At 36.6% G+C, this 72,089-nt stretch overlaps 1 protein-coding gene across 1 annotated transcript; it reads left to right on the plus strand.

The window, feature by feature from the left end:
- Window positions 1-5,402: 5,402 nt before the first annotated feature.
- LOC119535437 (RWD domain-containing protein 4-like) lies at window positions 5,403-52,345 on the plus strand. The gene is made up of 2 exons (XM_037837791.1): window positions 5,403-5,641; window positions 51,661-52,345. The coding sequence occupies exons 1-2, from the start codon at window positions 5,403-5,405 to the stop codon at window positions 52,343-52,345; spliced, it is 924 nt and encodes a 307-aa protein (XP_037693719.1).
- Window positions 52,346-72,089: the final 19,744 nt, after the last annotated feature.

The raw sequence follows: 72,089 nt of genomic DNA on the forward strand, positions 1-72,089 counted from the left end.
AATTTTCTGCTGATTTTTCATTACCCCAGTTATGGCATACTCCTCCTCCTCTCACTGCAGAGGAGTGCAGAGATGAGAGTAGTCATGTGTGTCTCTTTTCTACAAAGGACTTATCACTTTCTCTAAGACTAGTTCTACAGAATTTTAGTTTTTCCTCATTCTCAGCTGTTAAGTTCATAAACTTTACTTGTACTTGTACTTATCTGGCTTGTTTTGGTTGTTAGTTAAATGTGATATCTCTTGAGGCTCTGCACATCATCACACAACACACACATACACACGCTTTTATTTTGAAACAATATCAAACTTTACATAAAGTTACAAGAACACTACAAGGAATTTTTACTTTTCTGGAACCCTTTGAGAATAAGTTGCCACTTGATAAATTCCATCATCCCAAATACTTTAGTGTGCAATTCATATAAACAAAAACTTGGTCCAAAGTAACCACAATAGAGCCTTCAAAATCTGTAAGATAATAATATATTTTAACCATCTAATTCTTCCTCTCATTCAAATTTCAGCAATTGATCCAATAACATCTTTTATAATAAAATAATCCAATGCAGAGTCACATATTGTATTAAGTTATTATGTCTCTTTGACTTGCTTTATTCTTGAACAATTTCTGAGAATTTCCTTGAAATTCACAACCTCGAAAATGCAGATGATTACTTCATAAGTTTTTTTTAAATAGAATTTTCCTCAATTTGGATTTGTCTGCTGTTTCCTGATGGTTAAATTCAGATTATGCATCTTTTGTACAAATATCACAGGTGCCACCCTATTTCAATTTGCTCCATTACTAGTGTGGGTATGTTTGGTCAGTTGATTAAAATGTTGTTTTCTAGTCTTCCTCACTCTAATATTATTTTCTCCACTGTAGTGAGTATTTTGTAAGGAATTACTTGAAGACAATATACATATCTTATTCCACGCCAAACTTTTAAATGTATTCATTTTTAATTTGTGGGATTATGGATTACTATTTTATTAAATGGGTTATAATTCATTGCTATCATTATTTGTCCTCCAATTAGGCCAGTGGGAGCTCTTTTAATATGTTCACATCATTTGAACACTTACCTATTTTCTGGATCAAGAAGTTATTTCTGTATTGCCTTCTACTTTTCCTATTCCAGTCTTAGAATTAGTCATCTTTTCTAAGAAGACCTGGTCCTTTATATATAGGGGAATGGTATGTAAGAACAAAGCTCTGTATTATAAAAGTGGGATCATTGCTACTGGTGTATTGATTCTTCTAAGCAATTTCATTGGGCAAATCTAGGGAATATATGTGTGTATATACTTGTGCATATAAACTCACATTTACACTTATATTTACTTCCATATCTAGCTAAATATAATGAAAACCATGTGTGCGTGTTTGGATATATTATGTCCCCCCAAAAGCCATGTTTTACTATAATCTTTGGAATACTTGGATTAGATTATTTCCATGGAAGTGTGGCCCCATCCATTCAGTGTGGGTCTTGATCAGTTTACCGGAGTCCTTTAAAAGGAGCAGACCCAGACAACTTGCTGACACTGACACTTTGAGATGCTAGCCCCAAGTTTGCTCCAGAGAAGCTAAGAGAGGACAAAACACCCCAAGGGCAGCTGAGAGAGACTTTGGAGAGATGCTTGGGAGCTGACAGAGATGCTCAGAGATGCTTGGAGTTGTGGACAGAAGAACATTTGGAGATGCTAAGCAAGGACACACAGGAGCTGCGAGAGGAGCTGAAATACAACCCGGGACCAGCAAACACCAGCCACGTGCCTTCCCAGCTGACAGAGTTGTTCCAGATGCCATCAGTTGTTCTTCAGTGACGGTATCTTCTTGTTGATGTCTTAGTTTGGACACTTACGGCCTCAGGATTGAAATTTGTAACCAAATAAACCCCCTTTATAAAAGCCTATCCATTTCTGGTACTTTGCATAATGGCAGCACTAGCAAACCAGAGCACCATGATTTAACACCGATTTCTTTACTTCCAATCCAACCCCACAGGGTTTATTTCTGTTTTTTAGCACTTCCATATTTTTAACTACATTCCTCAACAGTGAGAAACTCAGTTCCTATGGCCTTCAATATATTTACTTAATCGATAAAATCCCCTGTATGAAACCAAATCTTCCATTGATGCCATTTTCATTCCCACGCAGATGCAAAGGCCTTCATCATCCCACCTGGAGCTCCAACACAGCATACCTGGTGGCCCCCTGCCCCTGCTCAGATGCCTTCCTCACCCTACTCAGGCTCTAACACCCTGAGACACGTCACCTTCCTGGGTTAATTCCCAAATTGCCCTGACTGAGTTCTGAAACCCCACCCTGAACCATTAGAGCCGCTCACTCATTGAACCTATTGGACATTTTCCTCACCCTGCTCAAACTGAAACATTCTGCATAGGGCATCTGTGTCATCCCCTCTCCCCCTCCCTGAACCTTATCACCTCTTTAAGATATACAATATATTTATAGCTATCCATGCATGTATGTGTGTGTATGTGTGTATGCTTGTATATACAAATTTTTGTTTTGCAAAAGGGAGTTCACAGGAGTACACTTCCATGCCTGCTAACAAGTGCCTAATTAAAAAATTCATTTCCACAAAAGTTTTTCTGGTGATTGACAAGGGTTTTAAATATATATTTTCCATGTAATATTTGTGAATGATCAGGCCAAAGATAACAATGAAGAAACTTGACTTCAATAGGGTCATGTATAATGAAGAAGAAATCAGATACCCACAAGAACTATTTAAAGAGATGGAGATTATATATATTGAGAGAGAGAGAGAGAGAGAGAGAGAGAGAGAGAGAGAGAAAGAGGAGAGGTAAAGAAAAGAAAGTTGGTGTTCCAGAAGAGACTTTTCATAACAGACAAAGCAGATAAATGCTCATTGTTTGGAAGACTTAGGACTAGAGCACATGCCTAAAGAGCCAAATGAAAAGACGGAGCCACCAGTTGGTTCTCAGGGACTGTGATCTAAACAGGAAAACAAAACCTAGGAATAAACTGGATATATGTAAAATACGGAAATAAGCAGTATTTTTTCCAAGGACTGAACTGACTTGAATATTTTTAGGATGCATACACAAAAAAATCTATCTAAGTTGGAATTTTAAAACTGAACATAGTGCTGTACATTATTATTCACCTGGAAAGTGTTCTTTACTTAATATAATTTTTAGATACTTTACAATGCCTATTAAGAAGTTATGTGCTTTGGAAAATCACAAATAAAACTGAAAAAAAAAAAGAATATCTAAGGAAGAATGGGAAATATCCTGAAGATTTTTTAAATTAACATTGACTTTGATTTGGCCAAAAGAAACAAAGTAACTTCTTTCAGTAATATTTAATTATTATTAAAAATAAAATTAATTTTAATATTAAATAATGTTAATTTTAATATTATTAAAAATAAGTTAAAATAGTTTATGAAATAAATATTCTTTAGGATAAGACAAACTGTCAAAAAAGAGACCAAATAATTCAGTAATTTTATTTCACCCTCACTTTATTTATATTTCATGTTATAGAGTGTCTAGACTGATAGGGGAGTTCTGTAGTTAGTCAGAAGCCCAGATTCCAACCAAATTGTTCATCTGCTATCATATGTCATCAAATACTTCCTTAAAAGGGCCATATAGTAAATATTTTAGGCTTTGTAGTTTACATAAATTATCTGTTGCATACTCCACTTCTGTTTTCTTTTGTTATAAACCCTTTTAAAACATGGTCATCATGGGATGGTGGAAGCTGGGTGGCTGCCATGCCCAGTTTCCAGCTGTGAGTAGGAAAGAGGGAGTAGAAGAGATGCACCTAATGTCTTAAAGGCCCAGAAGTCCAAGACTTCTATTCACATCCCACTGATGACACTTTTATCACATGGTCACCCATAATATCAGTGGAGACTGGGATATGTTGGTAAACCATGTTGCCAGCCACCACATGGTGAATAGAATAGAATTTGGTGAATGATAAGCATTTCCCCCCACAGTGGTATTGAAAAGGTGCCAAATTATTTCCCTGCTTGGGATAACCATATTTTAGGTTGCATGACTAGATGCCTGAACTCATCTCATGTTGCAAATACCTTCCTAAAACACTTCATAATCTATTTTCCATTCAGGAAAGCAGAACTAAGTTTATAATTATCAATTTATTTTTCTGTCCATGTTTTTCTTGCCATCATGTTAAAATGCAATCACTTGAGAAAGTCAGTCAAATTATTTCAAATGTGTGTTTCAAATTAAGAAAAAATAATTAATTTATGAAATACATGTATAGTTTGAGCAAACAAGCAAGAACCACTAAATATAGTATGAGCTTTGGGGGGATGGGGAGGAAGGATTTTCTGAATCCATCTTGAAATGTGAAACTCATGTGACAGAATGAACAACTGTGTTCAACACTGCTCCCCACATACACTAGGCCACAGCCAAAAGCATCACAAAATTCCAAGGAGTTACAGGTAAGAGTCAAAACTTGAGTCTGCCAAGTTGCTTTAAGCTCTCTGACTCTCCTTTGAATAGGGTACTTCTTTCGATCAGAATCAGAATAAATTTGAGGATATAGAGTGTCTAAATTGTGATAGTAAAATTAAAGTTTTATTTATTTATTATATTAATAATAAATTTGTTTACTAAAATATTTTTTAGTAGATAATTTTTAAAATATTTTTTTATTACTGGAAGAGGATGACCTTGTTTCTATTGGCCAAATCAAGGTCAATGTTTGTGGGAGCCCTGGGCCCTAGGCCTTTCCCAAGTGCCTTGAAGACTGCACACAGAAGCTTGCTTGATCTAGGACAGTTAAGGTTTTACCTTCTCTCCTTGTGAAATCAGGCCTCCAGCAGTAAATGTAATCTATAGCTTGCCTCCCTCCTGCAACTCCCCCTCCCTGAAACTCCCTGAGGTACTGTTATCTACAAGATAATCTATACTCCTCCCCTTTTCCCTGTGGAGTCACAAGACCCCTGCTCCTTTCATACCCATTTGAATGTTTTTGTCCTAACCCTTATAAACCACTCCCTGGCACCCCCTGATTTTGCGGAGTATCTTCACATTGACCTCTGAACTCACCACCATTCAGAGTAGCTCCTGAATTCAGGGCAATGTGACTGACTTCCCACCCTGTATGTAAGCCCCAAAATAAAAGCTCATGTCTCTGACCGTGTCTTGTGCTTTCTTTAGTCCTTTGGCTACAAAAGCCCTCTTGGGCTGTGACAATTGGCAAGCCAGCCAGGAGACTAAAGAAATCCCAAGCAATGACGACATGAACTTGGGGAAAGGAAAGGGAAAGTTCCTAGGTGGGATACCAGGGTGGCCTGTGATGTCTATGTGGGGAGGGGTGCCTACCCCCTAAACAAATGGATGTCCATGTGGGGAGGGATGACTATCCTCCTAGAAGAATGGGGTCCACTGAGGGAGTATGGGGATGCGTATAACTCCACAGCTGGACTAATTGCTCTCCTATATCAGGCTGCAGGACTAACAGGATTTCAGAAGAAAAAGGAAAGCCTCCAGGATGCTGTAGCAGTAGCCTGGCCATTCTTGGAGGCTGTGTGTGCAGCTACAGAAAAGGCCTTAATGGTCGATGTGGCAGTCTGCCGCTTAGAAGAAGAACTGAAGTTAGAAAGGGATATGCAATTGACCCAAGCAGAATTGAAAGACACTCTGGATAAAAGTTTAGAAATACTGCCATGCCAATACATTAGAGTAAGAGGGCATAAGCTATCCAAAGGGCAAGTTAGGCATACCATAGCTTCCCCTGACTGGGACCCTAAAGTGTGGGACCCTATTGATTCCTCATCAAAAGATGATGAGCCCCTGTCTGAATGGGAAATTAAAACTCAGGAAAGTAAGCATGCATGTCCTCTGGTCCAACAAAAGGTGCCTTCCCCCAGATGTATCATGGCAATATATCTGTATAAACTACTAGGGCCATTTAATAGCCCTGTCTGGCCAATGAAAAAAACTATTGGTATCTGGCAAATGACTATTAATTATATTGAACTTAATTTAGTAATTCCTCCTTTCTTTGTCATTGTGCCAAATATAGCTACCTTGTTGCAGGATATGAGTACTCAAGCCAATTTCATTTTGTGTTAAAACTTGCTAAAGCTTATTTTAGTATTTTAGATACCTCCAACCAGCATGTATCCACCTTCATGTGAGAAAAACAACAATGGACATTTGCTGTGCTTTCATAAGGACTATGTGCTTCCATAGTCCCACCATCTGCCATAGACTGGTGGCACAAGACTTAAAGAAAAGGACTCCTCGTATTTTTCACTATAATGATGATATCATGCTAACCAGTAATTCTTTTCCAGAACTAGAAAGCACCACTAGCACAGTGATGACCCACCTTGAAAGCCAAGGATGGGTGATAAATAAAAGCAAATTACAAGGGCCTGGAAATTCTATCAAGTTCTTGGGTATTGTTTGGTTGGGTAAAACTAAAGCTATTCCTTCAGCTGTTGTTAAAATACAAAGTTACCCTACACTGCTAACTTCTAAACAATTAATAGCTTTTCTTGGTTACAAATTTTAAAATCTTTGAACACCCTAATTAGAAAAGGAAAAGCATGGGAATGGGGTTCTCCAAGGCAGGCTGTGTTTATAAAAGCTAAGTGAACTACTGTGTAAGCACAGGCTTTAAGGAGGATGGACCCTGATATATCCTGTGAATTGGATGTGGCCAGTGCCAATAGTGGCTTTGGGTGGGGTCTGTGGCAAAGGTAACAGGCTAAATGTGTAACTATTATATTCTGGTCTCAACTTTGGAAGGGCGCAGAACTCAGATATAGCCCTTTGGAAAAGCAATTATTCACAGCTTATAATGCTCTGTTACAAGTTGAAGGTCTAACTCAAAGGTGCCCAGTGACCTTATGGATGACCATACACATACAGAGGTGGATATGGGACACTATAAACAAGCCCCATTTGGGGTGTGCTCACATGAGCATGCTAACAAAATAGAAAGCCTACCTCCTACAATGCAGTATTTTTGACATCAGCCCTTTGAGTGTAGAGATGCATGAAATTTTCCAGTGGGCTGAGCTGCAGGCTGTATAGATGGCCATGTAGAAGCAGGAGCAATGGATGGTGGTCAACCACCCCCATGGGGGAAGGAACTGTGGGAAGATATCTGGATGGCCTGCCAAAAATGTGAGGTAACTACTTTCCATATTTTTGCCCATAATGTTAACTCATTGCCAGGTAATGTAGAAGTGGATGCCTAACACCAATAATGCATGAGATGACTGAATGGTTGCATTGGAAAACTGGGCCCTGAGGGTACCAGACCCTGTGGAAGCTGGTGCAGCAGTTTCAGCTGCCTGTCACCCAACAAGAGCAAAAAAGAGTAGTGGACACTAGCCCCTCCTGCTCACCTCAATGGCCCAGAATTCTTCCTCACCAACTTGGGCACATTGGCCGAGACCAGATACCTATCACCAGGTGGCAAGTAGACTACGTTGGCCCTCTTCCTCTCTCCAAAGGGGCAAAATATGCCTTCACCACCATAGATATGACTACGGGACTGCTGCTGGCCTTCCCAGTGGACAAGGCCACCTAACGAGCTACCATACATAGCTTAGAAAAATTAAGTGTCTTTTTTGGGGTCCCCACACATGTGGACAGTGATAGAGGGACCCCCTTCACCAGGCAATTAACCCAGGCCTGGGCTATAGAACATAATGTCCTTTGGATGTTTCACTTGCCCTATAATCCCACAGCAGTTGGGTTAATTGAAAGAATGAATGACCTTTTAAAGGAACACTTAAAGGATGATAGAAACTCCTTACAACAATGGACTCGAGGACTGTACCAGCATTAACTCATTAACTCCAGACCCAAAGGAGTGGCTCCCACTCCTATGGAAATGGTAACTGTGGGGCCCATGCAAGCCTTACAAATTCAAATAAGGGGGGCCAGCTGCCTTCAAGCTGCAGTGAGACAGTGATAGTAATCTACTCTTGCCTGTGCCACGAACACTAGAGATTGGTGAAAATAAGGTCAATTGGCTCTAGTTCTGGCCCACGCAGCCAGAACTAGAGAATCCTAAGCTCATGGGGTATTAGAATTACATGGGATGACAAAGGTTATTTGTATTTCCCATCTGGGAACCCCATCTCCGGGGGAACTGTATGAATAACTTTGTAAATATTCATTATGCACCAAATGGACTTTAGATCTGACCTTGAAGGGCTCCCTCCCACTGCAGGGGGAGAAAAAACATATAGTATTTAAAACCACCAGTTTAATACCTACATGTATAATTAATTCTTGTTAAAAATTATATATTACTATTTCAATAATGCATTAACTAAACTGTTTTAAGTATTTAGCATTATTCAAACAAGTTTTAATTTTAGTGGTAATTGTATGCTGTAAAATGTTTGCTTGAAAATAGTTTCCAAAATTATTTTGGTAAATTAAGTATAGGAAATATAAAGGATGCTTTATATTAAAAGGAAAAGGAAAGTAATTTTGTCCTAAATGACTGGTTATTTCAGAATAAAGAAAAAGAGAAAATATAGTACAAAACCTGAATGAATATAGAAAGTTGCAGAAAGTTTGCAGAAAGAGAAATTTATTTCTGTGGTCAAAGTTAGGAAATGGTAAAAACAAGACATAGAATAAAGCAGACTGTCTGGTAGTTTTATCCTTTAGCTATTTTAGCCCTAAGTGTACTTGTGCTCTAATTAATATTCAAGGTTGTGTTTATATACCTGACAATTCCCAGAAATGTAACACAAGCTCTTAATCCATGCAAGATCATATACAAAATATTGAACATTTATCTGATGATCCTTTGTCCAAATTGTTTAATTCCTTAACTTGGCCATGGTGCCACTTTTTAATAGGATTACTGTCCATATGTACTGGTTTACTTGTACTCTGCTGTTATTCACTGTATTGTTGTGAATTATGGATGCAATGTCCATCCTATGGTCAACATACATTGCTGCATGGGGGTGGATTTTGGGAGCCCAGGACCCAGGGCCTTCTCCAAGTGCCTTGAAGACTGCACACAGCAGCTTGCTTGACATAGGACAATTAAGGTTTTACCTACTCTCCTTGTAAAATCAGGCCTCCAGCAGTAAATATAATCTACAGCTTGTCTCCCTCCTGAAACTCCCCCTCCCTGAAACTCCCTGAGATACTATTATCTACAAGATAATCTATAATCCTCCCCTCTTCCCTGTTGACTACAACTGATCCCCCCCTACATCACAAGATCCCCACTCCTTTCACACCCATTAGAATGTCTTTGTCCTAACCCTTATAAACCACTCCCTGGCACCCCCTGCTTTTGCAGAGTATCTTACGCTGAGCTCTGAACTTGCTGCCATTCAGAGCAACTCCTGAATTCAGGGCAACATAACTGACTTCCCACGCTGCAGGTAAAAAATAAAAGCGCATGTCTCAGAACGTGTCTTCTGCTTTCTTTAGTCCTTCGGCTACAAAAGCCCTCTTGGGCCATAACAATTATCCACAACACTCACAAAACCTTTGAATGGGCAGGCATTAGCACAGTTATTTTACAAATGAAGGTGGTTCATTATTACACTGAATTTCATACTTGTTTTTGCAAGTTAATTTAGGGGTATCAAGAACTTTATTCTTTATCATTGCCAGAGATTATTTAAATAATCCTATTTCACATATGAATCTGTTATTTAATTAAAGTCTACTTAAAAATATACTGCTCCATTAACTTACTTGTTTGATTCTGAGATGCAATCTTCCCCACCTACCCACTTTTTGCATGTCTGAAACAATCTATCAAATCTCTGATGTCTTACAATTGCTGTCATGGTCACCACATACATGAATTTGGTTCAAGTTGTTCATATCGTAAAAAGAAATAAAACAAAATAGAGTTACTGTGGCCTAGAGATTTAAAATGGAGTCAGGTTGTCATTCTGGAGGTTACTCTTAGCAAATCTCAGCCAGATATCACAAACTGCCAACAGGCAACAATGTTCCTCAAAACCCTAAGGACACCTGGATACCATAAGCAAGCAACAAGATAAAGAACTCAGTAAGTTACCTAAACTGAAGGACAACTGGAGTACCCCAAATTTCCACCAACCAAAAATAACTTATCTAATCATTTTTTTTTTTAAAAACCTTTGTCTGTAATTTCCAAGATGGGACACTATTTGGGTTGCTGTGGGAATCTGTGCTGTTCTCCCCTAATTGCAATTCTAAGACCCCAAATACACACCTTTGTTGCCTTGCAGTTTAGTTTGTTATTACTCAGCTGACAATACTGATGGCATTTAAGATGAATTATGGGACTCTTGATACTATATAAATTGAATTTAACTGACATTTAAATGTCAACATAAAGATTATATACAATAATTTGTTCAGAAAATTACAGTATATGTAGTAAGTCACAGGAACAGAAATATAGGGTGCTAATTTGATATCAATGAAGAAACTTTGAATTGTCATATAGATAATTACAGCATAATCTTATGCAAAGACTATGCACTAAGAGAGCAAGATACTCATAATTTGTTGGAAAACAATTTGCTGACAATTTCTGATAAGAAATAGGAAGTACTAGCATTAACATCTGTACAATGTGTGCTGTTTGGCTTAGAAGAAATTCCACTATTTTAAGAAATGCTGCATCACCATTGCTCTTCATGGCAGAGAAGATGATATTGGAGAAAACTCTGGACATCAATGAGCCTGAGTTGAAAAATGAATCAGGAAAAACAAACAGTGAGAAGAAGTTTTAGAAATACCTTCAACAAACTATTTTTCTTTTATTTACCTCTTCATATAGGCATAAAAATATATTATTAAAAAATCATGTTTAAATATTAGCATCTAAAAGTTTTTTCTTTAAGGATAATATAAAAATGCTAAGTGACAAAGCATTGGGTTATAGTTTAAGCAGTAGTGTTTTTTATTTCTTAGTGGTACATAAAACAATCTTTTTTTATTAAAATATTTAATATTTTAAATTTAATGAAATATAGTATTAAAAAGTATAACTGTACATAATAAGTAATATACCACTAGTAATAACATTTTATATGAAAAAAATATATATTAAAAACAAATTTGAACAATCACCATAATTAAGAAATGGAAGTCATATGAGATGATTTATAAAAATGAAGTTATTAAAAAAATTTAGAAAGTAAGGTCCCAGCACTTAACCTAAACATTATAGTAAGCTGTTCTCAGATTAAGGTAAAAAATCAAATTAGAAAACCACTTCATTAGTCCTTAAAACATTTTTTTTTCCTTTCTGGCTTCCTGCTAGACTATCTTTCTTTATACTCTTGGGAACAGTTTTAGGAGCCTAGGGATATAGGTTTAACTAATTCATCCATAATTTCCTATTAAGAATATTGAACACCAAGAACTGATGCCAGAGGGAAATACAAGTGTCAGTGTGTTCAAAAGACTATGATTTAACTACGGCTTCCAAATGTGTACAACATCCCTAGGGTATTTAATTTCACTTGTGCATCACAGCTTTTGCATGAATATTTAATTTCTAAAAGTGGAAATTAGGGGCTTGGCTCATTAAAAATTTACATATACTACTTATTTGCCATATTCAGAAGACATTTAGTTGTGAATAAGACCCTGGCTTTTTAAGACATGATTTTCTGTTAAAAATATGAATTAAGTAAAATGGTACATGCTTCTAAAATTTTTATTTTCTTCTTTAATTTTCAAATCCAGATGCATAACCCTGTAATCCTTTTCCTTTCCCCCATCCTTCCCCAATATGTCAATTAATAAGATAAAAATGCTATCCTCCTAAGAATTTTATTAGGGATTCTTGAAGATATAAAATCCCTTACACCCAGCTGAGAGTTTAGAACTGGACTGAATTTCAGTCGTGGACTCGGCATTTAATTAGTTGTGTGATCTTGCATGAGCCATTTAATCCTCTAAGTGTCTCAATATCTTTGCCTCAAAATGGAAAAAAAAAGAATAACTATCTGGCAGAATGGTCTTGGATACACACACACGCACACACACACACACACACACACACACATAGCCCTAGTTTTCAGTAAGCAGTAGCTATTTTTAATGTTTCAACTTAAAGTTTATATTTTATATCCTAAAGTGCATAAACATATATTTTCATTTACCAATGAAATGTAAGCTCTAGAAGAGTAGAGAATATGTCCATTATTTACTCACATTTATGTCCTCAAAACTAGCACAATGCCTGGCACATGGCATGTACATGACCAACATTTACATAATGCAAGGGAGAATGAGTATTTAGACTCCTTAAAAAAATTGAACAGGTTGTGAGAGTGATTTCTGACACTGCAGCCAACACACAAATCCATAGGCTGAACTTAGGTCTTCCTCTGTTCTTCCTATTTAGAAAGCACTTCCTGTACCAGAAAGTTCTTGTGATTTGGTTCAAAGATAGGGTGAGTGAGCATTGGAAGGGTAGTTTGACCATTAACTAGCAGCATTGCCTTCAGAAATCACATCCTCTAAATATCTGATCTGTAAAATGACAGATTTGAACTAAATCAGTATTCTCATGTGGAACTCTACCATAGGAAATCGATGAAACCAAACACATGAAATGTGCCTGTTTGCATTGGAGCAGAGGTTGATGCACCTCAAGGGATACAGAAAATAGAGTCCTTCCTGCATCCTTTCAGCCATGCTGCTACTTCCCACTCCCATCCACCTTGGCCATACACACAAAATTATCAGTTTCCTATACCACTCTGAAAGAATGCTAGAAATCTGATGATCACAGTTTTAAAAATGGAAGAGATGAGTGCAGAGTTCTTCTCATGCTTTAATTCTCTAAGAAGCTTTGATTTTAAGATTTGCATAAGTCCTATAGTCCTATCCTTACCTCTGTTTAAAATCTGAGACAATTTAATAAAAAGAATAGGAGTAAAGAATCCCTCAGTTACAACACAATGTAATGGTGGTAAACCAGGATGGGCCAGAACAGGATAATGAGCAAGAGGCTGGCACTGGAGGTCCTGGTGGTAACAGATCTTTGCTCCTAATGGCCTCAAACTCAGATTGAGTCAGACCAAATTTATTTATTCTGAGTTGTCATATTGACAATTTCATCTTATGTAACAAGTCAATAGAGTTAGAATAGACATTTTTTAAACTCATGGTGTGACTGAATTGACCAGCTGTTTGGCTGAATTGACTGAACTAATTCTAGAATAATGTGGACAACTGAGAGTTACTGAAAGGTTGGCAGGGCTTTGATTTTTCCTATCTGGAGAAAGAGAAAGCAAAAGAACCAAGAGGAATGGATAGCACAAGGGAATGATGAGTAGAAGAAAGATCAGCAGGGTAGCCATCAGAAGCCTACTTATAAGTCCCAGATTCAGTACTTGGTTTCATAGAAACTCCTCTCTACTTTAAAAGTTATTTGAAATAAATAAATGTTTATCATATCAATATTAATGTTTAACATGAAGTAAATACTAAGCTGAATTGTTGGGAAATGTATTAAAATGTCACACATGTGCATGCATAAACACATATGCGCAAAACACACATAATCTGTCTCAAAGCCAAAGAAAATTTATTTATCATATTCTTTTAACACAAATATATGGCCATTTATGTTCATATATCAGGCCTAGTAACTTTGTAAAGTTTGTTTCCACTTAGAAATTTTGCTTTACTTCACTATAAGTATAGAAGTGAAGGCAGTATTGTTTCTAGCACAGTAAAAATGTAGATTGATGCACAGGCATTTTATTTGAGAAATACTGATGAATATCCATACATGGATTGAAGAGTATGAAATATGAAATATCAACTTTCCTAAAGGCCATGCAATTAAAGTTTCTGTGGAAAGGCACTATATATATATATATACACACATACATATATATATATATATATATATATATATATATATATATATACATCAAACTTTCATGGAAAAAACCAACATGACTAATATGAATGATAGATGTGTTTAATGTTATTGATAAATTAGACAAGTTTAGGCAAATATATAAACAAAGAAATGGCATGCTATTGTGTACCATCAGTAATGATATATTATTTATGAAGTGATAGAAACAGTAAGAAAAATATGTAATAGAAATATGACAATAGTATAATTCCAAAATATCCTCTATTTTTCTCCATAGCACTAATCAACTTGAAATTGAGTATCTCTAGGGTAATTGATATTTTTTAAATTATTTTCTCCACTATAAAAATCTCCACTATAAAAATCATCTCCACTATAAAAATTATCTTCTATTATAATATTAATTTGCCTGTTTCCTCACTGCTATATACCCTGTACTTTTTTTAATAGATGGCACACAGCAGGTGACAAATATTTGTAGATGGCAACCCAGGGGTTGGCACCCACACCCTCCCTTAGGGAAAATGGTGGAGACTTGAGTTCACAGCAGCCCACATGACCAGAGCACAGCCATCAAAGGTCACTGAGTCTAACCACTGTTGGTAACCAATTTTCTCAAGACTCAGCTGAGGCTCCCTTGTAACCAAATCTCAAGAGGCTCTGCTGAGTTATGTAAGGCAGCCCTCTTCCTCTTGCTTGGGCAGATCATTGACCTTTCCCAACTGGCAACCGTTAGGAAAGATCCTCCTGTAAGAAAGTCCCTATTAAAATTTATGGGGAACTTTTTGCTTGGTGTGTTCTTTGGTCTTGGGGTTGAGTCAGGCTGGAGCATTTGGTGAGTCAGCCAGGAGGCCAGAGAACCAACAGCCACAGAAATCATGAACATTGGGAAGGGAGAATTTCCTGGGGAGATCCCAGTATGGCCTGAAGTGTCCACGTGGGGTGGGGTGGCTACCCTTCAGGTTGAATGAGGACCACCGAGGGAGTATGGAGATGCTTATAACTCCCCAGCTGGACTAATAGCCCTCCTGCAACAGGCTGCAGGAGAGTTGGGGTTTTATAAGAAAAAGGAAAGCTGCCAGGCTGCCGCAGCTGTAGCTTGCCCTCTTTTGGAGGCACTGTGATCAGCTGCAAAGAGGCCTTGATAGCCAAAGTGGTGTTTGCTCCCTGAAAGAGGAACTTAAGTTAGAGAGGGATATGGGGCTAACCCAAGCAGAGTTGAAAGATGTTTTAAATGAGAGGCCATGCTAAGTAGATGAAAATTTGGAAATATTAGCATGTTGTTATGCTAGGGTAAGAGGGAGGAAGTACCTAAGGTTCAAGTAAGATGTATTATAACTTTCTCTGATTGAGATACCAAAGCTTGGGACCCAGTGGATTTTTCTTCAGTTGATGAGGATTTCCAGTCTGACTGGGAGAAGGATGATGAAAGGTGTAAATTTGTTCACCCTCTGGTCCAACATAAGATTAAGTCAGAGCATGTCCCAAGATGGATGGGGATGATGCCACTGATACAGCCTCAGCCCCAGCCACACCTGTTGAGCAAAGAATACATGTGAAATTTTACCACTTCTGAATTACAAGAAGTTGGGATTCAGTATAGGGAAAAACCTAAAGAACTTTTATCAAATTGGCTACTGTGATTGTGGGATACTGAGGAGACAGCGAACTGCTCTCTGGGCATAAGATTAGTAAACTGTCCTCTCTCACCACCCATCCTTTTCTGTGTCAATGCATATATTTGTTAGCCCATAAAATGGAAACAAATTTGCTACTTAATTGACTTATATTCCAGTGTAAGGATGTTTAGCCCCATGAGGAGGATTTGCCTCATCAAACTCCCTATTGGAATATTATTGATGAACTACAAGATGTTGAGGGGGCAAGGGATGAAGCATGCAGTTTATATGCCAGGTGCCATTGGATCAGATAGTGTAAATTACTCTGCAGGAATTAATGAGACAATTCTATATACTGCTCCCAATCAGTAGTATGGGACTTTGGTGCCCATTCTAAGTCCACTTATAGGACAGCCCATCTCACAGGCTACCCAAATGATGGCACTTGCATACCTGGGAGAGACAGATCACCTAAGGTGAAGGACAGCTGAAGTCAGAGCTATGGGTTGCATACTGAGGGGACATGATGGTCTCAACTGAGTGTTGCATAGATAAATGTGGAGAGATCTCATAGCTGCTGGAGCTATAATTGAGGATATTGATCAGCAGCCAAATGCATATTAAACTGTGGAACAAGCTGCCCAAGGAGCAGTGGTTTATTAAGCTTGAAACCAAGTCACCAGAGGAGGATGTGGGTTCTGGTCAAAAGACACAGTTAATACCACATAAAGAGCCCTTCACCCCCGCCCTGCCCCCAGCCATGGAGGTCTGGGAGGCCCACTTCTCCCTAGCAAAGAGGATAGGTCGAGATCCCCAAATAAGAACAATATACAGGGAAACTGGGGATTGGAGGCCACATATAGAACTAACTACAGGACATAAGGGCTCAATTAGGCAAATTTCATTTTGAGTTAGATCTTGCTAATGCCTTTTTAAGCATTTCTTTAGATCCCTCCAGCCAGCCTGCATTCACCTTCATTTGGGAAGGACAACAGTGGATATTTACTGTGACACCACAAGGATATCTTAATAGTCCCAATATTTGCCATGGTTTGGTATCTCAAGATTTAAAAATGTGGAAACCTCCAGCAGAGGTCACTCTCTTTACTATTTCCTCTGCTGTTGTCAATAAAGTACAAAATTATCCTACTCCACATACTCCTAAGCAGCTCACGGCTTTCCTTGGTTTGTTGGGTTATTGGAGATCATTTATACTCCATTTAGCACAGATTCTAAAACCTTTGTATGCCCTAGTTAGGAAAGAAAAACATGGGAATAGGATGTTCCACAGCAGGCTTCTTTTGAAAAGGCTAAATGAGTCATCACACAGGCTCAAGCTTTAAGGGGGATGGACCTAGATATGCCTTGTGAATTGGATGTGGCCAGTACCAATACAGGCTTTGGGTGGGGCTTGTGGCAAAGGCAACAGGCAAAATGAGTTTCCCTTGGCTTTTAGTCTCAGCTTTGGAAAGGGGCTGAACTACAACATAGCCCATTAGAAAAACAACTATGCTCTGCCTATAATGTCCTGCTGCAAGTTGAAGGACCAACCCAAAGATGTCCTGCATCATTGTGCACTGCCATCCCCATACAGGGATGGATACAAGACAAAGCAAATAAACCACACTCCAGGAATGCTCAGCTGAGCACTCTGATAAAATGGAAAGCCTATCTGCTGCAACACAGTGTTGTTAACAACACCCTTTAGTGCAGGAATACATGATATTCTAGGACCAGTTTCTTATGTGGAAAAACATTTGCCTCTCCTTCCTGATCCCCCTGAGGTGAGTTTCTGTGCCCACTGTTGACAGATATGGCAGTCTACTGAGTCTGTCCAGTATACTGATGGATCAGCACATGGGCAGCCCACCACCTGGATGGCAGTAGCCTGCAAGCTAGTATGGACACTATATCATGGGAAACTGGACTATGCAAAGCAGCCAATGGGCTGAATTAAGGACTACACGTATGGTCATTGTTCAAAAACCAGAAGATGTACTGACAATTGGGCAGTGTACTGGGGCTTAATAGTGTGGATGGTCACTTAGAAGCAGAAGCATTGGACCATTGTTGGCCACCCCTTATGAGGGAAAGAAATGTGAGAAGACATCTAGGCTGCCTGCCACAAGCACAAGGTAACTGTGTTTTATGTTAAAGAATGAATGGGCTTTTTAAAAAGCAGCTAAAAGATGACAAACAATCCCTGCAGCAGTGGACCTGTTATACCCAGTCCTCACCAGCCAATTCATGACCTCTAGCAGCTGCTCCGAACCCTGTTGAGACAGTAGCTGTGGGACCCATGCAAGTGCTGCGGATTCAGGTAAAAGGACTGGCAACGTTACAACTACAATGAGGTAATGAAAATAACGTGCTCTTGCCTATGCAACAAGCATTAGAAAGTGGGGAAAACAAGGTCAATTGGCCGTGGTTCTTGCCGATGCAGCTGCTCTGGTTGGGAATCCTAAGCACATGGGGTATTTGTGTTGTTCAAAATTTGAGTGTTATGTGAAAAAAAAAAAAAAAAGCCATAGGTTATTTGTATCATTAATCCAGGACCCCTAATACCTCAGGCAACTACATGTATGACTTTATGGATACTCATTCTGCCTACATTAACAGTGGATGTAACCCCACAAAGCTCCCTGCAAATTAAGGGAGAAAAAAAATATAGTACTTGAAAATAAATGACTTTTACACTTTGAAATATAATGGAGTTTTCCCTGCAGGTCTCTGGGAATTGTTTGGGTCCAATGACCCCTGTTTTCCCTCCAATTTCTCCCTAGGTAAATGGGAATGTTTATCCTATGACTGTCCCTCCTTTGTATATTGGAAGTGGATAACTTGTTCTGAGTTTCATAGGTCCACAGCCAGAGGAGAAGTTTGCCTTATGTCAAACCATGCCTGTAACTGATTTGGATAAGAATTTTTTACGATAAGTCTCAATGCTGAACTGCTACTGTTGGGTGTCACTGGCCTGTCTTGGACTGTGACCCTGGTGAACTGGACTGTGTGGAATACCCTGCTGACAGAATTCAACATATCAGAAAATCTGGAAAAGAAGGACTAAAATCACAAGTCTTATCAATCATTAGTAGAATGGTTTAATTCCATTTCTTGGCCTTGGTGGCATCACTTTGTGCTGTGTGTGGGAGGGCTCCTAATGTTCTGTTATACATACAATGTCTGTCCTATGGTCAATGCAGACTGCTGCATGGGGGTGGATTGTGGCAGCCCAAGGGTTGGCACCCAACCCCTCCCTTAGGGAAAAGGGTGGAGACTTGAGCATGCAGCAGACCATGTGACCAGAGCACACCCATTGAAGGTCATTGAGCCTAATCACTGTTGATAATCAACTTTCATGAAACTCAGCTGAGGTTTCTTTGTACCAAATCTCATGAGGTTCTGCTGAAATCAACTTTCAGGAGACTCAGCTAAGGCTCCCTTATGACCAAATCTAGTGAGTCTCTGTTGAGCTATAATAGACACTCCTTTTCCTCTTGTTTGTGTGGATCATTGACTACCTTTCCCAACCAGCCACCATTGGGAAAGATCCTCCTGTAAGTTCCTATTAAAATTCATGGGGAATTTCACCTAGAATGTTCTTTGGTCTTGGGATTGAGTCGGGCTGGAGCCGTAGATGAATGGAATAATATATGGCAATCAGTGGCAAGAGATATCCTAGCAAATTCCATTGACTATAAAGAAAGGGTCCTTTTGAAATCTAGGCAAAAACATCCAGTTAACTATGGGAAGGGTATAAAATCAACATGGCCTCAGACTTCAAAGGGATTTTCAGTGCCAGGAGGCATGGAAAATGCCTACAAATGTCAAAGGGAAAAATGGGTTCAGATTACAGTAAAGATAGATTAGCTTGTGTATTACCATACAAGTAATAATTATAACAAAATGTAAATGAACTGCAAGACACTGGACAGTGACCAAAAAGCAAGCAAAAAATTGTACAGGATTCAATCAAAAAAGAGGAAGGGCACTGGGTAGGATTCACTTTTATTTGTTATTTTTCCCTGAAGGTACTTCTCAATCTGTGTGGCACAGGGCAGCTAGAATTCAAGGAGAGAATGGGGTCTTATCAGCTTGAGGTGTCAGAGGAAATGGTTTGGAGTTACCAGGCCAGTTGTAAATTGAAGGAAGAAATCCTGGGAAGGAAAGAACCACAGGGAGAGAGCCCCTAAATCAGCATACAAATTCTCCTCAACTTCTTGGCTGACTTTTGAATGTACAATGAACACTCTAAGAAGTATATTGGGAAACAACAGCTGGAAATTTGAAACAACTGAACAGATAACTCAGTTCCTGTCAACTGCAGGGGAGGCAGAATTTGGTATCTGAGTCTTGTCCACACACCTTGGGCTTTCCACTGAAATCACAGAAGGCCATATCTTCATACTAAATACTATACCCAGGACTAAAAAATTATCCTTAGTCTGAGGGCAAATAAAAGCAGATCTGTCCTTTAAAAAAGTTAGAACCAAAGTGCTTCATGTTCAAGGTAATTAGCTAACAATTTATCTGCTTTCTAGAACTAAAACAATACTCTATAGTAAAATAGTTCAATATTAAATTAAAAAGATTAATAAATTTGCAAAGAAATAGGAACATGTTAGATGCGCTCAAAATAAAAATCAATTTATAGAAACATACACTAAGATGAACCAGATGTTTAAATTGTCAAACACTTTAAAGCAATTATTATAAATATATTTGAAGAGATAAAGGAAAAGGTGGTCATAATGAGTGAACACGTGGAAAATCTCAGCAAAAAAGAGAAAACTATAAAAAACTAAAATATAAATTAACTTAAAAAATCACTAGATGGGCTTAAGAGCAGATTGAAAATGACAGATTAAAGAGTCAGTGAATTTGGAGACAGATCTTTAGAAATTATTCAATATGAGCAATGAAGGGAAAATATTAAAAATAAATTATTGGAGTCTCAGTGGCCTGTAGAAAATACCGAGTCATCTAGCATTTGCACATTTGAAGTACCAGAAGAAGAGTAAATGATAATGGGACAGAAGAATTTGACTCTATAAAGAGTGAGAACATTCCAAAAATGATAAATGACAACAAACTACAGATACAGGGAACTCACCAAATCAAAAATCAACATATACACAGAGAAAACTAGAACTAGACACATCATCATCAAATTGCATACAGTCAAAAATAAGGTGAACATTTTGAAGGCAAAGGAAAATGACACCTTAAATAAGGCATACAATAAAAATGACCAGTTTTCTTTTTTAAAAAATTGAGAAAAAAGCATCTGTTTAATACTTCCATCACATATGACCTTTCATTCTCTCTTCTTTCCTTCCTTTAGATCTTTGTTTCTCTTTGGTATATTTCACTTCACCCTGAAGAACTTCTTTCAGCATTTCTTGTGGCTCAATTTTCCTGGTGACAAATTCTTTTTTTTTTTTTTTTTTTTTTAATCCAAAAATGCCTTATTTTTTCTTCATTTTTGAATAATATATTTGCTGCATATGGGATTCTGATTGGATAGTTTCTTCTTCCTCCTCCTCCTCCCCCCCTCCTTCTCCTCCTTCTTCTTCCTCTTCTTCTTCTTTTAGTTCTTCTAGTTCTTCTTTTTCTTCCTCCTTCTTATTGCCTGTCCTGCATGATTTTTGATGGAAATATTAAACAGATGCTTTTTTCTCAAATTTTTGAAAAAGAAAATTGGTTAAAGCGAAAAAAAAAAATGAAGTTTATAACAAATGTATATTTCAAGTATATGAGAACAATAGCAAAAAGAAAGGAAAGTAAACAAAATTTATGTTTGTAAGTTACTTACATTTTATGTACTACAATATAAATTCTATGTGGACTGTCATAAGGTAAAAACACACAATCCTTAGAGAAACCACTAAATATGCAAGAAAGTATGGCTAAAAGTCTAATAAAGGAATTAAAACAGAATTCTAAAGAAAATATTTGATAAACAAAAAAAGGCAGAGATTGTCAGAATTAAAAATTGTCAGAATCAAAAAGCAAGACCATACTTTGTGCTGCGTTCCAGGATGATATTCTGATATAAAGACACAGATGGATTGAATGGGAAAGATATCCCATACAAATTGTAAGCATAAGGAAGCGGAAGTGGTTATATTAATATCAGACAATAAAGATTTCAAGAGAAATTAGAAAACATTTTGAACTAGATGATAATTAAATTATAACATCAAAATCTGTGGGATACAATGAAATCATTGTCTAAAGGGAAATATGTGACCTTAAATATTTATATTAAGAATGAAATAGGGATTTAAAATAAAAAATCTCAGCTTCCATCTAAAGAAACCAGGAAAAGAATTGTAAATTAAACATAAAGTTATTAGAAGGAAGAAAATACTAATGTAAGAGCAGATATCAATAAAACAAAATACAGACAAATAATAGAAGATAATTGCAAAGCGAAATTTTGTGGTTTTGAAGAGATTAATGAAATTGATTAGTTTTTAGCAATATTGAACAAGAAAGAAAGTGAAAACACCTATTTCCAATATCAGCAATAAAACAGTAATCTCATTAGAGGTCCTACAGACATTAAAAGGAAAATAAAGGAAATGCTATGAACAACACTATTCTGACAAACTCGACAACATAGATTAAATGGATAAACTTGAAAGACACAAATTACCAAAATGGACAAAAAAAAAGAATGGAAAACCTTATATCTATTAAAGTAATTTAATTTGTAATCCAAAACGTCCACAGAAAGCTCTAGTTTAGATATTTTCACTGGTGAATTGTATACAACAATTAAATGATACCAATCTTACGCTAATTCTTTCTGAAAACAGATGAGGAATGAACACTTCCAGCTTGTTTTATGAAACTAGCAGTATCTTTATACCAAAATCTTATTAAAATATTATAAGAAAAAAAAAGCTACAGATTAAATATCTTGTATAAATTTAGAAGCAAAAATCAGAAATCAAATACTGCAACATATAAAGGGAATATTACATCATAAGCAAATGGACCTTATATCAGCAGTGGCAGTTTGATTCAACATTAGAAAAAAATCAATCCCTGAAATTTACCATATGAATGCAAGAGGAAAACCCTATATATAATCCTTTCAGTGAACACAAAGAAAGCATGTGACATATTTCATTGCTTATTTATGATAAAAACTCTTGGCAATCTAGTAGTGACATATCTCACCACTTTTTCATAATAAAAACTTAGCAAACTAGCAATACAAAGGAGATTTCTTATTCTGATAAAGAGCCTGCAGAAAACTGCAGCTAACATACTTAATGGTGAAATATTGAATGCTTTCCTGGTAAAACCAGAAACAAGTAAACTTACCCATTTTGACCTATTTTATTCAGTAACATTGTTCTGATGGCCATAGTCGGTGCAATAATACAAAACGAATAAACAAAGCAAAATAAAATAAAACACATGAAAATTGAAAAGGGAGAATTAAAACCGTCTTTATTCACGTGTCACATGATTATTTATGGAGAAAATCATAAGAAACATATTACTAGAATTAGAAGGTAAATTTAAGAAGGTCATTGATACAGTGTCAATATACAAAATTCAATTGTATTCCTTTATAATATCAGCACAAAAGTAGAAAATAAATTTCAAAAAAATTCCATTTACAATAGCATCAAAACACGAAAAAAATACTTAGAAATAAGGGTAAGAATATATGTGTTGCTTTTGAACCAAACGCCAATTATATTTGGCAGTGTTCTTAGAGTTCAGATTTTGGCTTAGGTTATTTCAAGAACTGGTTTGAGGATGTCAATTAGAAGAGATGACCAAGAAAACTATGAACCTCTTATTGTGTACCACACACATTTATTCTCCTTCAGCATATTGATCAAGCAGTCATTCAATTAAGCAATTTAAATGGCAATGCAACTGAACAAAGCAGAAAGCACACACTCCTTTCATAATTTGTCAATCTCAGTCTCTCTTCCTCAGCAGCCATCAATTATCAGCTCAAGTGTCCAGTTACCTCTGTTTGATGACTTCTTGGACCAAGCTGCAGAAGGTGGTTGGAGTTGTTGCTTTATGGCCAGTGTAAGAATGTCTCAAACAATTAGCTTGATATATCTGGGAACCTTGCAGGGACTTGCAGCTTGCCATTTGGTGTGGCAAAGGCATGCTGGGTTTTTGCTCTTTGGAGTTGTGGACATTTTCAGCATGCCTAACATTCTTTTTGTGCAAGGTTACTTTATTCTTACCAGTACCTAGTAAACAAGTGTCATCTTTCTTTGTTTCTTATACTCCTAGTGAACAGGAATATACACAACAGATGTTACTTATTTGTAAGTTATGTAATACATAAACATGTTTATAGTTTTAGGGTTGTTTATATCTTAAGCATATGGCAGATTCTTTTCTTTTATGGATGAGGTAGTGATATGTTTATAAAGATAGCTGTATTAGTTTTCTATTGCTGCATAACAAATTACCACAAACTTAGCTGCTTAAAACAACACATTTATTATCTCACAGTTTCCATTCATCAGGAGTCCAGGCACGACTTAGCTGAGTCCTCTGCTTTATGTGTTTCACAGGCTTCAATTGAGCTGTCATCTGTGTCATCTCAAGGCTCAAAAGGGGAAGAATCTGTTTCCAAGACCATTCAGGTTGTAGGCAGAATTGACTTCTTCGCAGTTGTATGACTGATGCCCTCAGCTCCTGGAAGCTACCCACAATCCTCTGCCACGAGACCCTCTTCATATCACAGAGCTTACCTCTTAAAGGCCAGTAGAAGAGCTCTCTCTCCAGACAGCTAACCCCATAATTTTTACATAAATATCTCTTCAGGTTTATACTCTACAAAACTCTCTTAAAAAAATAGAGCTTCAGAGCATGATATTTGTACTGGGCTACAGTTCAAAATTACTTAATATTTCCTTTCCATTAGTCAAGCAAGAGGCATACAATTGAAAAGCACATGAAGAAAACATACAAATACTTCTATATTGAATGGATGAGTTAGTTCTTTGAGGTAACTATTATTGAAGATTGCTTGCTTAAAATTCCTAAAATATGCAGTAAATTAATTGAAATCCCCAGTTAATCCAAAACTTTATTTTATATAGCTTCTATGAGACCAATTCTGCTGGAGTTTGTCAATGTTCCAGGTTTTAAATAAGGGGATGAAGGGGATGTCTCCATAGTTGCTCTAATGGTATTCCAAGAAGCTCTTAACTTAATTTTAATTCATAACTTGCTATGACTTAAAATCAGTTATGAAATTAACACGTATCCTTGTACAGTCACTAATGGCCATTTTCCCACAGTTCATGATCTCTGAAAATTCACAGTTCTATTTACATGTAAAACAGGTTGTTGTACCACTTGTACATTGGAGCCAAATTAAAATGGTAATTCAAATAAGAAATGAGTTGTTAATCAACTATCTGTAGAGAAAGAATGAAAACAACTGACCATTTCACTTTTAAGTTGATAAATTGGCATTTCATCATCATCATCATCACAATTTAGAGTTATTGATTGCTTATAATATGTCAAAATCAAGCTCCGTACATTAATTAGAGTAAGACCACTTTCTAGGATATCTATAGATATACTTCCACATGTTAAAAAATGTACATAAATAGCAAAAGACTGGAAGCAACATAAATGATTATTAATAGGAGACTGGTTAAATAAAAACTAGCACATATAATATGATAAAATACCAATGTGGAAACCAAAAATTATATGCTCATATTCTTAAATTAAAACTTGGCTAGAAATGTTACCTAAAGCAGCAAATTTCAAACCATAGCCATGTGTGATAAAGTAACTTCAAGGAATGGAAAATGGTTGATACAAGCGTTCTGAGACTTTCTCAGACATCTCCCTTGAATGTAGACATGCAGAAATTCAGATATTAAACCCAAAGTTCTTTTAGGGGCCATTAATCCGTAAGTATCATATTAGTGATAGCCATGTATGTTCCAGTGAAAACAGCAGTTGGGGTTAAGAAACCCTCCGTTCTGGTCACAGAATTGCCATGATTTGGGGAAAGTCACTGAATTTCTTTAAGCTGCATTTTCCTGTTAGTAAAGTTATGCAGCTAGATCAGCTAATCTCTAAGAACCTATTAAAAATTCTATAACCTCATATCATTGCCACCTAAACTGTTTTCACTAATATATCTATGGGACAGCATGTCATTAACAAGCTGAGAAAGTTTTGAGAAAATTCCTTCAGAATCAAACAAATATTCTACACCATCTGTTCCTACTCCAAAATCCTCTGAGTGGTGAGGAAGCCCCATATTTTTTGGAGGTTCAACTGCACACTCTGAATACTGGTTCATTTCCTGTGCACAGGTCCTGTGACCAAACTTAGGTATTCTGGAATATCAAACCTAGATTCAATTTGTAACAAGGATAGAAGATGCGGAAAGGACAGAAGATTTAGGGAGCATATTAATGGCCTAGAAACAAACTTTAGGTTGTCTCCACCAACCCCTTTATTCTTTGTAACTAACATTGTTTCTCCTTTTGAAACTGTGGTTGTAAAATAGATGTCAAGTTTGGTGGGTGGTTAAGAAATGTTAGAGAAATAGTGTTAATCTAATGGGTAGAAATTATCTCTTAAGTAAAAATTCACCAGATAATTGATACTTATGCAACTGCAAGCAAATTATTTGCAACCCCCACATAACTTTTAAGTCACCGGCCCTTGTGACTTCACATGAAGACGCTCATAGTGAGGGACACTCTAGTGATTATTGGTGATTTAAACAGTGTTGGATAGATCAAATGATTAACAGAATAATTACTCCCTTCCGAAAACTTTTGAAGACATGATTTTTAAGGCAGGATTTATTAGACATGTAATCTAAAATAATGTATCATGATTAGCATCTCTTTCTGTATAACAGCAACAAAGGCACTAAATTCACTAAATAAATATAGTAAAGGGATTCTGAGAAGCCTCACACAGATAAGATGCTACTGCTTTCCTGAATAATGTTACTTACTTCAAATGTGAGAGCAAAAACAACAAAAAACTATGGTCTTACAGTACTACCTAACACCATACAAAAGCTGCCAGATAACAGCTTGTGGACTTTAGAAACATTTTTGGAAGAAGTCTAGTATAGCAGCTTTATTAAATCATCATATTTTTGTTATCTTTATATTTTTATGAGTGCAGCAACTTTTTTCTCAGGAGCTCAAGCCCATTTCATTGAGTAATTTTTCTGACAGCTATAATCACTCAGAGTACATCTTTGTTGACCTCAGAGATGTAGCTAAGAACATAAATACTAGAAGAAACATTTAGGGTTGGCAAGTGGGTTCACTAAATTACATATGACAGATGTGGTCTATATTCAGTCTATATTCATTCTGATATATATACTCTATACATCAGTCTATATTCATGATGTGGTCTATATTCAGTCTATATTCATTCTGATATATATACTCTATACATCAGTCTATATTCATAGATAATCTGTTACATTGGTGGCCCCTAGGGCTACAAGATTTATCAAATAAAAATGCAGTATATTAAATTTGAATTTCAGATTAATGACAATTTTTTTTAGTATATGTATGTCCAACATATTGCCTGAAATATCCTCATATTAAAAAAATTACTAGCTGTCTACTGGAAATTCCAATTTACCTGGGTGTCTTGTATTTTATATGGCAACCCGGCACTGGCCCCGAATGAAACACGTCCCACCATTTTCACAGATTTGTGTAGTTTCTGTCCTTTACAGCTGGGCTGGGCCTATGAATTGGTAAAACCAAACAAATGTGTAGAAGTAATAGGTTGCCTTAAAGATACCTGGCAGCTTCTGCTTTTGTGGTCTTTGGGTGCTACATTGCCATATAAGAAATCCAGGTTCCCCGCTGAGACTAAGTGGAAGAGAACTGATGAATTTAGGTGACAGAGAACTGAGGCCCCAACATATGACCTCACTTGAATTGCTCCAGTCAGCCCCTTCCCCAAAGCATTTGAGCCACCCTGGCTGAGTCACCAGACATGTAAGTGAAAAGCCATCTTGGAGTAGACATCATGTGGAGCAGAGACAGCTCTTACCTGCAGTGCCCTGTCCAATTCCTGACCCATAGAACAGTGAGAAATAATAAAATAATTGCTGTTTCAAGGGTATAGTGTTATGCAACATTAGATACCAAGACATTTGGAGAATATAAACCCCAGCCCAGTCTCTACCAGTGACCACTCTAGTTCCCCTAAAGAAGTTGTCTGGCAGAACTTATGAAAAAGAGGGGGAGAGTATTTGCCTGCTTCACAGATATATCAAGAGGATTAACACATTCCCTTGTTTAATGTATTTGAAAAAAACAAAGAGTTACACACAAGTTAGATAGAAATATAAGAAGGTTTTGCTACACCACGGATTAGTTGGTGAATTAAAGACTTCAAATAAGGAAAATCAACACCAGAAGAGTAAGTTTCAGCTTCAAAATCGGGTGCAGAATACTCAGAAATTTTCTCCTCTTTTCCCTTTTCTTCCATTCCCCTTTCTCTTTTCTTTTCTCTCTTCTCTTCTCTTCTTTTCTTTTCTCTTTTTTCTTTTCTTTTCTCCTTTGTATGTTTTACATCTTTTTAACTAACTTCCTGGAGCTTACATTTGAGTAGGATTTTGTTGTAGATTTTGTAATTATAATTTTGCTACAAATAATTTCTAAAAGCAGACGATTTTAACTTTGCCTCTAACACAACAGAGAAAACCACTGGAGTAAACAGTTGAACAGCATTTTTTTTTTCCACCAGGAAGAAAGAATTCCCTACAGATTTTGCAAACAAACAAACAAACAAACAAAAAAAACCCAACAAATTTGTACATTACAGCCTTGGTGCAAATTTATACAGGTTAACCTGAATATTAATATTTTTAGGGAAATTACCCTTAAGCTAGATAAACCAAAATGTATCCATGATTTCAATTAGAATTGTGCTTGCCTGCAAGTATCAGGAACAATAAATCATTAAAAGTGGCTTAACAGCATGCACTTTTGTTCTAGCATGTAAGAAAACTCGAGTTACACAGTCAGGGATTAGTGTGACTGATCCACAGAGTGTTACTGTTTTTCTTTCTGGCTGCTTACACAGTTTATATATGCTAACCTCTTAGAAAGGCTCATTCCCCAGAACAATACCACTCTCACTCTCTATTCGTCTTCATCACTGCCATCCAGTAATATCTCACTTCTCCCACCCCCAAAATCCCTGAAGACTTTGATAACTGTCTTACATACTTTCTCTAAGTTCTTGTGTGAATTGTCTTGGGTAAAACATCCACATGGTTGACCCATCTGAAACCTTAGCATCAAAGCTTCCTAACCTCCTGCATTTAAACTATTTTTACCTTCACTGAACTTTAGCCACTTTAATAACAGCAACACCTCTGACCTTGATATCATTCTAAACTGAGCTATTTCTGGCATCTTAAACTTCAGTGTCTATCCCCTACTTCTGTTCCTATAGCTTGTGCATCTCCTTCCTCCCTGCTCCGACATTAACAAACCCTCCAATTTCTTCCCTCTTCTCTCATCCATTACTACAATTCATTTCCTTCATTTTTTAGCCTTTAGTCTGTGGGGTATGGATGTCACTTCAAGCATCAAACTAGCACTTTCAATCTTCTATTCCCAATCAAAGTCAGCTGGGTACTCAGGGAATTAGATAAATGGATGATGGATGGATGGATGGATAGATAGATAGAGAGAGCAATAGACAGTCATATAGATAAATAGATATGTAGATCCATCTCATTTTATCCACAGTGGGTAAGCATCATACATAACTCCCAAGATCATGCTCAATTCCTCCCTTATTACCTTATCAACTGACCTCACTTATTATTCCTAAAAATTGAACTGCTTTATGTCTGAATTTTCTTAACTTCTTGCCAAATATTCGCACATTTATGCTTCTGCCACCACTCCTTCTTTTTCTTCTTTCTCTTGGGAAGTAGTCTCCTTTCTCCATTCTAAGCCTAGATCCTCCCTACCTTCTCTATGCCATCCCTCCCACATACTCCAGAGACCTAAGCACTGTGTTCATCCCCTCTTCTCCTGTACCTTCTCCAGTGTTTTAAGATGCACCTCTCTAATGCTTACATTCCTTTCTAATTTCTTCCCTTCCCTTGTATTCACAGGCAAGAGTCTGGGGACCATATAGTTTACACTCACCACGTCAACTTTGTTCAGTCCTTCAAAGTCAAGCTACACTCCCCTTCCAAGGGAGCTCTTTGCCCCTTCCAAGACACCAATAGACTCTTTTTTTTAATCTTCATTTTATTGAGATATATTCACATACCACGCAGTCATACAAAACAAATCGTACATTCGATTGTTTACAGTACCATTACATAGTTGTACATTCATCACCTAAATCAATCCGACACCTTCATTAGCACACACACAAAAATAACAAGAATAATAATTAAAGTGAAAAAGAGCAATTGAAGTAAAAAAGAACACTGGGTACCTTTGTCTGTTTGTTTGTTTGTTTCCTTCTCCTATTTTTCTACTCATCCATCCATAAACTAGACAAAGTGGAGTGTGGTCCTTATGGCTTTCCCAATCCCATTGTCACCCCTCATAACCTACATTATTATACAATTGTCTTCGAGATTCATGGGTTCTGGGTTGTAGTTTGATAGTTTCAGGTATCCACCACCAGCTACCCCAATTCTTTAGAACCTAAAAAGGGTTGTCTAAAGTGTGCGTAAGAGTGCCCACCAGAGTGATCTCTCGGCTCGTTTTGGAATCTCTCTGCCACTGAAGCTTATTTCATTTCCTTTCACATCCCCCTTTTGGACAAGAAGATGTTCTCCGTCCCACGATGCCAGGTCTACATTCCTCGCCGGGAGTCATATTCCACGTTGCCAGGGAGATTCACTCCCCTGGGTGTCTGATCCCACATAGCAGGGAGGGCAATGATTTCACCTTTCAAGTTGGCTTAGCTAGAGAGAGAGGGCCACATCTGAGCAACAAAGAGGCATTCGGGAGGAGGCTCTTAGGCACAATTATAGGGAGGCCTAGCCTCTCCTTTGCAGCAACCGTCTTCCCAAGGGTAAAACCTATGGTAGAGGGCTCAACCCATCAAACCACCAGTCCCCTATGTCTGTGGTCATGTTAGCAACCATCGAGGTCGGGTAGGTGAATACCCCTGCATTCTCCACAGGCTCCTCAAGGGGGCACTACATCTTTTTTTTTTTCCTTGTTTTTTTTTTTTTTTTTAACTTTTTTTCTTTTTTAAATCAACTGTATGAAAAAAAAAATTAAAAAAAAAAAAAACATACAATAAAAGAACATTTCAAAGAGACCATAACAAGGGAGTAAGAAAAAGACAAGTAACATAAGATAACTGCTTTACTTCCAACCTGTTCCTACCTTACCCCAAGAAAGTTACCTAATATAGCAACATTTCTGTGAACTTGCTCCTACTACATCCATCAGAAATTAACAGACCATAGTCACTCCTGGGCATCCCCAGAACGTTAAATAGCTTATCTGTTCTCCTTGGATTATTGTTCCCCCTTCCTTAATTGCTCTCTATTGCTAGTTCCCCTACATTCTACATTATAAACCATTTGTTTTACATTTTTCAAAGTTCACATTAGTGGTAGCATATAATATTTCTCTTTTTGTGCCTGGCTTATTTCGCTCAGCATTATGTCTTCAAGGTTCATCCATGTTGTCATATGTTTCACGAGATCGTTCCTTCTTACTGTTGTGTAGTATTCCATCGTGTGTATATACCACATTTTATTTATCCACTCATCTGTTGAAGGACATTTGGGTTGTTTCCATCTCTTGGCAATTGTGAATAATGCTGCTATGAACATTGGCGTGCAGATATCTGTTCATGTCACTGCTTTCCGATCTTCCGGGTATATACCGAGAAGTGCAATCGCTGGATCGAATGGTAACACTATATCTAGTTTTCTCAGGAACTGCCAGACTGACTTCCAGAGTGGCTGAACCATTATACAGTCCCTCCAACAATGAATAAGAGTTCCAATTTCTCCACATCCCCTCCAGCATTTGTAGTTTCCTGTTTGTTTAATGGCAGCCATTCTAATCAGTGTTAGATGGCATCTCATTGTGGTCTTAATTTGCATTTCTCTAATAGCTAGTGAAGCTGAACATTTTTTCATGTGTTTCTTGGCCATTTGTATTTCGTCTTCAGAGAACTGTCTTTTCATATCTTTTGCCCATTTTATAATTGGGCTGTCTGTACTATTGTCATTGAGTTGTAGGATTTCTTTATATATGCAAGATATCAGTCTTTTGTCAGATACATGGTTTCCAAAAATTTTTTCCCATTGAGTTGGCTGCCTCTTTACCTTTTTGAGAAATTCCTTTGAGGTGCAGAAACCTCTAAGCTTGAGGAGTTCCCATTTATCTATTTTTTCTTTTGTTGCTTGTGCTTTGGGTGTAAAGTCTAGGAAGTGGCCGCCTAATACAAGGCCTTGAAGATGTTTTCCTACATTATCTTCTAGGAGTTTTATGGTACTTTCTTTTATATTGAGATTTTTCATCCATTTTGAGTTAATTTTTGTGTAGGGTGTGAGGTAGGGGTCCTCTTTCATTCTTCTGGATATGGATATCCAACTCTCCCAGCACCATTTGTTGAAAAGACCATTATGACTCAGTTCAGTGACTTTGGGGGCCTTATCAAAGATCAGTCGGCCATAGATCTGAGGGTCTATCTCTGAATTCTCAATTCGATTCCATTGATCTATATGTTTATCTTTATGCCAGTACCATGCTGTTTTGACAACTGTGGCTTTATAATAAGCTTCAAAGTCAGGGAGTGTAAGTCCTCCCACTTCGTTTTTCTTTTTTAGAGTGTCTTTAGCAATTCGAGGCATCTTCCCTTTCCAAATAAATTTGATAACTAGCTTTTCCAAGTCTGCAAAGTAGGTTGTTGGAATTTTGATTGGGATTGCATTCAATCTGTAGATGAGTTTGGGTAGAATTGACATCTTAATGACATTTAGCCTTCCTATCCATGAACATGGAATATTTTTCCATCTTTTAAGGTCCCCTTCTATTTCTTTTAGTAGAGTTATGTAGTTTTCTTTGTATAGGTCTTTTACATCTTTGGTTAAGTTTATTCCTAGGTACTTGATTTTTTTAGTTGCTATTGAAAATGGTATCTTTTTCTTGAGTGTCTCTTCAGTTTGTTCATTTCTAGCATATAGAAACACTACTGACTTATGTGCATTAATCTTGTATCCCGCTACACTGCTAAATTTGTTTATTAGCTCTAGTAGCTGTATCGTCGATTTCTCAGGGTTTTCCAGATATGAGATCATATCATCTGCAAACAACGACAGTTTTACTTCTTCTTTTCCAATTTGGATGCCTTTTATTTCTTTGTCTTGCCGGATTGCCCTGGCTAGCACTTCCAGCACAATGTTGAATAACAGTAGTGACAGCGGGCATCCTTGTCTTGTTCCTGATCTTAGAGGGAAGGCTTTCAGTCTCTCACCATTGAGTACTATGCTGGCTGTGGGTTTTTCATATATGCTCTTTATCATATTGAGGAAGTTTCCTTCAATTCCTACCTTTTGAAGTGTTTTTATCAAAAAGGGATGTTGGATTTTGTCAAATGCTTTTTCAGCATCTATTGAGATGATCATTTGATTTTTCCCTTTCGAGTTTTTAATGTATTGTAATACACTGATTGATTTTCTTATGTTGAACCATCCTTGCATGCCTGGAATGAACCCCACTTGGTCATGGTGTATGATTTTTTTAATGTGTCTTTGGATTCGATTTGCAAGTATTTTGTTGAGGATTTTTGCATCTATATTCATTAGGGAGATTGGCCGGTAGTTTTCCTTTTTTGTAGCATCTTTGCCTGGTTTTGGTATTGGATCGATGTTAGCTTCATAGAATGAGTTAGGTAGTGTTCCATTTTCTTCAATGTTTTGAAAGAGTTTGAGTAAGATTGGTGTCAGTTCTTTCTGGAAAGTTTGGTAGAATTCCCCTGTGAAGCCATCTGGCCCTGGGCATTTATTTGTGGGAAGATTTTTGATGACTGATTGGATCTCTTTGCTTGTGATGGGTTGATTGAGGTCTTCTATTTCTTCTCTGGTCAGTCTAGGTTGTTCATATGTTTCCAGGAAATTGTCCATTTCCTCTACATTATCCAGTTTGTTGCCATACAGTTGTTCATAGTATCCTATTATAATTTTTTAAATTTCTTTAGGATCTGCAGTTATGTCACCTTTTTCATTCATTATTTTGTTTATATGGGTCTTCTCTCTTTTTGATTTTGTCAGTCTAGCTAGGGGCTTGTCAATCTTGTTGATCTTCTCAAAGAACCAACTTTTGGTGATATTTATCCTCTCTATTGTTTTTTTGTTCTCTATGTCATTTATTTCTGCTTTAATCCTTGTTATTTCTTTTCTTCTACTTGGTTTAGGATTGGTTTGCTGTTCATTTTCTAGCTTCTGCAGTTGATCCATTAGTTCTTTGATTTTGGCTCTTTCTTCCTTTTTAATATATGCGTTTAGTGCTATAAATTTTCCCCTCAGCACTGCTTTTGCTGCATCCCATAGGTTTTGGTATGTTGTGTTCTCATTTTCATTCGTCTCTGTATATTTAGCAATTTCTCTTGCTATTTCTTCTTTAACCCACTGATTGTTTAGGAGTGTGTTGCTTAACCTCCAGGTATTTGTGAATTTTCTAAGTCTCTGATGGTTATTGACTTCTAATTGTATTCCATTGCGGTCAGAGAATGTGCTTTGAATAATTTCAATCTTTTTAAATTTATTGAGGCTTGTTTTATGTCCCAGCATATGATCTATTCTGGAGAAAGTTCCGTTAGCACTAGAGAAGTATGTGTATCCTGGTGATTTGGGATGTAATGTTCTGTATATGTCTGTTAAATCTAATTCATTTATCAGATTGTTTAGGTTGTCAATTTCCTTATTGGTTTTCTGTCTGGTTGATCTATCTATAGGAGAGAGTGATGTGTTGAAGTCTCCCACAATTTTTGTGGAAACATCAATTGCTTCCTTTAGTTTTGCCAGTGTTTCTCTCATGTATTTTGTGGCACCTTGATCGGGTGCATAGACATTTATGATTGTTATTTCTTCTTGTTGAATTGCCCCTTTTATTAGTATGTAGTGGCCTTCTTTGTCTCTCAAAACATCCCTGCATTTAAAGTCTATTTTATCTGAGATTAATATTGCTACACCTGCTTTCTTTTGGCTGTATCTCGCATGAAATATTTTTTTCCATCCTTTCACTTTCAATTTCTTTGTGTCCCTGTGTCTAAGATGAGTCTCTTGTATGCAACATATTGATGGTTCATTTTTTCTTATCCATTCTGCGAATCTATATCTTTTAATTGGGGAGTTTAATCCATTTACATTCAACATTATAACCGTGAAGGCATTTCTTGAATCAGCCATCTTATCCTTTGGTTTATGTTTGTCATATATATTTTTCCCCTCTCTCTATTAATATCCTTTATTGTACCCATACCGAATCTCTTTAGTACTGAACCTTTCTCCAAGTCTCTCTGTCCTTTCTTTGTTTCTCTGTCTGTAGGGCTCTCTTTAGTATCTCCAGTAGGGCAGGTCTCTTGTTAGCAAATTCTCTCAGCATTTGTTTGTCTGTGAAAAATTTAAGCTCTCCCTCAAATTTGAAGGAGAGCTTTGCTGGATAAAGTATTCTTGGTTGGAAATTTTTCTCACTCAGAATTTTAACTATATCATGCTACTGCCTTCTCGCCTCCATGGTGGCTGCTGAGTAGTCACTACTTAGTCATATGCTGTTTTCTTTGTATGTGGTGAATTGCTTTTCTCTTGCTGCTTTCAGAACTTGCTCCTTCTCTTCTGTGTTTGACAGTGTGCTCAGAAAATGTCTCGGAGTGGGTTTATTTGGATTTATTCCATTTGAAGTTCGCTGGGCATTTATGATTTGTGTATTTATGTTGTTTAGAAGATTTGGGAAGTTTTCCCCAACAATTTCTTTGAATACTCTTCCTAGGCCTTTACCCTTTTCTTCCCCTTCTGGAATACCAATGAGTCTTATATTCGGACGTTTTATATTATCTATCATATCCCTGAGGTCCGTTTCGATTTTTTCAATTTTTTTCCCCATTCTTTCTTTTATGCTTTGATTTTCCATTCCGTCATCTTCCAGGTCACTGATTCGTTGTTCAACTTCCTCTAGTCTCGTACTATGAGTGTCTCAGAATCTTTTTAATTTGGTCAACAGTTTCTTTAATTTCCATAAGATCATCCATTTTTTTATTTAGTCTTGCAATGTCTTCTTTATGCTCTTCTAGGGTCTTCTTGATTTCCTTTGTCTCCCGTACTATGGTCTCATTCTTCATCTTTAGTTCTTTGAGTAGCTGCTCTAGGTGCTGTGTCTCTTCTGGTCTTTTGATTTGGGTGCTTGGGCTTGGGTTCTCCATATCGTCTGGTTTTTTCATATGCTTTATAATTTTCTGTTGTTTTTGGCCTCTTGGCATTTGCTGAACTTGATAGGGTTCTTTTAGGATTTGTAGACCAATTGAAGTCCTTATCTCTAATTTATCAGATCTACAGCTTCGTCGAGTACATTTTCTCTAACCAGCAGGTGGAGTCCACGAGCCACCTGTTCTCCACAAGCCAGATCTCCCCTGCTTTGCCTTTGTGGTGAGTGGGGGAGTGAGTCTTGTGGGGTCCAATTGGTGTACCAAGTTTGCGTGTGTAGTTGGTGTTGTCTGCCCTGTATATGGGGCGTGTTTCTGGGCAGTCAGGGAGGGGGGGTGGCTCTAACAATCAAATCTCCCTGGTGATCCTGGAGTTTTAAAGCTGCTGCAATAGTCTAATCCTTCAGTTCAGTCTTTCCACAGTTTTTCTCTGCCACTGACCCACAAGTCTTTGGTATTGGCGTATGGCTTCTGAGACTTGCAAGTGGGTCCCTCTTCCAGGCCTTGCACCCCCTGTTCCTCTGTTGAGGGATGACTGTGCTATGTCACAGGTGAGTGCTATCCCCCCAGGGCAGTTCTGGGCTGCTGGGCTGTGTAGGGAGGCTCCCAGTCTGCTGAAATGATGGCTGAATGGGGCTTTGTTAATTCACACTGCTCCACCTTCCCAACTCTGGGACAATCAGCTGGGGTTGCAGTGAAGGCTAACGTCCACGCCCAGTTTTGTGGTGTGTGCCTGTTACTTGAAGCACTTCCGTCACACTGGGTTGTCTGAGGCAGCTCTGGGCTGTGGGGCTGGCGATGGGCAGAAGTGTTTCCTGTCCACCAGGATGATGGTTGTGAGCAGACACTCCCCTTTTCTTGGGAAGTTGTGGTGTTTAGTGAATTTTTTCAGCCACTGGATTATTGCCTTTTGTCTCAGAGCTCTCTTAGTTCTGCTCTTGTCTTGACCTGCCCAAATTGCAAGTCTTTGAAGCTTTCTGTATTGGGCTTCTTAGAGTAATTGTTTTAGAAAAAAGACAAAAGGATTAAAAAAAAAAGGAGGGGCCCTCCTCACAGATCTTATGGGTTATTGAAATGCTAAGAGACAAACCAATTAGGGCCATTAAGGAAAGGTCCACAGGGCAGAGAGATCAGCTTTTCTTCGGGATTTGCATATGAGCCTCAGGGCCTGAGCTCTGCCCTTCCCCTTTCTATGATCACCAGAACTCCAAAAATCCTCCGCTTTTATTTTGGAGTTTTTTGTGCTGTTTTTTTCTATGCCTGTCTCCTCTCTGCTGGGCTGGCTGCTCTCAGATTCTCTGGTGTCTGGTCTCAGTCTATCTATGGTTGGAGTTTGGATCAGTAGACTGAGTTTCCAATAAGGGCTGCCGCTGCAGTTCTCCCTTCTCCTTCCCGGAGCTGACAGCCCCTCCTCCCATGGGACTGAGCCTGGCAGGGAGGAGTGCGGGTCCCCTGGCCACAAAAACTTACAGATTTCGCTGATCTCAGCAGTTCCATGTTTTCATCAGTGTTGTATGAAGTATGCCCAAAGTCAGATTGCTCTGTGGTGTCCAGTCCACGCAGTTCCTGGCTTTCTACCTACTTTCCTGGAAGAGTAACTAAAACATACAGCTCTCCAGTCCGCCATCTTGCCCCGCCTCCCACCAATAGACTCTTGATTGCTGAAACCAGGGGACACTGTTTGGTCCTTATCTTATTAGTATTTGCAGTAGCACTTTGCATAATTTACCACTCTTGTCTATAAGACATGCTGTCTTCGTTTTATATTCATGACACAGCTGTCTTATGGATTTCCTTCCACCTGTCTGGCTGCCCTTCCTTAGTTTCTTCAGAGAACCCCTTAAGTGGGATTATTTTCCAGATTTCAGTTTTGAGTTTATCTCTTCTCACTCCATAAAATCTCCCTTAGTATCTCATCTAGACCCATAATGTCAATTGATATCAATATTCTGATAGCTCTCAAACCTGTTCCCAGACCTGCGACAGGACTGGAAATAAAGGAGATATCATGCTTGTCCTCATTATCCATTTAGTACATAAACTTCCAGTGTAAGAACTACACCCAGCACCTGATACGACTTAGACAATGATAAAGACCTGCAGAGTACTCTACTTTAAGATATTTTTGCTTTGATTTTTATGTGCTTGGTGGGGAGTATGGAGAAACAGAAGCAGTATGGATCTGAAATCTAATATTTTTAAAGTTGAGACAGAAAAATGTAGAATCTGTTGTTTCTAGAACATGTAAAGCAATTCCTGTGCCCTCTATAGTGCCCCCTAAGCCATGGTCTGCCATTCTAGGTCTGTGTGAAAGATAAAGGTCAAATGCAAACAAATGAATGTATTAATGCTAAGGTATTTTCATTGACTGAGGCTTGTTGCAGTAAAAGAAATGAATTCTGTGCTTTTTATATTTCTTCATTTCAAAATGGAACTTATTCCACCTACTAAAGTAATCTGCTTGGACATCATTCCACTTAATGTTCTTGTCTCTCAGTGAGTAAAACTCACACATGATTTCCCAGCATTTATAATAATTGCCTGTGGTAAATATGGGCTTTCTACAATGCCATGATTGCACTTTTTTTCTTTCTCTCTTTCTTCTATATTTTCTTTTATTCACATGTATACATACGCTTGCATGTGCCTGCACACACACACCACCCCCGATAAACTGTTCACCTTCCAGATAGAATATACCAAGTTTTCAATTCTGGGTTCCAAATGTTATAATTTATCATTTAAAAATTTGGGGTACATATGGGGCATTATGTGTAATATAGACTGTACCCTATAGATCTTCTATCCTCCTTCTGAGAAATGGTTCAAATGTGTATTGCCCCATTTTCAGATCCTGCATCTATGGCCACGGTTGACTGATCCAGGAATGGACATCTGTCTAAGTTAGGTCAATCAGGTTCTTTTCCTGGTATTTTTAAATTTGGGACCAAAAAGAGTGTGTTTCAGTTCTTCTCCTGTGAAAAATACGTGAATCTGGAATTGCTGGAGGCCATTTTCCCCACTGTGTGGGAAAAGTGGGAGAAAATAAAGGCAATCCACATAGAGAAGCAGAAATAAGAGCTGCAGAGAGAGTCCCAGTGGCTTTCAGGACCTGATTCCGACTGACCTTGAGGTTAACTCTAGCCTGCAATTCCTTAAGTTTGGTTACCAGAGTTAACACATTCTTCTATTTCTCTGAGAGAATTTGAGTCAGCATTTCCATCAACCGCAACCAGTGTTCTGCCTAAACGTATATTCTGTGAGCTTAAAGTTGGATTTTTTTCATTTATTTTTATCTATCATTTTTTGTTTCTCATAAGGGGAAGTGAGTACTTCAATTAGTAAAGAGAGCAATGAAACTGGGGCAAAGAGAGTGGATTGTTTTTATTCTGTGGCAGGGGATGGAATTATTCCTAGGAAATCCTTCCTGTGTATGCATACCTTAAACATGCTGGCTCCCTTCCTCACTCTTCCCTAACATTGCAAAATTAAAGTTTCACTCTGCCAGCTAAATGTCTTGTATGTCTGTAGGGAGGAATCCACTTAGGAGTAAACTGTTTAAGGCAACATTTCTCTAGAAGGGATGTTTGCCTGCTCTTCCCATTCTGGATCTTGATAGCATTAGTAAATTGGAGCCTACTCAACGGAAAAAACAAAATTAATCAAACAAAAAACTATCCATAACAGTCTCTGGAAGAGTCACACAACTGGGATTTTTAAAAACAAACTAACAAAAAAATTAAGTCCTGCTCACGCCTCATAGTAGAAGAGAACTGCATATTTAACCATACCATAAACATAACATTGTGTACAAGAATAATCAAAATGTACATTCAAGAGTGTGTTGATGCAAACATTCAATTCTTTTAATCTATGGATTGATTAAAAAAAAAAAAGTTCAGTCACATAAAATAAGGACATTTTCATGCATGGCTAAGTCCCAAGTTTTCCTCTTTTGCTCCCTCTCCTGGCGCCCCTCAGTTTTGGTCCTTAGCCAGTCTGCAATAGAAGGTGTGTCTTGTTTAAAATAGCAGGAAATCATCATTCTCTGCTAGTTCTATGGTTCCACCCTAAACACAGAAAAATATATTAAATGATGGCTGAGGAGGAAGAAGAATTAGCATGCCACTAATACTACTGACATATTCACTACCTGAGGAAGGGTTTCTTATTCCATTACTCAGTCCAGTGTCCCTTTAAACTTCCTCAGCTGCCTCTTCTTTCCTGCCACATGTCTTAATGGTAGGTAAAATTTTACTGCTTTATGTGTTGGCAACCTCTAAAGCAACTTTGAGCTCAAAAGCTACAACCTCTGTCCTCAAACAAGGACAACTTCCCCTGTAAGCCACTGAAGTGCAGAAGCTTAGACTGTGGCTTTTGAAACTATTTCACAACTATCCAATAGTAAAGCAACAGCTGAGAAACTCAGACTGCTGAATTTAAATTTCTTGAAATCTAGGGAAAAGTAAGAGCTAACCTTACCAATCATTTACTTCAGGAATTATTTTTGTTTCAAAAACCCACAATGCAATGGACTCCTCAGAGGTTTACACTGAAGAAAACACACTAACCATCCATACACGGTGACTATCCATGACTACTATGGACAGTGATGAGATACAATGTTTCATGTCCATGCACCATCCTGGTAACACTTCTCCTTCAGGAGTTCACATTACATAAATGTGGGCAAGAATCAATGAAGGTAGTTCTAAATGATTTGGGGGTAACTTATGGGATACATACATTTAAATAACAATTTAGTTACAAAGCTAGAAGAGGGAAAAAATCTAATTTTGCTATATACTCTTTGTAAAACAGTTGGAGTATCAAAATGCACTGTGATTAATTGTTTGGGTGTGTGTGCATCTGTGTGTGTGAAATTTTATTTTTCTTTTGCCAAGAAAGAACTAAGGACTATAAACAATCTGCCTATCCATAATGTTTTGCCTTTAAAATGTGTTTTTCCATCATTAAAACCCTTTAGGCAATTAGGAATTGAGTTAACATATGTGACAAAAGCAATTAGGGAAATGCTTGCCAAACCTGAACTATATATACACATGACAGAGACTAAAATAGCACATAATTTCATGCCAAAAGTACTTGGAGAATTATCTGGAGAAACCATCCTCTTAAAGCAAATGAGAATTTCAACCGACAAAATAAAATCGTACTGGATTTATTTGTTATATTAACTACCAAGTCTTTTGATGGCAAAAGGGTGTGTTGAAAGACTCATTAACCTCCCACCTTATGTATGTGGAGACTCTAAAGGGTAAATTCAAAACAATAATGGCTCAAAAGTACTTCTCAGTCTCCCCAACTACCTTCTCATTCTCATATCCCATCAGTCCTGTCTTCCCAGGCCACTCACTATATTTCAGTAAAGCATAGCTCTTCATGAATATCCTGCACTTGCATATGCTGTTTCACTTCCTAGAATGCCAATACTCATTTTCCTAAAAAGGGCTTCTACTCAATTTTTTAAAACCCAGTTTAATTAAGACCCAATATTATCTCCTCCAAATACAATAAATAACTCATATTTCTGAGGTCTTCCCAGCACAATGTGCATATTTCTTGTGTTCAGTTGAAATCATTAAACATTTGTGTGCTTACTGTGTGACTGACATCACAGATGCTGAGGATATATAAACAGACTTAGATGGAGTCCCACTCACAAAGCTGTATCATTTAGCATTACAATGACTTTCTGCCCCAGGACCTTATTCACTTCTGTTTCACAGTTCCTAATATTATGTTTATCACAAAGCAGGTTCTGGTTAAGAAGTTATTTCAATGATATATGCTACAAATATATACTGGAATATAAGGCAACTTACCATGATTTCCTAATGAAAAATCCCTACCAAAATGTTGACATCAAACATAAAGATATAAACTGTTAGAAATTCAAATGAAATACTCAAATGTCTACTTGTGTAATACATTCACACACATATTTAAAAACATTATATAAAATAACTCATGAATCCACAATTTCTTATGTCTTTCCAAATTTTGTAAAGATATAAGAACTAAGGCTTTCACAACTCATTTGATGGCAAACCCTTACTTAAAGTGATATAATTCTGTTTAGTATTTTATAGATAAAGTTTAGTGTAAATATTCATGTCTATTTTTTAGAGTATTTCCCAAGACCCTGTAGCAATTCATATATAATACAAGGTATATGTACTTTCTGAAGCCTGAAAAATTCTCAATTCCCCCAAAACAGCTCATTTCAAAGAATTTGCATATGAGAACGTAGACTTTTATTAATCTTTAAAATACCAAATATCCCACACTTACATTCACAAAACAATGCCATTCCAACCTTTTACATGCATCATCAACATTGTAGTAATAGTGGTGGTAATCAGTAAACCATTTCTGAGTCATCTAGTACCTTTTTTAAGAGCTCATCATCCTCATTCTATCTAAGTTGTAAACAATGCAGAACTGTTAAAGTTCATGCTTGATGTTCTCACTGCATATTTCATCCCAAGGACTTAACTACATAATAATAATAATAATAATAATAATAATAATAATAATAATAGGACTCTAGGTTTATTTAATCTGTCCTGTACCTAAAAGCTTTATTCAAACATTTATCAACGGATGCTGCATGCTCTTCAACCAATCAGAGCAGAAATGATGACAAGGTTGAAGCGGAATTCAGGAGGTCCCCTGTGTGCTGGGCATTATCTTTTTCTTTGTTTCTGGGTCATGAAGTGTTCCAGAGTCCTGGGAGGGGAGCCAGGGCATCTGGAGCAGTGAAGGATGGGGTCTCCAAGAAACAGGTATTTTGAACCATGGACATATTCCCATATTTTGACCACTGGCTCAGCTGTAGTGGTATATGTAGGTCAAAAGTTAGCTTGGCCTATAGCTATATTACCTGTGCTCTCCACAACCAAAGCACTGATTTTACTGCTTTTTGTTACAATGAGAAGACACCACATAATATGCAATACTTCAAAAGAACTTAAATGTAAGGTAACTCTATACCCAGAGGCTTATTTTTGAGAAAATAAAAAGCCTTGCCTTATTAAGGCATATACAGTATATATGATTTTTCACACTTCGTATATGCTAAAATAAATAAAATTTGATGTCAAAAAGTTTTCTCCAAAGGGAAAAAAAGTGAATACTTCTTTCCTGTTGCCTTAAAAGGCCACCAGCACTAGCATGAACTTAACATCCAACCTTATAATGTGAGTTTCCTGTATGTTGAATTTTCTTCTAATACCTATTCTGACAACTGATAAACCAGACACTGACTTCCATTGCATATCTATATGTTGAATTTTCTTCTAATACCTGTTCTGTCAACTGATAAACTAAAGACACTGATTTCTATTGCATATCGTTAAAGTGGGTTTCTTCCTTTCTTAGCAGAGCATTTGAAAGACAAGAGTGTTCTCCTTTACTACATTGTAGGAATTGGGAAATCATTAACTGAGGGTGGCAGAGGATACAACTCACTGCACATTGCCTGGGAAATGTAGCCTTTGCTAATGGCATGAGGAAAAATAGGGTACTGGATTATTTATTTTCTGTCTCCCAATAGTTAGATTTGTCTTTTATTTCGAAATAACGTGAGGCTAATGGCAAATCATACAATGCTTATGTAAGTCAAATGTGTTTTGGGAAAGCAAGTCAGGAATAAAGTGGAAATTGGTGCTGACACATGGTATGGCCCCTGCTTTGTTCTGTAATTTAGGGTTGCAGAGGCTTTCAAAAAGGCATGCCTGTAGTTAATGATTAAGTCAGCTCATTTTCACCAACCCTCTCTTTTTCTGGATCTCTTTCAAGAAAAAACTGGCTTGATGGAAATTTGACAAATCTCTGGCTGAAAGATGTGGTCCTAAATAGAGAACATACTGACAAAATTTTCTACTACATTTTACAGTAAGCCATTGTATCCTGTTTTTAGACATGGTTTATCTTTATTTTTTTATCCTCTGTTGCGATAATCATCTCCTGATATTGTTCTAATAAGCCTCTTTTTCTCAAGAAAATAAACATCACAAAGATCTTGCTATGTCTTTCAGCAAGGGGATGTAAATGGAATGTCTGGGTCTGAATACACCCTTGAAAGCATGTATGAGCCATAAAAGGTAAGGCTACAACGTGTGGTTTATGCTGTCCTTCCTCAGATAATCTTCTTTAGAACAGTAAAGATTTACTGAGAAATAGCAAGTTGTGCTAGGATTAGTCCCAGAGCAGCACAAAAGTGGGTCTCATTTTCTCTCAAAGCCTGGACTAATCCTTTCCCATAAGGGGACGGCATTTTCAAATGGGATGGAACACTTAAGGAGGGACTTTGTCAAAACACAGCTGAGGCCTTAAACTTTATATTAAACAATATGTCTGAATATTTTTGGATCAGAATGGTTTCAAGGATGTCTCCATGGCAGCTTCACCTATGTGACTTTAAATCCTGCTATAACCAACCATAGACTATATGTTTTTGGCTAAGTCTTCTAGAAATCTGTTTCAAAATCCCTAGACATATTGAAAGAGATCATTTAAGCCAATGGACTTTTTTTTTTTCTTTTTTTTTTACTTGAAAGGAATTTGAAGCCTGGAGAAGACAAATGACTTTTTAAAGCAAGTTACCAGCAGTTCTTGAATCTGGGAATCCGGAGGAAGTAGAAGCAGACTGCCTTAAAAGTCCCAGGGAAGGTAGAACAAGCATATAGTTAGATTGGGGTAAAACCCTTCACCCATCCCTGTCCTCAATACATCAGTGCCGTGGTACCCATGCCTAAGCCACCAGCTTGCCTTCTTACTTCACTAATAGACTCTATTTGGAACAAACAGAAGAAATAAAGAAAGAAAAAATGTAGAGGAGAAGGGTAGGGATGTCTGGACCCGAGATAAGCATGATCTGTGTGACTGGACAAGGGAAAGTGTTCAGAAGTCCTTCTTCTCATTGGTCAATTTGTACAGCAGCTGAGACAATTCATCTTTTTACAGTTTGCTTCTTGGCTCTGAATTTATCTTCAAGGGGCTTCATAGTTAAGACTGAAAACTAAATGTTTACTACCTCGTTGCATTCTGAAAAGTATATATCGATCAGTGGCGAATTACTAAGCTTTCAAAGTTTATGTTGGGATCTTTAAGATAATGACCCTTTAACTAGTTGGTCCAAGAAAGTCCCTTCAACTTAAAAAAAGTCTTTACAAAATTGCATGAAAACCTGAAATAATAATAAAAAACATATATCTGTGTATCCACCAGCCAAGTGAAGAAATAAAATACTCCTATAACTTGAGAAGCCTCTGTTCTAGTTTGCTAATGCTGCAGAATGCAAAACACCAGAGACGGATTGGCTTTTATGAAAAGGGGGTTTATTTGGCTACACAGTTACAGTCTTAAGGCCATAAAGTGTCCAAGGTGACACATCAGTAATCGGATACCTTCACTGGAGGATGGCCAGTGGCGTCCGGAAAACTTCTGTTAGCTGGGAAGGCACGTGGCTGGCATCTGCTCCAAAGTTCTGGTTTCAAAATGGCTTTCTCCCAGGACATTCCTCTCTAGCAAGCTTGCTCCTCTTCAAAACATCACTCACAGCTGCACTGAGTTCCTTCTCATTGAGTCAGCTCATTTATATGGCTCCACTGATCAAGGCCCACCCTGAATGGGTGGGGCCACTCCTCCATGGAAATTATCTCATCAGAGTCATCACCCACAGCTGGGTAGGGCACATTCCAAGCAAATCTAATCAGCACCAAAACATCTGCCCCACAAGACTACATTAAAGATAATGGCGTTTGGGGGACACAATACATTCAAACTGGCGCAGCCTCCAATAGGTTTTTCCTTCATTGTACACAACTTCCTCTCTCCCCACCAATGTGATGATTCTCCAGAAGTTTCTACTATTCATTCCTTTGCTTTATTGGAAAAAAAAAAAAATATATATATATATATATATGTGTGTGTGTGTGTGTGTGTGTGTATATATATATATATATACATATAGTTTCACTACATATGTATGTTTCCTTAGACAATATATTGTTTGTTTGTTTGTTTGTTTTTACTGCTTTTGGATTGTTTATAAATGGAACTATACTTTATTATTCCCTTGAAACTTACTTTTGATTTAGACTTCCACTAGCCAATATATGGATTCGCCTATTGCTTCACATCCTTGCCAACCCTCAATATAGTCATACTTTAAAATTTTTAGAATTGAGTACTTTTCACTGTAGTTTACCCAATTTCCTGACTATTAAGGAGGTAGAGCATTCTTTCATATGGATATTGACCACTTGGTTTCCCTTTCTTGTTCAAGTATTAGCCCATTTTTCTATTGCAAATTTGTCTTTTTATGATTTGTAGGAATTCTTTATACATTCTATATACTTATTGTATATGTTGCAAATATTTTCTCCCAATTTATAGCTTGTCTTTTATTTTCTATATGGATAATATAGATGAACAGAAATTATTCATTTTAATTTAGTCGAATTTATCAATTTTTGTTTCTATTAATTTGAAAGCAAAATCATATTTTTTTATTTTTAAGAACCACAAATTTCCATTTTCGTTGCCAAACACTGCTAAATATCTACAATGTCATAACTTCAACCTAATAATTTGAATCTTTTGGATCTTGTTTAAGAAATGTATTTACATCTGAGTTCATAATGATATTATTGTACATTTCCTCTAATGTTTTTTTAAATTTTCCCTTCATATTTAGTTTTTAAAACTAATTATAATTAATTTTTGTGTGTGAGTTAATTACATTCTCTTTATGTGGTTAGCAAATTGTCCAAGAACCCTTTATTACAAAACATACCCTTTATTGAAAGGCAATTCTCCAAAGGTCTGTTGTGTTTCTGCACCAATTCTGACAATTTTTGATGCATACTATGTTTTTGAGGATGTTTATATAGTGAACAGCTTTGTAGGATTGAAATAGTGACTTTCTCTCAGTTTACAGATACACACGTACACATTGTTAAGGAGAACTAACATCTTTATACTATCGAGCTCAAATACATGAACACTATTTCCCTCCATGTATTTGTCTTCTTTAATCTCTTTCAATAAGGTTACACGCATCCCCTATAAAGGTCTCACTCACAAATTGCACTATACTTTTTAATGTTTTTAACTATTTTCTAACTTGTTTCTGGTGTATGGAAAATACATGAATTTTGCATATTGAATTTTATCTAGGAAAGTCCCTAAATCCTCTTAGTTAATCTAACAATATGTCTACAGATATCATTATACCATCTACAGATAGCTTAGATTTTCATTCTTTCCATAGCTTTGATTTTTTTCTTCTTATCTTATTGTGTTAGCTAGCTACAATCTCCAATAAAATGCTGAGTAGAAGTAATGACAGATAGCATCCTTGACTTGTTCCTGATCTTAAAGGAAATTATTTGTAATTTTACCACTTAGTAAGATATTTACTGCAGAATTTTGTTTGCAAATAACTTCTGTAAGTTTAAGGAAGTTTCTTTATGTGCTTAATTTACTAAACTTTGTAGAACCATGTGCTAATGTTGAATTATATAAAATGATTTTTCTGCCTTATTGAGATAATTGTGATTTTTCTCCTTAAGTTAATTCATTATTTTATTGATAAAGTAACTTTGAATTTCAATGATAAACCCAACTAGATCATGATATTTTACCACTTGAGTTTATTACTGGATATGGTTTGCTACGCTTTTATTTAGCACTTTTGCCTATGTGTTCATGAGAAAATATGGCCTATCATTTTCCTTTCTTAGATGTTGTTGTCAGATTTTAACATCAAGGTTATGCCTGATTCAAAATAAATATAATACTGTTTCCTCTTTGTTCTCTGAAAGAATTTCATACAATTGAAATTATTTATTTCTTAAATTTTTTAGAAACTTGCCTCTGAAAAACTCAGGTCTTGAAATTTTCTTAAGGAAGAGCTTTAAAGCATTAATTCGATTTATTAAATGGTTATAACTAAGTATTATTTATCCAGGACTTTATTCATATCATCTAAGTTGATAAATATAGTGGCATATCATCTTTTGAATAGTCTTATTGTCTTATTTTTTATTTGGCTTCCTCTGTATCTTTTTCATTTTCAATATAGCTTATATTTGCCCAATCTCTTTCATGCAATCTTGCCTCAAGTCTGACAATTTCATTTCTCATTTCAAAAATCAACTATTCATTTTGTGGATCTTTTTAATCTTTTTTTTAATTTCCTATGTTCTTGTTTTTTTTTTTAAATGTATCTTTATCATTTTATTCTACTTTTCTTAGGTCTATTTGCTGTTCTTTTTTTTTTTTAACTTCTTAAGATAGATACTGAGCTCACCAATAATAAAATGTTCTTATTAAAACATTTAGATTTATTACATTTCACCCAAGATGTACTTTTGTTATGTTTCACAAATTTTGACATTTATTATTTCCATTATTTCTCAGTTTAGAATATTTTCTGATTTCAAGGATTCTATCTTATTTGACCCGTGGATAATTTACAATTGTATTTCTTATTTTTCAAATTTAAAGACTGCATTCCTCATTGAGTTTCCTAGTTTAATTTCATTGTAGTTAGAGAAAATGTTTTTTATGTCATCAATCCTTTAAAATTGTTGAAATTTGTTTTGTGGTCTGTTATGTGATTAGTTTTTTGTGAAAGTTGTTTTGGAGGTTGAAAAAGTAAGTATATTCTACAGTTTGGTGTTTACTATGCTTTATGCAAACCAATCATATCAAATCTGTTAATCCTGTTTTCAAATCTTTTCTATTCTTCTGAATTTTCTTATCTGCTTTATTAATCAGTTACTAAAAAGGATATGAGAAAATTTTTACTATAACAGAGAATATGTGTATTTATCCTTATATTTCTGCCAATTTTTGTTTTACATATTGCAAGGATGTATTTTTGGTGCACACAAATTTGGAATTATTATCTCTTCCTGTTTATGAAATGACCTTATAAATTATTTCTAATAATTCTATCTATACTAAACAGAACAATATTTTGTCTGATATTAATGTCTTATATTAATACCAGCTTACTAGTTTTTCATCTTTTTGCTTTCAAATGTTCTATAACCTCAAGTTTTTATGACTCTTGTAAACCACATATAGTTAATTCATTTATGTCAGCATTGTTTTGCAATTATGAATACATTTGTGTTTACTTCTATGATATTGTTTTATTTTCTATCAATAGTGTTAATATTGTTTAATTTTATTTCCATTCTTGCCTTCTTTTGAATTGATTTTACACTTTTTCTCATTCTATTTTATCTCTACTAATTGGAAATTATATAAGACTATATTTTGGAAGCTACAGTTTCTGTAACTACACTTTAGTGATCAGGGTAAACACTTTTAACTTCTAAGAATCTAAATGTCATCAACATTTTTATCCCCAAAAAGGAAAGGAAGTACTGATAGCAGGAAAACTATAGCTAAACTCTCAAATCAATAAGGATAAAAAAGAACATATCAGAATTTGATCAAACAAACAAAATTAAGTAAAGTTAACAGAGGAAAATAATTAAAACTAAAAAAAGAAAACAAGATAGAAGGGATAGTATCATTTATACGCAAATCATAGTAAATGTGCATGGACTGCATTAAATGACAGGCACTGTCTGATTGGTTAAATGTAACTCCAAATGAAAGGCTGTGCACAAAAAACAGATTTAAGGCAAAATGATAAAAAGAAACATTGAAAATAAATGGAGAGCCAAAGAGTTTTAAAGCAAAATTGAAGCAGCTGTAGCAATATTAATATCAGAACTAAACTGGAATTCATGCCTAAAAGAAATTAGTAAGATAGCAGGGCATTATAATAATGATATAAGGCACAATTTACAAAGAGAATTATCATATATCTGTGAGCAATAAATCACCATAACCTAAATATATAAACCAAAGTTATTTGTGATAAAATAACTGTATAAAAATATAGTTTTCAGGGCAGGGGTGGAGAGTGCTCAATACATCTCTTTTGGATTCAGCAAATCCACTTGAGGACTGAGAAAAGAGTGGAGCTTCTAGATGAACGAAGCCTGGTTACCTGGATGTCTCCATGCCACAACAGACTGTAAAGTGAGAGAGAAATAAACTGTTACTGCGTTTGTTACACAATTATCATAGCCTGACTAATACAACTTCCTACCAAAACTTACAGGATATGGCCAAAGCTTTTAATGAAAGAATATATATTCCTTCAAATGCATTCTTTATTTTAAAAACCCCAAAATGAAGAAATCCTGTTCTCATCTTAAAAGGTTTTTTTTTTTTGGGGGGGGGGGGAACCCTACAAAATAAACCAAAAATGACCTGAAAGGTCAGTATTAATTCTTAACCCTGTTCTTTCTGGCTTTATGAACCCAGGAAGATTGCACAGTCTCCTTGAGATTTTTTTTCTTTCTTAGCTATACACCATGTCCAATGATAAATATATAATAGAGTTTGGAAGGATTAGGCGTGGGTCCTGGCTTATAAATGGTGCTCAATGAGAATATATTATTAATAAAAATACTAATGATAATAAGTATTAACTTCTGTAGTTAATTTTATCATTTTTTTATTAAGAATACATCCATTATCATCCAACTTCAGTATTTAATCATCATGTTTCTTGTTTCTCATAGAGTTAATAATATTCTTACAGGGTTATATCTGTTTTTAAAATGCATAAATAATTAAACAGGGTCAAAATAGAAAAACTCAAAGGTTATTTAGTATTGAATTTTTCTTCTGATTAACAAAGACCCATACCTGGTATACAGTGTATAAATGTATATCCATCCCTTTTTCCTCTGAACTCTGAATATAGTCAAAATTCAAGTGAAAGGATCAAAGGAGAGAGAGAGAGAGCCAATGAACATTGATTAACAGGTCTTTCTGGCAACATGTCCCAAACCAGATGGCACTATCAGCACAAGGCATTTGAGGAAACTTGTTGCTAAGCATTGCCAACAAGTCCGTCCCTTGTGAACAGCTACTACATATACAAAAAGTTCTTGTCACAGAGTCTGTGTTGGGATGCCGTGAATAATTCGTGGAAGTATCTTAAAATATCCTCCCATATATTATCACTCAGGATAAATCTCTATTTGTGAGAGTTGGTTCCTACTATCTCTGTTCAATTAAGATTTTGTTTTCCAACAATTTGTTACATAATTTTCTTTATAGTATTGGTTTTTTTGGCATACCCTGATATCTTTTAGAAAAACAGAAACTTCCATAAGCTTGAAAGGATAAAAATTGTTTTGTTGTTGTTTTGTTATGTCTGTGAAGGTAAGCTTTGCACATTTTACTGTAGCAATTAGAATACCTACTTATTGACAATAGCTAAAATATTATTTTAAATGCTTGAAAGGAATATATAAACATATAATCTTCTCTAGCTTTTCCTAGCCCGAGCCTGATTATCAGTCCATACTGGACTCTTTTTCCACTTTCTCTCCATTCTTTTGTTCCACTTAGCTTGATCAGAGCAAGTCAGTAATTTTAGAAAGAAGAGTCTGAATAGGCCAAAAGTTTAGGCTTTCCAAATGATCTGACATTCTTTTGCCACAGCAGTTAGTGATCTCACTTCTCATAATCCTCCTTTCTTTGTACTCCTAACAAACACTTAATAAAATGGTGGCATATTTAACTTAATCTTAAAAGTGATTCTTTCTGACTCCTGACTGCGGGTGCGAAGGGTGTGCTTGCAGCGGGGAGGTGCCGAAGGGGGCGCCCAGGTCCCAGGACCATGGCCCTCACTGCTGCTTGGTCCTTGCAAATGCCTTCTGCCCGGGAGGCGACCCGCGGCCGGCGCGTTGAGTGCCAACGAGGACCAAGAGGTGGAACTAGAAGTGTTACCTTCAATTTATGAGGGAGATGAAAGTTTCCAGAAATTAAGCCCAGTTTCATTTCAATATAAGATAGGTGAATATGGTGATCCCAAAGCCTTCTTAATAGAGATTTCCTGGACAGAAACATATCCCCAAACATCTCCAATTACATCTATGAATGCTTTTTTTAACAACACCATATCATCAGCTGTAAAGCAGAATATATTAGCCAAATTACAGGAAGCAGTTGAAGTTAATCTTGGAATTGCTATGACATACACATTGTTTGAATATGCCAAAGACAATAAAGAACAATTCATGGAGAACCACCATCCCATTAATTCTACGACTTCCATAAGTAATATCATCTCTGTTGAAACTCCTAATACAGCCCCATCAAGTAAGAAAAAAGACAAAAAAGAACAACTTTCAAAAGCCCAGAAACATAAGCTGGCAGATAAAACAGATCACAAAGGGGAACTTCCTCGAGAATGGAACTGGGCTGATGTGGTTAAGCATTTAAGCAAAACTGGTTCTAAAGATGGTGAATAGTACTTGGAATCTGAGACAAGGAAAGAGCATCCTTTACAAAAGCAACCTGGATTCAAAATCTTTCATCACTCTTTTCTGGTATTGAAGTGGCTTTTTATAAAACACAATTTTTTTTGTATGTTTCTTATGTAAAAAAATGTTGTAAGCTAAAAGTTCATGAAATGATTTGGTTGTATTAAATTATTTTCACAAACTTGCCTTAATAAGAGGTGAAAATGTTATTATTTTGTATACTTTATGAAGCCTGTCAAGCTTTGTAAGTGGACAAATATGGGGAATAATACATAATCAGTGTTAAATTATCTCATTCTAGTGGATGTGATATATTTTTTTGAGATTGTTCAGAAACTACACAATTATCCAAAGATCCAAAGTATACAATCAATTGCCCATGGTACCATCATACAGCTGTGCATCCATCATGAAAAGTTTTTTTTTCAATTTTTAGAACATTTTCATTACTCCAGAAAAGAAATAAAGACAAAAAAAAAAAAAAGGAAACTCAAATCCTCCCATACCCCTCCATTACTGATGCATAGTTTGGTATAGTACATTTGTTACTGTTGATGAAAGAATGTTAAAATACTACTAAATGTAGTATATTTGCAATAGGTATATATATTTTTTCCTATATGCCCCTCTATTATTAACTTCTAGCTATAGTGTCATACATTTGTTCTAGTTCATGAAAGAGATTTCTAATATTTGTACAGTTAATCATGGACATTGTCCACTATAAGATTCACTGTTTTATGCATTCCTATCTTTTAACCTCCAACTTTCCTTCTGGTGACATACATGACTCTGAGCTTACTGTTTCTAACACCTTCATACACCATTCAGCACTGTTAGTTACTCTCACAATGTGTGTGCCATCACCTCTGTCCATTTCCAAACGTTTAAGTTCACCCTAGTTGAACATTCTGCTCATAATAAACAACTGCTCCCCATTCTTTAACCTCGTTCTATATCCTGGTAACTTATATTTCACATCTATGAATTTACATATTATAATTAGTTCATATCAGTGAGACCCTGCAATATTTGTCCTTATGTGTCTCTCTTATTTCCCTCAACATAGTGCCCTCAAAGTTTCTTCATCAACCCATTTCTTTTTAAGATGGTTTTGTTCATACACCATATATTCCATCCTAAGTAAATAATCGTTGGTTCCCTGTATAGTCACGTATTCAGGTATTCAGCACTATCGCCACTGTCTATATAACAACTTCTCCATTTCTTCCACAAAGAAGGAGGAAGAGTCAAAGAAGGTAGAGGGACAAAGGAGAAAGAAAAAAAGAAAGAGAGAGAGAGAAAAAATGACAGCTAGAAAGCAACAAAAGGAAAAATAGCATTAAACTAAAGTAGAATAAAGAGTCAATGCCTGGAGTCCCATACCCTTCCCCTATGCCCGCCCCCCTTAGGCATTTAGCTTTGGTATATTGCCTTTATTATATTAAAGGAAGCATAATACAATGTCTCTGTTAATTATAGTCTCTACTTTGCATTGATTGTATTTTCCCCCCAATCCCACCCTATTTTTAACACCTTGCTATGTTGACATTCATTTGTTCTACCTCATGTAAAAACGTATTTGTACCTTTTATTACAATCATTGAGCACCCTAGGTTTCGCTGAGTTATACAGTCCCAGTCTTTATCTTTCCTCTTTCATTCTGGTGTCCCACATGGTCCTAACCTTCCTCTTTCAACCATGCTCACAGTCAACTTTGTTCAGTGTTCTTACATTGCTGTGCTACTGTCTCCCAAAATTGTTTTCCAAACCTCTCACTCCTGTCTTTTCCTTTCTGTCTGCAGTGCTTCCTTTAGTGTTTCTTGTAGAGCAAGTATCTTGTTCACAAACTCTGTCACTGTCTGTCAGAGAATATTTTAAGATCTCCCTCATATTTGAAGGACAGTTTTGCTGGATATAGGATTCTTGGGTGTGGTTTTTCTCTTTCAATATCTTAAATATATCACTCCACTTCCTCCTTTCCTCCATGGTTTCTGTTGAGAAACCCACACATAGTCTTATCAAGCTTCCTTTGTATGTGATGGATTGCTTTTCTCTTGCTGCTTTCAGGATTCTCTCTTTGTCTTTGACATTTGATAAGGTGATTATTAAGTATCTTGGTGTAGGCCTATTCAGATCTGTTCTGTCTGGGGTACACAGTGCTTCTTGGATCCATAATTTTATGCCTTTCATAAGAGATGGGAAATTTTCATTGATGATTTCCTCTATTATTCCTTCTGCCCCTTTTCCCTTCTCTTCTCCTTCTGGGACACCAATGACACATACATTCCTGCATTTCATTTTGTCCTTAAGTTCCCGGAGATATTGCTCATATTTTTCCTTTCTTTTCTCTATCTGTTTCTTTTGTGTGCAGACTTTCAGGTGCCTTGTTCTCCAGTTCCTGAGCGTTTTCTTCTGCTTCTTGAGATCTGCTGTTGTCTGTTTCCATTGTGGCTTTCGTCTCTTGTGTTGTGCCTTTCATTTCCATAGATTCTGCCAGTTGGTTTTTGGAACATTCAATTTCTTCCTTATGTATGTCCAGTGTTTTCATTATACGCTTCATCTCTTTTGCCATATCTTCCCTAAACTTTTTGAATTGATTTAGTATTAGTTGTTTAAATTCCTGTATCTCAGTTGAAGTGTAAGTTTGTTCCTTTGATTGGGCCACAACTTCATTTTTCTTAGTGTAGTCTGTAGTTTTCTGTTGTCTAGGCATCTGGTTTCCTTGGTTACCCCAATCAGGTTTCCCCAGACCAGAACAGGCTCAGGTCTTGGAAGGAGGGAATACTATCTGGTTTCCCTGAGGGTGTCTTAGAAGATTGGTACACCCTGTGAGGCCTCAAGTCACTGTGCTTTTCCACCCAGCAGGTGGTGCCCATCAGCCTGTAGCTCCAGACTGGTGTGAGGAGGTATGGCCCATGGCTATTTCCCCCAGGCTCTGGAGTCAGGTTCTGAATGGAAGGCGGGTGGTAGAGCTGGGCCCCATCTCTTTCCTCTTAGGGAAGATAAGCTTCCTAGGGAGATATCATTAGCATGTGAATAGTCTCACTGCCTGTGCTATCTCCACCCTTGTCTGGGCCAGAGTGCTGGGAACTGAAAATGGCTGAGGCTTTCTCCACTTAGCCAAAGAAGGGATGGAAAACCTCCTTCAGGGCCAGTCCGCAGCCACCCTCTGGCTCTCCAAGTTCACAGTCATCATCAAAAGCCTCTGTCTGCTTGTTGATTTGTAGCTTGTATTGAACAGTCCATACTTGTTAATTAAAACCCAGTTGAGCTCAGCTGAGCTATATTCACTTGCTGGGAGAGTGCTGCTCTCTAACATTGTGAAGCTCTGCATTTCGTGCCATGGGGGGAGGGGGCTCCCGGCTTGGGTCACAGTTTTTACTTACAGATTTTATGCTGCGATCTCAGGCATTCCTCCCAATTCAGGTTTGTGTATGATGTGTGGACAGTCACGTTTGTCCCACCACAGTTTTTCCATATTATTTACTAGTTGTTCCTGGTTGTTTATTAGTTGTTCCAGGGGGCAAACTAGCTTCCACTCCTCTCTATGCTACCATCTTCTTCTGTCTTGTGATATATTTTTAAAGGAGAATGAAACCCTTTGCAAACTCTCAGCCCAGTGGAGCAAAATACTGAGCAGACATGATCCATGCTAATTAGCTTCTCATTGTAAATAAAGTCTTCATCCCTTCTTTCTCTTAATTACTTAAGCATAAATTGCTCCAGAGAAATTTACATCCTGGTATTTGTAGTTTCTTTTTATTTTTCAAGGGTGAACTGCTTCTCTTGAGTAAATGGATATCTATTTATACTTTTCTGTTGGTTTGTGTCAAGTTGTTTGATCATGAGAGATTTCAATGCTATGTGAAATAGGATAATATAAAAAACAAAAATCTGCTGAATACATTAGAAAGTATTTTGAATAGCAATGATGGCTCTTATTTACAACATTTCTCTTTGCTACATATACCATAATGGAGTAAAAGATGCCTTAATATTTAATTTTTTATTGTTGGAGACAATGATTTTAAAGAATTCCTATTTATCTGCTATTGAGTATTTTTAGTTGTTTGATAACTGAAGTCTCCTGAATGGCTTAACAGAGAAACACAAGTCATGTTGCTTTTCAGAGCATCTCTTCAAGTACACAAATGTATTTTTCAACCTGAGCATCTTTGCAATAATAGACACACAAGTCTTTCAAATGCTGAATTGTAGTACATGCTTGGTTTTTAAAGAAATCATTAATAGAGGAAAATATTGGTGCAGTGTTAACTTATCAGGAAAAATTATTGATGTTTATGTGTGATTTATAGTGATTTTGTTTATGTGTCTCAGCTATAACAACACTTAGAACTACCGCTGGGGTATCCAGAAGGGTAGAAATGTTAGTTCCTCAAGTTATACATGCAGCTTGGGTCTGAGTTTTTAAAGAATAATGAATAAAGAACTTTTAAAGAAGTTACCTTAGAATAAGAGCAGTTTCTGGAGTTGTATGCTTGGTTTTTACTGGGTTAACATTAGCTTCAGTTAAAACTATTGAATTACAAACTGTGTAATTAAAAATGAAAGAGCTTAATCTCATTTTCAAAAGCTGAATCATGGTTTATTTCTTAAATTAATATGATAGAAACATTAAAATTCAGGACCACTTGAATAGACCAACTTTTGTTTTCAGGTTGTGGTACATAAGCTTTGTTGCATTTAATTGTTTGTGTTTAAAGAAACTGAAAGAGCTAGCTCTACTAGTGGAAGAAAAAAATACATTGTTTTGCTCTCATGATTCTAAAATTGTTCAGGCTTATTGTGGTTCATATATGATTACCAAGAATGCTAGTTAAATGCCGATAAACTATTTTTACTCTTTTTATACGATATATATGAATTTCTGGGAGAGATGGTGGCGATGGTGCCTCCCATTACCTTATGTCAAATACTTAACCATTCTTATTGATGTTGCCATCATCTGTTTAATACTCCCAGTATATCTTCTCAATGTCTAACATCTGTTTAACATCCCAGTATATTTTCTCAATGTCTGTTTACTTAAGATGGTTTGGAATGACAAAACTAACAAGCAATAAAATCTGAATTACAAAAAAAGAAGTGATTTTTTAATCATGGTGCCACATATTTACAATTGCATACATTCATATTCTGAACCAAAAGTAACCAACTATAAGGAATATAAGGTTTAGTAAGTGTGAGGCATTGTTCCAAAAATCCTGGGGGTCATAAAGAAGCACAATATGGTCCTTCCGCCTTTGCCCACATGGCCCTCAATTTTGCTGAAAAGAGAAACACATATATATATGTGGTTTTTTTTTTTTGTTTGTTTGTTTGTTTTTTAAAAAAAAGGTCTTCTTGGATATTTTTCATATGCTGTTTCCTCTGCCTGGAACATTCTCCTTACTCCACTGCCTGTCTCTTCACCTGGCTGATTCCTCTCCTTTTAGATTCCAGCTTAAACCTGCATTTCTTCCAGGTAGTCTCTCCCAATCCTGCAGACCACCTTGGAATCCTCTGCTCTGCCCTTCCGCAGCATTATGCTTTACTGCAGTTAGTTGCTTTTTGCCTGCCTTTCCCACTAGACTATAAGAAGTATTAGAGCAGGGACCTTGTTTATTTGATTCACCAATATATCTTCCAAACTAAGAAGGAACCTAATAAATATCTGTTCAATAAATGAATAAGAATAATATATGATAAACCTTTAAAGAATGGCAAAAAATAATAATAATAAAAAAATAAAAATAAGTGCCACTGGCATTTTAAGAAGGAAAGAGGGGGCTTTAGGGAGTCAGGAAAAAGACTATGCAGTGGAGCAGGCTCTGGAGTTTTTACTAGTGATAAAAATTAAGATGAATAGTGGAATCTATTAATGATGATAAAAACCATGATTGAAGGTGGATCAACAGTTAAGGATATGTAAAGCTTACTATTCATTTCTGGCCTATGATTCATTTCTAGAATCAATCCCAATCTGGCTGATATATTACTTTCTATCTATAGCTAATAGCTCTAATTGTTGAATTCTAAGTGTAGAGCATCAAATGATCTGGCATTGCTAGATAAGAATGAAGCAGCTATTTAGAAACATAAAGGGTAATGGAAGGCAGCTTTTAGTTTTAGAACTTTCAAATGTCTTGACTATGAAAGCAATGAGTATTAAAAAAAAATAGAAGGATTATGAAAAAAAGCTATTCCTGCAGTCCTCAGTTGGGTATAGGGGACTTACGGACTTGGCAATGGCTACCATTTCTTGTGAGATTTTTAACCAACTTTATTATGTTTTCTCCTTAGGAAATGTTACAGATCAAAGAAGTTTTAAAATTCAAAGAAATAGTATAACTTGTTTCCCTGAGTTCAATTTGTTTTTAGCATCCCCACTCAGGAGATCATATTCTTTCCTGTTACTTTCTTTCAATGGCAAGCTGTATTGCTTTCATTTACAAGAGAACCATGAAAGAAGTGACTGTGTTAAACAGATGGCAGTACCCAATATAAAATAAGCTAGAATTAAGACACTTTCATATCCCATTTTTTAAGTTAGATTACCAGTGATTACTAAAATGTAATTTTAAAAGACTCCATTTTTATTCTATAAGACATATAAAATTTCTGACTTTTTGGTATAGCTATTTATAATATTAGAGAGCAGGGAAAGAATTATTATATTCTAATATGAGTATAATATTGCTTAGGTTATCTGAATTTCAAAATGATTAAAATCAAGACTGTCATAAGACTCAACAAAGACAAACAACTAAAGGGGTAATTTTCCATAAATAATGATATTTTTTAGTGCTGATCTTTGTCTACTAAACCCAAATCCTCAAATTCACATCAGGATTTGTTTCCATCTGAATTGTAAACTTGTTTACATCTGAATTGAGAGATTCACAACTGTTTTAGTAAAAGCCTAAGTAAAAAGATTCTAGAGTCTACTAATAATTCATTTCCTTATGGAATTTTCTGTAGTATGTATTTCCTAAACCAACATTGAAAGAGATTTAAGAAGCAGTTGCAATTTTAACAGTTCTTGAATTCTATATTTCTAGGTACTCTCTAAAGGTACTGAAGGTCTTCACGCTAGAACAAAATTGAGATGTCCATACTTGCAATCATAACATCAGTATGCATGTCTGGTTATTTTATTAAAACAAAATGGTCATTGCCCTATTTCTCTCTTTCTCTTACCAAGTAAACATCTTTGAAGAGTACTTTATTCTTTAATCCAGCATATTATGACTTTTGACCCCTTCACTCATCCAAAGCAGTTTTCATAATGACTGTTAATAACCAATCCAAAGAAAAATTTCCATCCTTACTTTCCTTTACCATTCAGTGGCATAAGGCTTTATCCCAGTTACTTCCATGACTTGAATTATCATTTATAGTCCAGTAACTTCCACAGCTCTGTCTGTAGCCCAAACTTTTCTCCTGAGCGTCTGACTCAAATTCCCAACTGCCTATTGGGCACTTCCATTTGGAGGCCCTACAGCTAAATTAAGCCCCAAAAGTCCACCACTTATATCCTATTCACCTGCACAATTAACTGTATGGTTTTGCCATTTCAGAGGTTCCCTCTCAAATTACTGTAGTGAGGACACTGAACTCTGCTTAAGAGGAATGCAGGGTTCTTCCCTGATACAATATATTTAACATAAATTTAACAGTGGTACATTCTAAAGTTGGACAGTGAGGTTTCAAATACTAGTTCTAACACTTCATTCACTGTATGACCTTTGGCAAATTATTTAAAATTTCTTAAATTTAGTTCCTTTATCTGTAAAATTTGGTTAACAAAAGTTCTTACCTCCTAGGAAGTATAGTGAAAATTAAATAAAATAACCTAGAACAGAGCCTCGATAGTTTAAGCAGTGAGTATTAGCTATTATCATCATAATTATTATTGTTATTAATATAAATAACAATATTATTATTCCTAGTTGCTTAACTTGATTCCAACTCATACTTCATTTCTTGGACATCCCATTTTCTCAGTCAGTTCAATTCTCCAGCGTAAGCAGAGTCAAAGTGAGGTTATTAGTTACATTCTAAGTCAGTATTAGTTCATCTTAAAACAGCGTCTCCAACAAAGGGCTCACTCTCAAACCACTAATGGACTCATGGATTATCTTGAGAAGAGTGGTTTTATACAATTAGTTTATGACTCAAAACTCATAAAGAGATGCAATCTCCATATAAACTTTTCAACCTCTTCTCTTTGAAAAATTAAGTCACATCACATTCTATTTAAAAGCAACCTTTCAGTTTCTAGGTAAATTTATGTTTTATATTTCCTTAATCTATCCCCGCTTCTTTCATTTTCTGCTTATTATTTGAATAAAATATTAGAAAAGTAGATGAATAAAGATGGAAAAGACAAAGTAGTTTTTAAGGTACTCTAAAAAGAAGTAATGTTAAGCACATATTAACAGAAAACATAGGAAATGACTGAGAAAAGTGGACATAAGAAAAAGTCACCCATTTTCAGGGTGTAAGGTAGCTAAGGATCATTGTTAACCTTTTTTGACAGTGAGGAAAGAATATTATATATTAGCTCTGCCCCTTAAAAATATAAGTTCTATTTTTAATAAAATCCTCAAGATATTCCCTGTTTCCAACCAGGAAAATTAGCAGACTGGTTTATTTTTTTTATTTGAAACACAATATTATGATAGTTCTCCTCAGACAGTCCCCAGCTTTACAAGATGATGTGGAGTTGTTGCTTTTTAAAATCCTTTATGAAATTTGCTTGTTAGTGAGTCACACCATGTCATTCCATGGGTTCTGTCACTAATCCAGTAACTAGGCAAGAGTCTTTAGAAATCCAGGGACGGGAATGCTAGGAGGGAGCTTTTTGAAGATTTGGAGCTGTAGACTAACGTCATCTCCAGAGACGTAGAGAGGAAGTCCAGAGGGAGAGCTCAGTAATTTAAAACAACTGACACCCCATAGCTCTCCTTGGAAAAGTCAAATCCTTTTGAAAAAAATGTCAGAATGTGCCTCTGCAGTGCTTTTTATAAAGCCCTAAACCCCTGGTGCCTAAAAAGCTCTGTTCACTGGTGATTTTAGATATACAATTTTCCCCCAACTGTCCTGTCTTTCCTGCAAATTACCTGAGCTTACACTGATCTATGACTGTTACAAGAAAAATAAAATTCTTTATTCCTTGAGTTCAGATATTTCAATGTAAAATTATTCTTCTAAAACAGTATGTTCATTTTATGTACTTGTCCAGTAATAAACATAGAGTTATATAGTTGAGTGTGATGGCTCATGCATTCTCTTAAGTAAATCATTAGAGCCTCGTTAATTTCCTTTCTTTCTTTTTTCTAAAACTCAGGCATGAAGATAACATTGACATTCTGGCCAAATCAGCTGTTGCTGGAATTTATAGAACAGATTTGGAGTCACCAATTTAAACATGAAAGTTGGCTGAGAATCCAGCTGTGTCAGCTCAGCCAGGGAGGGTAATGGAAGGTTAGACATGTGACATCGTCTGACATCATCCAAGAAGGGGTCTAAAGAATGAGAGAAAACAAAACAAAACAAAACAAAAAAACCTTCAACACAGAATCTTTCCTCAGCAGACAGTGATGGGCAGAGAGGATGTGATTTTTTTTTTGCATTGAAAGCATTCTCTTTATTGACATGAAAAGGAGACAATTTTAGCTTTAATTGTACAAATAATCTCCAGTATGTATGGATGGGCTGGCCTTTGAAATAACATAACCCCCATGTCCAGAGGTGTCAAGAGCAATCTGCCTTACACAGAGAGCCAAAGGGCCAATTAAAGTGAATGTGAAAAGGCATGAAGCCAAATACAAAAGCATTTTTCTCTGGTGACTATTTTTAACTATGTGCAATATCTTTTGACCTATTTCCTGTTGCTTGGCTATCTTAAACGTTCACATTCTTTACGATGACACATCTGAATACTATGCAGAAACATTAATTTTACTCATTTCCACATTGGTAAAAGAGGGTGGGATTCTGAATCAGAAATAAAGGCTAGGCCCCTTGGCAAGCTCAGTCATGGCTTGTCAAGTTCACTTTCCTGCTTTGGCAATGGTGTCTGTTCAGTCTCATGACTTGAGAAGCCTGGTCCTACTCCATCTGGGCAGACATTCTAGGTGGTATTTCTCAAACACAATACCCAGGGAAAGAGACCTTTAAAGAGAAGTTATCTGCTCCCCTTATTTCTTTATAAAAGCACAAATGTGTTTTAAGAATGTGATCCACAAAAGTCAAAAGGAATCCTGGTTCTGAGTGTACACAGACATGGACACACAAACAAGCATATACACACAGAGCATGGAGACATTTAAAAGTTAAGAGTAGGAGAATGGTGACTCCCTCGAGAAGGAATTCACTGTGCCTCTCTTGAAAGCCACTTCCTGAAGGGTGATAATTAACTGGTATCTATTATTTAGAGGCCAGGTGTAAACCGGAACACCAGAGATGCAGCTAAACATCATTCAATGCACAGGGAATCCAACTACAACAAAAAAATTATCCAGTCTAAAATGCCAATAGTGCCAAGGTTAAGAAATCCATGGAAGGTCACCTTGATTTAAAGGGACTAAATTAGGATATCTGACATTTATGCTACAACTCTGGAACATCCTCTGATATGCTTTCCAATAAAGTAGAACAAGCTGTAGTAGGTTGGATGGAGAACAGGGCTTAAAGAGAACTATCTGTCATTCAGTGTATACAAAAATGAGCTATAGAAGTGTGTTTCTCCTTTCCTATTATATTTTCTATTTAAATTTACCAGGGGGTAGATTGGAGCTACTTGTAATAAAATTATTACCCTCTTTAGTTGTAAGGGTTGTATATTTTAAATTACATTGTTTTGAATTTCAGAAACCATGTACTGTATCAGGGAGGGTATTAAATAAATACTTAATATTTGCATTGCCTTTTAAGGTTTCTTCTGTAAAAGTATGCATATCCAGATATTCAAATCAACATTGGCTGTACAGAAAGAAAGCAAAGTATAATTAACTGGGAATCTACATAAACCTTGGCTATACTGACTGGCTTTACAGAAAGCAACTGTGTCCTGTGTTTTCTTGCTTAATCCCCTTTGCAGAGGAGATTCTGCCAGCAGCATCTTCCCTGTGCTAGGGAATCGGCCTTCTGCTTTTAGCACAATTTTAAAAAGACGTTTCCTATATCTCCTTTTGTGTTGCCAAGATGAGCTAAGCACACATAAGCTGCAAAGAATAGAGCAATGGAAACAGAAAACATAGGTTCGTTTAATATTTACTAGAAAAGGCACAGCTGAAGGTAGTTTCAGACAGGCAATCACTTGTCCCCTATGATCTAGATCCATGCTGTCCAATTTGGTGTCACAGGTCTCTATTTAAATTTAAATATGCTAAAAATAAAATAAATTTAAAATTCACTGCAGTTGCACTGGCCACATTTCAAGTGATTGTGGCTGGTAGAACATGGCTACCATATTGAGCAATGTAGATATAGAACACGTATATCATCACAGACAGTTCCATTGGACAATGCTTCTCTAGTTGGTGGATTCAACAGTTGTTAACAGCGTGAAGACACTGCTAAAGCCAGAGAGCATTTTCTTGAGCATGCAAAGTGCCTCTGCATGGCTGCTTGAAAGCTCAACCCAATAGGTGGTAACTGCAGAGACTTCACTGCATTTTCATGTAAACATTCAACAATTACTTATACTGTACAATGTCTGTTATGGGTCAGGCACAATTCTAGGTACTGGGGACAGAAATGGAAAAAAATAACTGCTTTCACAGAGATTAAATTCTAGGAGGGAAGACCAATAATACATAAATACATGCAGACACACACACACACACACACACACAGATGCATACATCTAGGAAATGACCACTGTTTGAAGAAACATAAAGGAGGTATGAGGGGATTAAAGAGATGAGGGACTGGGTATTATTCCAAACAACACTCTCAAGAAAAAGCTTTCCTAGGAGATGATATTAGAGTTGAGACTTAGAGCAGTCAGGAGTGACTCATGCTGATACCTGCAGCAAGGACACTACAGGCACAGGAAACAGAAACTGCAAAGACTGAAAGATTTCCCCTAAGGTCAGGAACAAAGAGGATGCCCCCTTTCACCAATGCTATTTGATATTGTACTAGAAGTTCAGGTCAGAGCAATTATGCAAGAAAAAGACTAAAAAGTATCCAAATTGGGAAGAAAGAAATAAAACTAAACCTATTTGCAGACAATGTGATCTGGATTCATTAAGAATGATCTGCATTAGCTAAGGATGTGAAAGACTTGTGTACTGAAAACTACAGAACACTGCTGACAGAAATTAAAGAAGACCTAAATAAACGGCAAGACATCCCACATTCAAGGATTGGAAGACTTAAATTTGTTAAAATATCAATATTACCCAAAATGGTCTACAGTTTTCAACACACTCCCTATCAAAATTCCAGCAGCCTTTTTTTTTTTTTTTTTTCCCCAGAAATGGAAAAGCCTATCTATCCTATGTGGCCCAGAATAGCCAGAACAATTTTGAGGAAAAAAAAAAAAGAACAAAGTTGGTGGCCTTACACTACCAAATTTCAAAATATACTATGAAGTTACAGTAATCAAAACAGTGTGGGACTGGAATAAGGATAAACAAATAGACCAATGGAATAGCATTGACAGTCCAGAAATAGACTCACACATCTATAGGCAAATGATTTTCAACAGAATGCCAAGTACATGTGATGAGGAAAGAATATCCCTTCAACAAATTAGGCAAACTAGAAATCTACGTGCAAAAGAACGACATTTGACCTCTACCTCATAACATATGCAAAAATAACTCAAAATGGAAAAACAACTGAAATATAAGAGTTAAAACCATAAAACTCTTAGAAGAAAATACCATGGTAAATCTGCATAGCCTGTGATTCAGCAATGGCTTCTTACATATGATACCATAAAGTAAGAGCAACAAAAGAAATGGAGAAATAACAGATACATCTGACTTCATTAATTAAAAAACTTTTGTTCATCAAAGAGCATTATGGGGAAAGCAAAAAGAGAACCTATAGAATGGGAGAAAAGAGTTGCAAACAATCTATCTCATAAGGGCTTAATAACCAGAATATACAAAGAACTTTTACAATACAACAATAAAAAGACAAGCTAATTAAACAATAGACCAAGTACTGGAACAGACGTTTTCCCAAAGAGGATATACAAATAGCTAATACGCATATGAAATGATGATAAACAACATTTGACACTAGGAAATACAGATAAAAACTACAGTAGAATCCACATCACAGCCATGAGAATGGTTATCATTTAAAAAAAAAAGAAGAAAAGAACAACAGTTGGAAAGAATGCAGAGAAATTAGAACTCTAGAGTAGTATTGGTGAGAACGTAAAATGGTTCAGCTACTGTGGAAAGCAATATGGTGGTTCCTCAAAAAGTTAAATGTAGAATTACCAAATGACATAGAAATACCTATGATCCAGAAATTCCACTGTTAGGCATATACCCAAGGAAGGAAAAGGAAGTGAAAACAGGGTCTCACATACATACTTGTACATCAATGTACATAGCATTATTCACAATAGCCAAAAGTTGGAAACAACCCAGTGTCTATCAACAAATGAATGGATAAACAAAATGTGGTATACACACCCAATGAAATACTATTCAGCCTTAAGAAGGAAAGACATTCTGGGATGAGGCACATAAGGAGAAATATTCTATGATGTCACTTATATAAGATAGCTGGAAATTGCAAATTCACAGAGACAGAAAGTAGATTAGAAGTTACCAAGGAATATGGATAAATGGGAAGGGAGAGTTTTTGCTTGGTGGGTATAGTGTTTCTAAATAAAATTAATAATATAAAAGGAAATTGGAGGGTTTATTTTTAATTTTTTTATTAGAGAAGTTATAGGTTAACAGAAAAGTCATGTAAAAAGTGTGCTCTTATATACCCCTGCCCCACTATTATTAATACTTTGTTAATGTGGTACCTTTGTTACAACTGATGAAAGAATATTGAAACTGTACTGTGATGGTTAGGTTCATGCATCAGCTTGGCCAGGTGATGGTACCCAGGTGTCTGGTCAAGCAAGCACTGGCCTAACCATTACTGCAAGGACATTTGTGACTGGTTAATAAACCAGGAGGCTGGTTTATTAAATCATCAGTCAATTGGCTGCAGCTGTGACTGATTACATCCATGAAAGGCGTGTCTTCCACAATGAGAGAATGCAATCAGCTGGATTTAATCCAATCAGTTGAAGACTTTTAAGTGAGACAGACAGAGGACCTTCACTTCTTCAGCTAACCAGAGAAGCATTTCCTGAGGAGTTCATCGAAGTTGCCAGTTTGTTTCCTGAGGAGTTCATCGAACACGTTCATCAAAGTTGCCAGTTCATTGCCTGAGGAATTCATTGAACATCTTCATTGGAGTTGCCAGTTTGCTGCCTGCTTTATGGAATTTGGACTCATGCATACCCACAGTTGCATGAGACACTTTTATAAATCTTATATTTATAGATATCTCTTGTTGATTCTGTTTTCTTAGAGAAGCCTAACTAATACATGTACCATTAACTATAGTCCATAGTTTACTTTAGGATGCATTTTTTCCCATATACCACCCTATTATTAATACCTTGCATTAGAGTGGTACATTTGTTATAATTTATAAAAGAATATTTTTGTGATTGTATTATTATATATTGTTATACATTATATGTTATATATTATGCATTATATACATTATATGCATATACTATATTTTTGTTTATACATTCATTGGTTGGTTTCCATCTTTTGGCATTTGTGAATGATTTCACTATGAACATCGGCATGCAAATATTTGTTTGAGTATTTGCTTTCAATTCTTTGTGGTATATACCTAGCAGAGGGATTGCCAGCTCATATGGTAATTCTATATGTGGCTTTTTGAGGAACTGCCAAACTGTCTTCCACAGTGGCCTGTACCATTTTACATTCTCATCAGCAATGACGAGCGTTCCTGTTTCTCCAGATCCTGCCTGTGCTGGTTTGGATATATTATGTTCCCTTAGAAGCCATGTTTTAATCCAGTCTTGTGGGATATTTGAATTAGGTTGTTTCCATGGAGATGTTATTCACCCAACTGTAGGTGACAACTCTGACTGAATTATTTCCATGGAGGTGTGGCCCTGCCCATTCAGTGTGGGTCTTGATTAGTTTACTGGAGTCATTTAAAAAGAGCCATACAGGCCCAGAGGCTTGCTGATGCTAACACTTAGAGATGCTTGGAGATGCACACAGAAGGACATTTAGTTAAGAGACGAAGCCCAGGGTTTGCCCCAGGATATGCTAAGACAGGACACCCAGGTGCTTAGAAAGAAGTGTCCTGGAAGAAAGAACCAAGAATGCACAGGAGCAGAGAGAAGAGCTGGAACACAACCCAGGGTCAGCAAAGACAGCAGCCATGTGCCTTCCCAGCTAACAGAGGTTTTCCGGATGCCACAGGCCATACTTCAGTGAAGGTATCATCTTGTTGATGCCTTAGTTTGGACACTTTTATGGCCTTAGAACTGTAAATTTGTAACTTAATAAATCCCTTTTATAAAAGCCAGTCCACTTCTGGGGTTTTGCATAATGGCAGCATTAGCAAACTGGAACACTGCCCAACACTTAAAATCTTCTGGATTTTAAAAAGATAACTTACAGTAGCCATGCTAAAGGGTGTGAAATGAAAGCTCATTGTGGTTTTGATTTGCATTTCCCTAATAGCTACTGATGTTGAGCATCTTTTCATGGGCTTTTTAGCCATTTGTACATCCCCTTTGGAGAAATGTCTACTCAAGTCTTTTGCCCATTTTAAAATTGGATTGTCTTTTTATTGTTTAATTATAGGATTTCTGGATATTAAACCTTTAGCAGATATGTGGTTTCAAAATATTTCCTCCCATTAAGAAGACTGTCATTTCACTTTCATGATGAAGTCCTTTGATGAACAAAAGTTTTTAATTTTGATAAGGCCCAATTATCTGTTTTTTATTTGCTGCTTGTGTTTTGGCTATAAAGTCTAAGAAACCATTGTCTAACACAAGATAATGTAGATGCTTCCCTACATTTTCTTCTAGGATTTTTACAGTCTTGGTTCTTATATTTAGTTCTTTGATCCATTTTGAGTTAATTTTTACATATGGTGTGAGATAGGGGTCCTCCTTCTTTCTCTCACATATATGTACCCAGTTCTCCCAGCACCATTTGTTGAAGAGACTATTTTTTTCCAAATGAGTGGACTTGGCAGCCTTGTCAAAAGTCAATTGGCCATAGACGTGAGGGTCTATTTCAAAACTCTCAACTTGATTTTATTGGTCTATAAGTCTATCCTTGTGCCAGTACCATGCTGTTTTGACCAATGTAGCTTTGTAATAAGCTTTAAAGTCAGGAATTGTGAGTTGTCCAACTTTGTACTTCTCATTCAAGGAAGTTTTGGCTCTTTGGGTTCCCTTGCCCTTCCATATGAATTTGATATTTGCTTTGTAATTTCCACAAAGAAGGTTATTGAAATTTTGAATGGGATTATGTTGAATCTGTAAGACACTTTTGGTAGAATTGACATCTTTGCAATATGAATACTTCCAGTCTATAAAAGGGAATGTCCTTCCATTTATTTAGGTTTTTGTGCCAGTTTGAATGTGTTATGTACCTCCAAATGCCATTATCTTTGATGCAATCTTGTGTGGGCAGACATATTAGTGTTGATTAGATTTTGGAATCCTTTGGGTGTTTCCATGGAGATGTGACTTAATCAATTGTGGACAAGACCTCTGTTTGGATAATTTCCATGGAGGTGTTGCCCCACCCATTCAGGATGGGTCTGAATTAAATTACTGGAGCACTATATAAGCTCAGACAGAAGCAGCAAGCTTGCTACAGCCAAGAGGGACACTTTGAAGAATGCACAGGAACTGAGAGAGGAACTGCAATTTATAGAGACATTTTGGAGATGGTCTTTGAAAGCAGACTTTTGATCCAGAGAAGCTAAGAGGGGACAAATGCCCCAAGAGCAACTAAGAGTGACATTTTTGAGGAGCTGAAGCCTAGAGAGGAACATCCTGGGAGAAAGCCATTTTAAAACCAGAACTTGGAGCAGATGGCAGCCCAGCTAACAGAGGTTTTCCGGATGCCATTGGCCATCCTCCAGTGAAGGTACCCGATTGTTGATGCGTTACTTTGGACACTTTACGGCCTTAAGACTGTAACTGTGTAACCAAATAAACCCCCTTTTGTAAAAGCCAATCCATTTCTGGTATTTTGCTTAACAGCAGCATTAGCAAACTAGAACAGTTTTCTTTGGTTTATTTTAGCAATTTTTTTAGATTTCTCTATATAAGTTCTTTACATCCCTGGTGAAATTTATCCCTAGATGTTTGATTCTTTTAGTTGCTGTTGTAAATGGAATTTTTTCTTCATTTCCTCCTCAAATTGCTCCTTATTAGTGTATAGAAACACTACTTATGTTTGCATATTGATCTTGTACCCCTCTTGCTGAATGTGTTTATAAGCTCTAGTAGCTTTGTTGTAGTTTTTCTGGATTCTTTTTTTTAGGATCACGTCATCTGCAAATAGGGAGAGTTTTACTTTTTCCTTCCAATTTGGATGCCTTTCATTGCTTTTCCTAACTTCTATGTCAAGAACTTCCAGTACAATGTTGAATAACTTAAGCTTGTATCCAGCTAGTGTTATGATAGAGATTTTCTTGATGCCAGGAGCTAGCAAGCTAGGGGAGAGATAGAGAGAGGGAGGGAAGGAGAGAGAGAGAGAGAGAGAGATAGAGAGAGAGAGAGAGAGAGAGAGAGAGAGAGAGAGAGAGAGAGAGAGAAGTAGAAGAAGAAGGAGGAGGAGGAAAGGAAGGAAGGAAGGAAGGAAGGAAGGAAGGAAGGAAGGAAAACATTATTCTCAACCTTTGCAAATTGGCCTGTGTGAGTGCCTAACAATGAGGTAGTCTACCCCAGTCTTTTGTGAGCATGTGTCTGGTCCAGGGCATGTGCACAGGGTCCTAGGAATTACCCTGTTTAACCAGATCTGAATATCTCTTTTCTCTTGGTCAATGGGAGAAAAGGCTCAGGTACTACACTGCATACCCCACAGCTGGCAATCATTTGCCCCAGGCAGCAGCAATTTGACCATTCTCCTACAGTGTTCTTATTACCCTATGATCTGCCTCTATACTCAGGGCAAGACCTCGGATAGTAAGCCTGTGATAAGTGTCCTGGTTCAGTCCTTCAGGCTACCACTAGACAGACTGGCACAAACATACATGCACAATACCACATCCACAAGAGTTACTTTGTTCCCTCTAGGACTGAGACCATGGATCTGCATGAGGTGTGCAGGCTGGCTCCTCACTACATGTGGAGGACCTAGGGGAAGGATGGCAAGGGGCCACAAGGTTTCCTACCATTTTTCATTTCCCTTTGTCTTGATTCAGTGCTCACCCTTTTACTGCAACCCTCTAACTGTTTTCCAGAGCTCTGAGAAAGATGGTTCTGTCAGATTTTGTTTGTTGTTTGAGGCTTCTGTGTGGGGCATTGAATCCTGGAGTATCTTGGTCTGCCATATTGGGGGCATCACTCTCCAAGATCCTTTTCCTTGATCATTTTTCCCTACAATGACGCAGAACCTGATTAGAGCAATCCAGACTCCTTGCCAGCACCTTAAATCTTTAATAGACTGTCCCAAGGATAAGAGAAATTTTATACAGTGCTTGTGCCTGAATAAAATTGTAGAGCTACTCAGATCACCTATAACAGTGAGCTGCTTGATATTTGCCTGCCCCAACCCTAGTTTTTCAATCTCATCTTTTCTCCACATCCAGCCACATCCTTCTAATATTTTTCATTTTAGCTTAATTCACAGAGGGTCTGTGTCTTTTTCTTTTAACAGAAAAACCCTGATTCTCATCAAATGCATCTTAAAGGCAACATTATTTACAAATGAAACTTCAATATTTGTAATTAGTTTTTAAGTTCTTCCTACTTGTTTTAACATTTTTGCATCTAATTAATACTGTTATTTTGGACAATCATATAAACCATAATTATTTAACTTTTTAATAATTTCTTTGCATGTGTGAAAAGAGCATAAAAAGAGTTATTAACTAAAAATCAGATTACATCTTTAGTGCTGAGTATAGTATCTGGCAAATAGTAGGTTCTCAGTATTTTTACTAAACTAAAATTATACCTGTTAAATGGTTATCAATAATTAATTAAGGAAAAGACAATTTAAAATTTATGTAAAAAACTCTAGTGAATAACTTCTTTTTTGAACTAAATGAGGAATTGTCATATAGAGCTATAAATATAGAAAACATTTGAAAATTGTGTTTTGTGACTTGATTTCATATTTAACTTGAGGGGAGTACTGGCAGTAACCATTTTATTCCTTTTCATCTGTTCCCTTTTCTGCTTACTGAAATTTAAGTCATGAGTTCAGACTCATCAACCCGTTGGCAGGGTCCTTTTTCCTTCGTAGGAATAAGCAATGCTAACCGTTATTCTCCTGAGGCTTTAGTTTTAACAAGCGATAGATATGGATACTTTTGTTTAAAAATCATTGTCTCCTTCCCAGACTCTTGACCTCAGACCCATGCTGTCATTCAACTTTAAGCCAGCATCATGGCACTGCTGACTCTGCACTCGACTGAGCTGAGAAATAAGCAGATTTGACAT

The sequence above is a fragment of the Choloepus didactylus genome, chromosome 5 (assembly GCF_015220235.1).
Source record: "Choloepus didactylus isolate mChoDid1 chromosome 5, mChoDid1.pri, whole genome shotgun sequence".
Taxonomy (NCBI): domain Eukaryota; kingdom Metazoa; phylum Chordata; class Mammalia; order Pilosa; family Megalonychidae; genus Choloepus; species Choloepus didactylus.

Excerpts from the sequence above, each read along its gene's own strand:
- LOC119535437 (XM_037837791.1), top strand. The coding sequence starts at position 5,403 with ATGACTATCCTCCTAGAAGAATGGGGTCCACTGAGGGAGTATGGGGAT. Across the intron at positions 5,642-51,660 it reads CGCTTAGAAGAAGAACTGAA|GGTGTGCTTGCAGCGGGGAG; the intron begins GTTAGAAAGGGA and ends GCGGGTGCGAAG.